Source organism: Falco rusticolus, chromosome 3 (genome assembly GCF_015220075.1).
Source record: "Falco rusticolus isolate bFalRus1 chromosome 3, bFalRus1.pri, whole genome shotgun sequence".
In the NCBI taxonomy this organism is placed as follows: Eukaryota; Metazoa; Chordata; class Aves; order Falconiformes; family Falconidae; genus Falco; species Falco rusticolus.
The window spans coordinates 38,942,936-39,015,024 of NC_051189.1; the positions used below are offsets into that span (position 1 = coordinate 38,942,936).

General features: G+C 38.6%; 1 protein-coding gene across 2 annotated transcripts; it reads right to left on the minus strand.

The window, feature by feature from the left end:
* Positions 1-14,411: 14,411 nt before the first annotated feature.
* On the minus strand, positions 14,412-43,706 carry PI15 (peptidase inhibitor 15). 2 transcript variants are annotated; one of them, XM_037381585.1, is made up of 6 exons: positions 43,627-43,706; positions 41,922-42,263; positions 24,259-24,377; positions 23,844-23,976; positions 23,567-23,682; positions 14,412-20,581 (listed from the first exon to the last, which is right to left on the minus strand). In XM_037381585.1, the coding sequence occupies exons 2-6, from the start codon at positions 42,192-42,194 to the stop codon at positions 20,446-20,448; spliced, it is 777 nt and encodes a 258-aa protein (XP_037237482.1). In that variant the 5' UTR covers positions 42,195-42,263; positions 43,627-43,706; the 3' UTR covers positions 14,412-20,445. The 2 variants fall into 2 exon arrangements, with proteins under 2 accessions (XP_037237482.1, XP_037237483.1); XM_037381586.1 differs by lacking the exon at positions 43,627-43,706 and adding an exon at positions 42,817-43,073.
* Between the last annotated feature and the right edge of the window lie 28,383 nt (positions 43,707-72,089).

Below are 72,089 nucleotides of genomic sequence, written 5' to 3' on the forward strand. Positions count from 1 at the left end.
GCACTGTATATATTTATGTATGTTTTGGCAAGGGAGACTGAATTCTAGAATTTTTCATGACAATGTTGCTGTTGTTAACTTCACCCCACATTCTTGTGATTGCACTTCATTCCAATATTTTCATACTTTTTTCCCTACAAATAACTCTGCTGGAAAGACAAGATTGTTTTGAAACCAACTGTTATTTTCCTTTGAAAATAAACTTCTCTTTGCATTTCTCAGTAGGGGACTTGCTTTGAGCTTACTCACGGTTTTCAAACTACTCCTTCGGAGTGCTTCATGTCCAAGCTTTCCCTAGGCCTGCAACTGATCCACAAAAAATGGAGCTCTTTAAAAGCTACACCAAAACCACGGAGCTTCAGACTCCTACTGTAACCACAATGATACAGCTCATTTTCCCTATAAATCCAGATGCGCTCCAATGCAGTCATCCCTTGACAGAGTTGAGCAGATGCTTTAAGTGTCCCTATGATGCTCTTACTACAATTTCCTTGTGAAGGGCTTAATCAAGCCACTCACATTATGAGCAACTAACTATGAGAGACAAACCTCCAGGATAAGGTTTATCACAAAGCAATGATGTCACAGGTAGAAATATCCTTACTTTCATTTTGTCCCAAAGGTCCCATAAATAGTCAACTGGAATGTGATCGGTAAGGGCTTCATTTACCCTGCTTTCTAAAAGAAATCTGCACCCCGAGTAAGCATTTCTGTTCCTGAATATTCTAGAATGGCCCTCTTCCCTCTTATGCCACCATTTCCTAATGGATACTTTAAACAGTTTCTCACCCTGTACTAGCTGATCATACTCCCCATACACTCCCTCAACTGACTGAAACTAGGGCCATAAATTCCTCCTGGCAGGAAGTTAAAAACGCTGCAGTGCCCATCCTCAATGTAGCTAAGCCCTTTTGCTCACCTCTCTTAGTGGGTCCTCAGCAAGTGGGAATGCGAGGGCCACAAACCAAGGACCTGAAGTATTCCAGCAGCAATTATGCGGGAAGAGAGGAGAGAAACACCCAGAAAGTCCCTTCCCACACTGGCACATAGGTAGGTCTAGCAGTATGCAGCCGCAACCATTACACTCTGCTACACTCCTCACACTTGCTCACTGCCGGCCTCAGTGTGCTTCCATGCTGCAGAAGGGAGCTGGAGCCAAGGTCCTGCGCCTTCAGAAGGCCACACCATCCTCTTCCAGAAGACCACAGTTTTGTGTCTTCCAGAGCACATGGCCTTTTCAGGTGACAGCCAACGTGCCAACTAGCAGTGTTACAATTGTAGGTTTGTACATGCTAACGGGTTGCAGCTATTCTCTCTTCTGAAGGTTTGACATGGATCAGTTGTCCAGCATGGATAAAATTATACCATCTACAGCATGCCACAGATATTGATAAACTAACAGTTGTTCCTATCATCTTTCATCCTAATAAAAACAGTGCTATAGAAACAGAAACTGAAAAAGCCCACTCTTTAATTTAATTTAATAAAATTCTCTCGTATGAAGGATCTTGAAAAAGGTAATTTACATTTGAAGAAATTCAGTGTCATCTGTATTGGCAAACAGAATGGCAATTCACACATTCAGCATGTAAAGATTACAAACTGTGATTTTTAAACTATTTTGAGGACACTTACGGTAATAGGGATTAAATTGAAATGCAACCCTGATATTTTAAAAATTTCAATGTAATAAAAACATTTTTTTAAAAATCAAAGATGTTTTTTAAAAAAGTAATTATCTTTGAGTCAGTCAAAATATATTGTTCTGATTTTAACTTCTTATATTATGACAATATATTTATTTTACAAAATAACACCATAAGAAAAACCTTATGTTAAAATTCCCAAAATGCCTTTACTTCCAAAAAGGAAGAAAAAGAGTAAGATGCTCCAACAGAAATTCTTTTTTTCAGGAGTATCAAATTTATGGATGAAAGTTTTGTGAAAATTAGATCTAACTGTTTTTTCTCTGTACCTTATGAAACCTATTAATGCTCACTCTTTCTGTCAGATGACCCTGGCTTTCACAGGCAGCCGTCAGACAGATGGTTATAAGATGCTGGCAGGGAAGCTCAAGCTGGTCTGCTAAAGCTACTAACATAGCTCTTTACTCTTCTACCATATTAACACATATTCAGGATTTAGTTTTTGAAGAATGACATTCTACTTAAAAAATAAGTATTAGGTTTTGTACAGTCTGATGTTTTATAGGATTTTGTAATATCTGATTAGAAGATATGTTAATAAATAATGGGAGGAAGCATAAATTGGTGAAATTTGAAGATTGCACAACTAGAATGACATAATTGGAAGAAACTCAATCATTAACGCTCCAGGAGTAGCATAAAGTAAGAGGTATTGCATAATGTCAACGCTTTGTAATGTTAGTCCAACACAAATATCTCACAATTAAGCAGCAATAAAAAACATATAACATATATCTTGGCTAATACAGCTTCTGAAAAGATGATTCTTATATTGTCTGATTTGATGTGATGACAGCTGTAGTATTGTATCCCATGGATTTACACATAGTTGTCTAGAACACTTCATTTTAAGGAAAAAGAGTGGGTGGTGAAATTACCTTTGTTTAGTCATGTTGATTTTCACATGATCTTCAAGATACTCATGCCTCATTAAGTAGACAGAGAACAAGAAGGCTTATTATGTGGTGAAACCTTAGTTTAGACACTTCGGGGGTTTGTCTTCACTTTTTCAACTCGTATGAATGTGATATGCTCTTCCATTAAAGATAAAGATACATTAGCGCTCCCACAGATGGACTCATGTTAGTAATAGAACATGAGGCCACAGCCAGAACATACAAAATCAGCTTGAATAACTTTTTAAATTTAAGCTAATTAATAGATAGATCTTTTGTTAAAAAGCAGCATATGTATAAAAAATTATGATATTGTAATGAGCTGTGCAGACACTTGTTTCAAATGTGTCTATATCCCCTTATCCAACATTATGGTTCTCTCTTTCTCATCTCTACAGTTCCCCAAAACATTTGAATGTGGTTTTTCATTAACTGACTGAATTTAGATTGCAGTGGTCTATAGGGACTAACTCTCCTCCCCTTTCTAAATATAAGTCCTTCTGTCTATACAAAATGCAGCATATCCCATTCCCTTTTCTATACATGAATGCAGACAGTGGATGGAAGGTTATCCATGGCAGATCATGCCTGGATGTCACTGTAATATTGATGAAAAAGCTGTCAGCTTCCTCCCTCTGCTCAAAACAAAACACAGGAACATCATATGGTAAAACTGGAGGATTATGACTCTTCCTCCTTCCCCAAAAATCTTCCTTGGTAGGCTAAACATCTGAAAGTTCAAGTTTGACCCATACTTTGTTTTCCAGAATAAGAACTGATTGATTGAATTCATGCTTGAGAGAGAGAATGAACTCTTCAATAAAACTCCATTAGCTGCAAATTGCTATAATTCATATACAGCGTTGAATACAAGCTGAAACTTGTTCCAATTTGTCATTCTCAGTTTCTGAGGTTGGCCATAAGAGGTCTCTTTGTCTCACCAAGGCCAACGACAAGCCCACTCCAGTACTGATAAACAGGTGAGAAATGGAAAATGTAACAAGATAGTGATGAGAAGAAATACTGGGATGAGCAAGATAGCCCAAACTAGTAAAAAAATAGTGGGTTTGGTTCTTTTAAGGTACTTCATTTTTCAATAATGAGTAAGAGATGAGAGGCATTGTCCATGCCTGTAAGTGATGCAGGAGATGATCAGTCAGGATCAATGGCAGGATGCAGGTGTACCTGAGGCAATGCTCTAGATGCAGCAGTGAATGGCAGCTGCTTCCTGTAGAAGGGAAGATGGGTGTATGAGGCTTGACCAAGATGCTGAATATCCTCAGCCACCAGAAATAGGTGCTGGCTCTGAATTCTGCAGCAGGACAGCAAGAAGGTCAGTAAGTAGAGAGGCAGACAGAATATATAGATCCTCTGCTTTCTTCTCCTACAGGTATGGAAACCAGGGGCCTCAGTGCTGACAGAAATGGAGTAAAGCTCAGTGGTACAAAATTGCTACTGCCATAAAGATGGTGAAAACCTGAAATGAGAATGCTAAAACTCTCCTACATTACTTTTAACAAGAGCTCGGTTTAGGGGAAGGAAGCAAGCCAGCTGCCCAGAGAAGAGGTGAGATGTCTTAAAGATGAATTCAGCAGCAATGCATGTTGTCCAACACACATACTGGAGGGAAGGAGAAGCCATGTCTTACCCTTTGCCCCGCTGGGGTACACGTGCTAGTCTGACATTGCCTTAATTTTTAAACTTTTTTCTTTACTTGCTTACAGTCAGAAGAGCTATTATACGGTAGAAGTTAGAACTGTCTCCCAGCCCAGGCAAGACCAGTCATAGCACTGAATCACTTTTTTTTTTTGTTCAGTGCTGTCTTGTGCTTCATGTGACTGACTTGTATCTTCACTGCATTTGGACAAAAGTGGTGTGTATTGGAACTACTCTGCTGTACCTTTCTTCTGTAAATTTTAGCTTCTAAAACCATTTTCTTTTTAAAAAGGGGTAAAATAAATCTGTCCCTGACTGGCTATTAGAGGGCTGAATATTTTTCAAAACAAAAAGTTGAAATAACAGTCCTAATGACAGAGTGATATAGAATGTGGGAGAAAGTTTATTTTGGTATGTAAAAGCGGGCCATAGAATTACAAGTTACAGGGATTAAAGATGATTTTACCAAAAATGTTTTTTATTTGCCAGCAGATAATCTAAGATAGAGGTTTCTTTTAACTGCTACTTCAATTAAATCTAATGGGCATGTTTCTATCATCTTGATGTTTATTCTGCTTACCTTTTATGCAATTCCTCTTCCTCTCCCTTTCTCTGATTTCAGCCTTCTCTTGGCTTCCAGGCTATATGTATGCCTCTTTCTCTTTGTGCTTTGTTGACCAAACCCTGTGGCTGTATCCTTACTTCATACTCCTCCTTACTCTTGTTGATCTACCAAATTAATTTGTTATGAAAAATCTATCAGCAAGCTTGTTTATGTGCAAACAGTTCCCAAACAGTATTTTTTATTTCTTCATCAAATTTGAATTCCTATATCCAGTCAGATTTGTATCTTTTCCTTTATTTTTAATAAACCACCCTCTGGTTCAGAAAGTGAAAGAAATCACAGAAAAAATTGGTAGGATCTTACTTTCCCCTTTTTAAAATACATAGAGTCCAGACGCACAGTTCAGATGTATGCAGACCTTAAACTTCTGAAATATAAGGGGAAGCCACTTGCTGAAATAAGTGACAGGTGGGTTTTTTAAAACATATCTGAGTCTTTGCATGTGGAGTCTCAGAACTAATTAAAAAAATGCGAACAATAAGATTTCTTCTAAGAACTGAACTAGTTTATCTTCTCAAAAAATGTGCATCTCAAAAAGATTTTTCTACCTTGCTGAACGAGCAGGAAACTATTCAGGAAAAAAAGGTAGCTGAAGATTATTTGGTATAGATTTGTCTATTTACTCTTCAGTGGACCATGCCAAGAATGAGACTGGCCCAGATGCTAGGATCTATAATCTCTTTCCTTTTTTATCTATGTAAACTATTTATCCAGCTGTATTTAAGCAAGTTTTTTTCTGACGCTTTATGAACACGTATCTTTGCTAAGTATTTCAGCTGCTAATACTGCCATTATGTCATTGACTATACTTACAGTTAGCTTACCTCCTAACTCAGTGAAATGACTACTACAGACTTGATTTTTAAGTGGAACAAATATACCATCCCATGACTATGTCTAGAAGGAACAGAGGAAGCAAGGCACAGGATCCCATCTCTTCTAGCATATCTCTGCCTCCCACAGTTGAGACAGAGAGCAACTACTTCTTTCTTCTTTATTCCCTTAATAAAATTGTTTTCTCGGGGTTTAGAGTCTATGACTTTTTGTACAATATAGTTCAAAACAACTTAGATTCTGCCTAGTGATTAATTTTTGTGGCCAGCAGTTGATTTTGTTGTTGGAGATAAACTGGCAAGCTTTTCGTCTTCACAATGTCAGGACAAGCCAAACTGGTGGAGGACTTGGACCTGAATGCTGGTCATTTCTGTAAGAACATCTGAAGTTATTCCAGTGGCATCTTGCACAGAAAAATAAAAGACCCAAGTACCAGGAGCAAAAGAATATTGGGACTTTGCTAGTGGACCTTAAACCTAAAGAAGCACAAGTCCCAAGGTGTTACCGTGTGAGGGCTCTATTTCATTACCTTTTCTACAGAAGAGGAGAGAGAAGAATCAGGGTGTCAGTGACTGTGGAAAAGCTGCTTTGTGATTACACAGTAGAAGCACTGTAGCCTTGCTCTGGACTTCCTCAGATAGCACAAATGTTTTGTTGCTGAAGTTGTGGCTTTCTCTACTCGTGTTCCTCCTGATCAGCTCGCACAGACCCTAGCCGTGGTGGCATGACAGGAACGGGAGAAACCTGCAGTGCTGCTCCCATGACACACATGGCTGGGCAGAGCTGAACCAGCTTCCACTGGAGTCATTGGCAAAGTTTGCTGTCTGGGCTAGTGCCAGATCAGATCAATGGAGTTGTGCCTAATTGAAAGTCTTTTAATTTACGTGATGGGATAGAACAAGAAAGAACACATCTAGTTACTAAAACATCTGCATGAACAGGAGAAAGTTTAGCTGGTGTTATAAATCAAGTGGCAAATAATGAGAATTAGTGTTTTAACTGCAGGAAAACTAAAATCATCTTGCAACAGTCGCTTTAACAACACTGATAGGACTTGCACTTAGATTTTCTGATGGCAGGTTCTTTTTGCTCCAAACTGTCTTCATAGACCTGCAGCTTTCATAAACCTAGGTGCCAAGACTAGCAGTGGAACAGGCATCAGTGCTTTCACTGCACAGCTTATGGGTAGGTAGAGACAGACAGAACCATTTTGTTTGCTTTTATCAGACCATGCTTTCATTTGGCATCACGTACAGAAACAGTTCCCAAAGTGTGGCTTGCAGAGCATTCACTGGTGGTCCATGAAGCATTAGCTCATCACATCGTGTGTATTTCGTTGCCTTTTTCTTGTTCTCTATAAAGACAACTAAAACTGGATTCAGTGCTTTCCTAGTACTGCTCCTCAAGGCAAGCAAACGCTGTACTACTTGCAGGAATGTTACAGGTTTCTGAATGCATCAGTTAAAAAAAAGTCTATCAGTCCTTCCACTCACATCTCCTGAAAGCTAACAGCTGGCCCTCCTTAACTATCTGGCAAGCACCTGGTGCACAGCAATAAGAAATTATAATGCCTGTATTCTTTTTAAAAAACATGACAAGGAGGCAATGCAAAAACAAATCACAGTAATGCATGATTATTCCAGCCTTGGTTTGTGCACAGTCAGCATGCTGAGATATTCCAAGCCAAGAGGATTTTTTCCTTGCTTTTAGAGAAAGATTTATTCATAAGGGTGAAGAGGGCAAATTCCCAACATTTCAGCCCTCAGCTGGCTTTTGTCAAGGGTTTCTTATGCACACACATGGTGAGGCTTGGCTAAGGCACAGGGGAAAAAAGTTATGAAGTAAATTCTATGGATTGATATATATTCTTTGTAGTAATGTTAAGGTTTGCCAGACTTCTCATGGATGAAGAATGTGAAAGCTTAGGAATATATGCAGATCTGAACATAATTTTACACGTACAAATAGCACAGTCTTTGTTTTGCCACTATTACTTTACCATTGTATTATCTTACTTTGCCATTAATTCCATTAAATACAGTCAGTAACCCTTTCAACTACACGGCTGGAATAAAAGTAACAATATCTGGCCTTCCATGATCCTAGCACTAGTGAAGTTCACTTCCTCCCTCCCTGCCCCCATATGTAGGGTAAGACCCATGCTTATCTGACAAAGAATTCCTTCATCATTCTAAATGTACAGAACACCCAAGACAGCATACTCATTATATTTAAAAAGCATTTGGGTTTATTTCTACTTCCTTTTTTTTTGGAATTTTTCTGTATGAACGAATAAGGTGAACACACATTTCAGAGCTAGCTTCTACCTAGCTCTTTTGGGGGCTCACCCAGCCCATGTAAGGGTTAGAGAGAAAGCGATACCCCTTCTCTCAGGTGAGACACATACTGTTCCACAGCGAGTTGTAGGTTCTGGTCAGTCTTCTGTGGAATGTTTCATTTCACATTCTATGTTTAAAAATAAATGAATAAAGTTACAAATGTTGCATACCAAAATCATTCTCTACAGCAGCCACAGTCCTAAGAGCAGAGGCTGGGGTTTGTAGCTCTCCTAGTTAGGTATCCAAACCACCACTTGTGTGTTCCCTTGGGCTTCTGGTATGACTTGCATACTTGGTGCAGCAGTGGATTCTTATTGCTTGCCTACCTGTCTTTTAACAAAGCTTTTCTGCATGTATAAGCTGTTTTATTTGGGAGTCTACTGAAACTGTGACAGAGGGGTTGAATCCCCCCCAGGACAATGAAGAAACTAACTCTAAGGCTCCTGCTTCACATGTGGGTTATCTGACAAATAGTATGGAAAAATCTAAACATTTATAGAAGCAGAACTTGCTGCCACAATTTTAACTTCTTTTCTTCTCCCTGACCAGCAGAAAGAGCAAACTCCATGCTTTGTAGCTCTTCTGAGCCCTCTGTTTCTTCCTGGGAAGAAGGCTTCAGCCCTTCATGCATGGCATGTCGAAATTCAGTTTTGCTTTTACCATTGAAAAGAGGTGAACAGGGTCTTCTACAATTATGCAGACATTACTGGTAGGAAGAAAGGCTTATTTATCACTTTCCTTGATTTAGGAACTTATATTCTAAGTAGCTTTTTAAGTGATTTTTTTGGATCTTGCCTTTTTACCCAGTTGCTCTACCACATGATGCATGGACTATTATTTCAATATCTCTCACTTATTGTGAGGAAGAATAAGATTTTCATTAATATAATGGTGAGCAATTTTGAAAAAACATATCATAAACAATATTATGAACTACAAGTTAAAACTAATTTAATTCATATTGTTTTGAAAACATATAATTTATATGACAATAAGTAGTAAAATATGTGTTGCAGTTTTAAGAACCAGCATTTTCAGATTGGCAAAGACTCCAAAAGACTGTTTTAACATTAACAAAGATACACCATAACACTAGCTGAATTGGCAGAAAATATTTTTGAAGTGACAAAAGTTAAAGTGTGCTTGGAGAAAATATGTTGAAAAATTCAAATATGACCATAGGAATTTAGAGTAGAGACACATTTCTTATACCACCAGTCAGGACCAAAAGGTTTTGTGTACACAAACAGCATTGTTTATCTGTAGAAAATAAGGACCTTTAATGCAGTTAATTTTCTCCCCAAATCAGATATTTCACTTATTTCGTCCTTTTCAGTTTTAAGACTTTATGGTTTTTGATACATTTGATAAATGTAGCTGTCAGAAAAAAAGTCTACATTTAAAGGAAGCTTCACAGTACGATGTCTTCATTGAACAAAAACTTGAATAAACAGCATGTGCTAAAGCAGACATTTCCGAAGACTCAGAATTATATTTTCCATTTGCTTAGTTCGGTTCAGCTGGCATTTTTGATTCTTCTAACATATTTTCTCCTTTTTATAACCCCTGTCTATTAAATACCTATACACCTTTTGGAAAAGTGGATAGAGCTTGCAGGTGACTTCAAAGTTCCTTCTCTCGTTATCTGAGGAAAAGTGACACACTTAAAAAGATCTGGAAAAGCAGAAGTCCTCAGCTTAGTAGAGGAGAAATTCAAGCTCCAATGAAATGAACAAAACTTTCACTGACTTCAAAGCATTGCTGTTTGACTCTGTAGCTATGTCTATACAGCAGAGCATGCACCTAAATAACAGTATTTAAGAGGAGAGTTTCCCAGAAGGTACCACTACATGGGGCTCTGTGAAGCTGTTATTAGCATCCAACAGACACTGAGATACCAACTCAGGAGAAGAAAAAGGAACAAACAAACAAACCAAACAAACACACAAAAAAAAAAAAAAAAAAAAAAAAAGAAAGAAAGAAAAGAAAAAGTGATCTCTTGCAACCAGCAGGGACAAACTTGTCAAATATTAAGATGATCCAATGACATCGATATCCACAGAAAATGAGTGACAGGCTGTAAAGATGACATAATAGAGAGATAATGTCTGAGGTTAAGTAGGCTGGGGGAGAAGGGAATTATCTGCAACAAAAGTTGCAATGATCACCATTCCCTTCTGGGAAACACCTGAACAAAAGAATGGCATAAAGGTAAAAGGAAATTAGAATACCTTATATGAAGGAATAAAAATCTGAAAAGAACCAAGAAGGTTAAAATCTATGTATATACCAAAGATTGCAGACTGCAGTTAAAACATTTTTTTTTTTTTACATGGAAAGATAATAAATGGATACAAATAAAAAGTAAGGTAGTCAAAAAAGTTAGCTTCGATTTTTCCTGAAACACTTCTCACAACTTTTTCAGAGAAGCAAGTAGTAGAAGATAAGTGGATACAATTGAGGTTGAGATTATTCCCACAAAAGAGTAGATCAGTTGCATAGCTGGGTGAATAAATAATGGAAATTATTGAAACTTTAATGGAACATGGATGAAGAGCTTTTATTTTTTTATAAAAACATGTCATTCCATTGATCTTATGAAGAAAGTTCACGCTTTGGAAAGAAGAGAAGCAAAACATAAGGAAACTGACACCGTTTTCAAGGAGTGGAGGATCTTCCACTGTTGTGCCTCATCCCGTAAGGCTGTGCCACAATCTGGGTACCCATGACAAGTGCCTTCATCATAAACTGAGTTTCCAAAGGTGCTAGATAGGGTCCCAGGAGTGGAACAGATATTTCCCACCTATGGGTCTTGAGTTGTGATACAGCTTGAAAGGTATTACATTCAGACCTTTTTCTGGAGCTTTGTCATACAATCATGAAGGCTACTTTCGTGTGAAAGTTTCATGGTATGGCTCTGGAAGGAAGTGAAACATAATCTGGAGATGAAAACACCACACCATCATCATGAGGTCCACCTGCGGGGCCCACGTGGCCTTAATCAGCAAGGAAACAAAAGTATTCTGGGACCACCAAAGACATCCTCTGGGTTTGAGCCACTCTTGGAGCATCCCATGCCCCAGCTCACTGAACTATACTGTTCCCAAGCATTACATTTTCATATACAGCTCCAGGTGATGACACTGGTGTTAATAGATAAAATAGATACTCACTAAAACCCAGAGTGTTTATTTTTGCTTATGGACATACTTAGAATAATCAAACAGATATGTAAAAGAGGAGTATTTTCCACTACCTGTGAGGGGAAAAATCCTTCAGGAGATGGCTAATGCCAAATATTTTTCCATGTCTGATATATCAGCAGGATTTTGGCATTGCCCATAGGAAAATAGACCACATGTCTATGCACATTCAAAACACCCATAGGGAGACACTTTTTTTGCAGACTGCCATCTCAGTTATTTTTGGCACATATGTTTTTCACTGGAAAATAGAAAATGTTGGTGGTGTACAGCATACTAAACAGAAAGTACACTTTTTTCTGGGGAGGAGTGAAGAAGAGAATGACTAGAAGCTCATGCAGCTATGCAAAGGGCTGTAGATTTTCAGAAAATCTAAAAAAGTATAACCACCAATTCTGTGTGATGAAAATGGCAGACATGGGGAGAAATTTATATAGCAAGATCTGCAGGTAGATCACAGTAAGTATGAAGAATTCATGACCTCCAATCCAGTAAAAAAGGAAGAAATACAAACTCTTTGAAGAATGATGCAGAAAAAGTGGTGCCAAAATGAAATCCAACATAAAGCAGCAAGCCAAGGGTCCTACAATGCCTAAACGGACACAGGGATATTGCAAGTTTAGAGAAGACAAAATGGAATACATCCCTCTCTCTGTGCTCTGTTCTACACTGTAGTACAACAATACGGTCAAAATCTGCCATGGCTGCTAATAACTGAATTTCAGTAAGTTGTTACAGACAAGACTTTGGATGTGATGGATGGAAAAAACTCACATCATTATGCAAAGTCCTTGTTGGTTGAAACTACCGTCACCTCAGTGTGGCCAATGTCTCCAAAAACTGCAAAACAGTACTGTGAGGCTGTAGCTGCAGATGTATGGACTGCAAAATGAGCAAGACCTTAGACAGTTTTGGGTTTACAGACATACTTTCAAACTTTTTTTGACAAAAAATGCCGTGGAGCAAGTCCACTACTAGATTTCAGAGGCAAAATCAAATAAACTTGTCTTCTCTGAGATGAAAAGGGGATTCAAAATGATGGAGCTAGAGAGCTCAGGATGAAATCCCACAGAAAGCGAAAAAAAGCTGTAAGTACTGCCAGGTTGAGAAAATATATTCTTAACCTATTATCTGTTAAGGAGAACTCTTTATATTATTTTCCATTAGTTGTTTTCATGATGTTGCTGTAAAGACCTGTCATATGTGTAATGAATGCTACTACTATAATGGTCCCCCAGTCAAACATAAAGGACTGTGTTAAAGACATATGAAAAGGCTACCAAGTAATATTCAGGTTATTGTGTTACTAACATGAAAGAAAACAAGCATAAAAAAAAAATTGAAAGTCAAAGAATGTCAAATTAATGTCTCTGATGTCAAAGTCACTGGGGACTTGGAGAATTAGAGATTAAGACAAACCCAAACACTTGGTGTAACTGGGCTCTAAGGCACTGTGTGATTTCATGAGAAGGGAGCTGTCTGCCTCTGTCCTAGGTAGTAAATGGGTGGGATGCCACACTGCCTGTCTGCAGATATATGGCGTTGTCACCCTGTGACTGTATACCCTGTTGGCATAGTAGCCATCTTCTCAAAAAAAACAAAGAACATTGAATCTCCTAGTTTATATGAGAGGTTCCCAGACTGAAATAACCACTGTGCTACTACATGAAAGCACTCCAAACCATGGTACTACTGTAACAAGTGGCCTTGCTGCCTCCTGACGGCAGTGGTGCCATTCCTCCTGTTGCAGTCACAGTTTAGAGCACCTTGTGCCATGCCTGAGCCGTGGACTTTGTGACTGCTTTGAAGCTCCCACACCTGAGATCACACACCCCAACTACATCCACTCTCCGTATCAGGGTGAGTTACATACACATCAGCTCCTCCATGTCCTGGTTTCTGCAGGTGAAAAATCAAGGTGTGAAGGGCTGATGGAAACCATGATTTGAAAACTGTGAGACTAAGACAGGGAACTAGTGGAAATCTGCAGTGGTCAGTTCTGTTTCAGTCTCAGATCCAGATAAAAGGGCAATAGAGAGAAAATGGAAAAAAAATACAGTGGATTTATGTACCTTAGCATTGTCTTTCAAAAAACTGCAGACCAATTCATAGGTCAAGAGAAAGGAGAGAAGCAAGACAGGAAGAGAGAAATCAAGTCCATCCAGAAGTGAGAAATTAGGCAAAACCATTGTTCTTTTTGTTGTAGTCCAAACAGGACTGGGCTCAGATCAGGGAGAGATGAGCAACAACACTGAATATTGTTGGCCAGCTACTGACATTTGCCATAATCCTATTACAATTGCCCAGAGGGTACCAACAGCTTGGGCTGTATTTATTCATAATTACACATAATATTAAACCCAAATTTCAGTGGATTTCTACATCACAAACAGGTGTGATAAAAAGCATACAATGTCATTAATCAAAAAAGAGCATACTAGAGAAAATGCATTTTGGCATTCTGAAAGAATCTGCTCTTTCTTCTATTATTTCCCATATTCTGTGAGATTGTGTCCTTCCAGCTGAATCTGTAAATTAATGATGCATAAAATAACTTTGTGTCATGCTGAATTATAAAAGAAAGGGGTTTTGTGGTGTCCAGCTTGTGAAGGATGAACCGAAGGAACCAGGGATTTTCACAGAGTTTGAATAGCTTTTGTGACACCAACTATTATTTTATATATGCCTTCTTCCTCCTTCTCCCTTTCCCTCATGATTTACTCAGGTACTGAAAAATTACCTTTTCCTGACTGCAGCATGGTTCCTTCCATGGAAGAGAACATGACCAAATTGACAATGGTACCTCCCCAATTTTCTGTGGATATCTCCTTTGGTCACAGTTCAGATTTTTCTTCTTGGCCAGAGGCACATAAGAAAACATCCCCTGACCACTAATTTTGATGAAGAGTTTAGGTGCTCAATACTAAAAGGTAGGCTCCTTCCTATCCATACAGGTAGATACACAAAGACAGATTCCAAGCACATAATGGAGCCCAGGTGTAAGGCATATGCACTTGTATAAAGATATTCAAACTGAATTGAAATTCAGTTTAGATATGTCTTTTACTATCTCCCTGAAAATTTGCCTCCTTCAGGGAGCAAATCAACAAAAGAAACAACAAAAGAATCCTCAAAAGAACATCAGGTGTAAATACTGATAATTTTACTTATTTATTTAAATGCACAGATGTTACAAAATAGATCAAAGTGATGTACACTTCTTTATAGTTTCATAGCATTAGAAGTTGAAACAGGAATACAAATTTATATCTCAGGTATAACATGTATATAGCATCATATGAAAGAATTGTTATACTGAAAAGTCCACTGCAAGACGTGTTACACAACAAGCTTTCTTCTCTGAAGAACAAGATACAACCCCACCCACACAATTTTCAAAAAGATCTAAACAAGAAATGATGAAAATATATAATGAGGGGAGGGAAAGGACGTTTCACTGTATAAACACTGAACTTTTTTTTTTTTTTTTTGGCTTGGGTTCAGATAGAAAGCATAGAAATGTCATCATTTCCAATCCTCAACATCTTCAGTCCTCAAAAATATCTTTCCTTATTGCATATGAAAATAAAGCAACTGTCGATGGTTTACTTCTTAAATGAACCCTGCCTTTAAGCACCATTTCAATTATGTAAGAGCACCCTACATGAAACAAAGCTGTTTAACCCCTCAGAGCTATTAGATTCCAATATTACCATTCACTCCTAAGGAACAAGTTTATTAACTTAAATATTGCATCTAAGATAATTCCTGACTTACATGATGATCTACTGAAGCTGTAAGGAGCTTGCAGCATGATGTGATTTAAATAATGATTGCTGTTGTGAGCTAAACATATAACCTGCGGGATATTCCCTCTCTTCTGCTGCTGGCCAAGAAACCCCCGAGCATAATTTACAAGGATTGTCAGTACAAGGGATTTTTAAAGAATTTGCAACCTGATTGCCAAATGGTAAGCTGCCAAAATCTTTTTGCACTCTGAATTTTGTCTTTTGGTGGAAGACAAAGAGATAACACTGAATTGCAACCATTTCAGTCTGGTTTTCTCACACTTCACTCTCAGGGAAGATCAGAAGAATGGGGATAACTATCAAAAGTTTATGTCTGTTCCACTGACTTGTGTGAATTTAAAAATTCATTGTCTTGTAATACGAACAAAAAAATCTTCTCTAACAGAAAATAACTAATCTTGAGGGAAACTCAGTAAATGAAGGTTCAGCTGCAAGAGAGTCTTGAAATTACCTATAGTAACCTTGGGGTTTTTTTTCTTTTATTGAATTAACCAGGTGGGTCGTTGCTATTTTTGTCTTGATTTTCAATTTATTTTCTTTTGAAAGAAAGCATTTTGAGAAGGCTGTGGCTACTTCAGAAGTTCAGTGTTCTCCTTATGAATCCAAATGGGAAATTTTGTGCACTTTGAGGCCATCAGACCAATTACGGTCTGACAACCAAACCATACAAATTTTCTGTTTTGCAGTTTTAAAAAGCACCATAAAAATGCTGCGTGCTTGGATTCTATGAGATCTTCATTCTAGAAGAGAAAAGCAACTTTTTTTTTTTTCTTGAAAACTTAGGAATATTGGGCAAATTTCAACAGTAATTTGGGCCTTTAAAACTCCTGTTTCTTTAGGGATAGTTTAGGAATTTAGTATCTGAGTAATGAGGCTTCCCACTCTCTTCTTTTTAAGAACTATATCTGATTTACACCTCTAAAAACTCTTCTGACATCTGAATACCTCCGTTTTACCTCATACTCATAAAACTTTGTATGATGGGTAACCAACAGCCAATACAACTCTGGTTGAGTTCTGTACTTACAAAGCATGTAAAACTAAGGAATGGAGAAGTTACACAGTGGACCTCATTTCTCAAATAAAACAATTTCATGTGTCTTTAAAATAAAGGCCAAAAATTTTAAGGGAAACAAACTAAATTTGTGTGTGTGTGTATTTTTGAAAAATCCTTAAACTTTGTGGCTTCCTATGAAATCAAACCAACATACTGGTATTCTCAACCACAAGAGGGCATCCATGTCTGCAACCTGGTCCTTGCAGACAATACATAAACATGTAGAACTACCTACCTATCTATTCATGTATCTAGAGACTTAGAAATGGATACAGATACAGATATATTTCTATCTGTTAGATCCCAGCTGTGGTATAGCGCACTTTTGCTCTGGGAGGTTTCTTCTTTCAGAGCCCCATGATATTTCCCAGTGTTGTCAAGGGACGGCACATTTAGTCTAATTTTGCTGTCCATAAAGCTCTCATGGAATCTAACTTTCTCACTTACGCAAAAGTTAAAAGTAATGTTAAATCTCCCATGGTTTTCACTGAGGCTTGATCCAACTCAACCCCAATTCAGAGGGGAGCGAGGTGATCTCAGAGAAGAGATCCCAAGGATAATTGTGCGAGGTCAAGCCCAGGTTTTCTGAAGTCATGTATTACCCCAGAGAGAGGATCTGCGATCACTAAAACCTGCTCAGCATCAATCTGAACTCATGACTGTCAGAGGTCTTACTCTCCCCATAATTTGTTCCACAATCACTTCACTGTTGTGATGACGGGAGGGTGCTGTTTGTTTTGGGTTTGAACTGGAATACATTTTCCTCTCTGATGCACAGAAGACTCTCATTATAGCCTGAAACAACCATAAAAAGGAACTTTGAAAGCAAATCTGGCCCAGTGGTTAATTATATGCTTAGCTGAAAAAGATCTCACAAAAACTGGAGTGTATACGGTAATATTGGAAGTATACCTCATCTTCCACAAAAAATAATCAATAACTTCAGCACCAGAACATAGAGGCTAGCACCAAAAGGTATCAACTGCTACCCATCATCTTCGACATATAATGAGGCAAAAAATCACAAGCAGATACTATGAACAGCCGCACTCAAGAACTAATGGTATCAGTTACTTCATTTTTACTCTTATGCCTCTCACATTACTTTGACAAAAAAATTCTAGCCTTATTTTAGTTTGTGTATACTTTCATAATTTTATTATTTAGAACAGAAGTCTGAGCTAATTTCTCTGTCTTTAAAGGCACACCATGCTGCTCTGAAGGAATTAGTACAAATCTTAAAGGCTATCAGAATAACAACTGGGGGTAGTTTGCCTCGGCATAGCCTTGAACTCATCAAGAATTCTCCTCGGCATGTATCAGAGCAGATATGCTGCCAAAGACATCTGAAGTCTTCCACACATTTCAGTACTTTTGTTCTAGCAGCACTCGGTGTCAGGTAATCAGTCAGGCAGAACCAACACAGGCAATCAAAGCACAGCTTTACTGGCTTCATCATTACCTGGCCCAAGAGAACGAGATGAGAGAAACTGGGGCGATTCAAATAGGCAACACAGAACGGCCTTCAGTAAACTACTTATTAAACAAAGTGGAAGGGCAAATTCCATGTGGTAATCAAGTATCTGATGAGCTGTAATCCTCTCTGTTCAGTGAAAAATACTCAACTGAGCTTGAGTGCTTGTGGCTGGTTTTATCAGGAGCTGCTCGTATGAAATAGCTTATACCCAGATCACTTTTTGCTGCTGTCAGTTACAGTGTGATTACAATACTTAATCCCTAGCACCATTATGGGATGTTGTTAAGAAACCTGCATACCTGTTTGTTAAAAGCAAAGTTTTCTATATCCACAGAAAACAAAATATTCCACAAAATCAAGGTATTTGTAGCAATTTAAAAAGTAACAGATACGATAACATATATACCCGTTATAAAAATTTCAGCTGAATTAAAGAATTATAAATTAATTTACAATGTCTAGTCCTGTTTGGAAAGTGTACCATACAACATACAAGTTGCAAGTTCCAAAGTGCATAGTCATTTATTGCTAGACCTACTGTTGTAGGTTCCACGGTTTGACCTGAACTTTTGCTTATGCTCTGCTTCCTATCTGGTATTAAAAAATATAAAATTAAAAAAAAATACTGAAAATGGCTAGATGCACTGTTTTAACTGTGCTGTCTTGACCTCTAGAGAAGATTTCTTACGCAGAACAAAACCCAAAAAAGTATGTCACATGCATCTCTGTCAAAAACTGAGCTGGCTGAGGGCTAGCAACACACCTAGTTTTTTCTCACTGAATGCTTTCAGTGTGTACAAAGATGATGCAAAGAGGTTGTGTTTCACTCTCAAAACAGGACTGGATTTTACTCAGCGAAAGTGTTTGACTGATTGAGCACTGTCCAAGTCCAAGTCCCTTTGAAACCAAAAGGAAAACCATTTATATTGTAACTGTTAGGATAAAAGTTAGGAGAATATTACAAACGTTGTTCTTTTAAAACATGGACACATTTAAGACAATATACTTGTCTAGTTATTGTCCTGTCAGATGCAGAAGTGTCACTAACCAGAAATGTGTGAAGAGTCATAGATCCATTGCTGATGTTCTCTGAGGGATCACATTATGGACAGATGGAGAGGGGCTGCTAAGTTTCATGCTTTATGCTGTAAAGCCCGTGGCATGTGTCTCACTATGCTGCGCACACACCCCCCATCCCCACCCACCCCCAGCTATTTTGCCGGAGAAAAGGCATAACTAACGCAAAGAATTCAAACTGATCTTTTTTTTTTATATATCACCAATATGATACTTCATATTTTGGTAACAGACTGTCTCAAACACCCTCAAAAGAAATGAATTAGTGACCTAAAGACACACATATGTAGTACTAGTGCAATTATCCTCTGTTGCTCTGCTTGCCCTACTCAGTATTGCTTTTCAAAGTTCATAAATTTCAGAGGTCTAAATGTAGCAGTGCAAGCAGACTAAACATGTATATTTAAAGTGGAGTACATTCTGCCCCGTAATATAAAGCCAAAACTCGAGGCTATTTCAGTGATGTAGTAGTTGTGGCAGACATTCTGTTTCCTCATTTTTATAATCTGTTTTTCAAGAAAAATACCTGTATAATATTCTAGCTCAAAGTGTAGGGGCTCATTATAAATGTTCTAGTAAGCACCCATAAGGCATTCAGGTTTTGGCAGGGAAGGTATAATAAACAGATTTGGTTCTAATTAATCCATAGAGATATTTTTAGGAAACAGTGCAATATATTTTAAAGGGCCCTACCAATTGCTTTAGACATTGGGAATTTTTGTATCAAATCTGCATGAAGTGCTAAAGTTGCCTGATGTCTTTTATTTGGAAATCCTCTTATCTACTTTTAGGTCTGATCTTACCTTGAAAGTTTCACCTGGCTGAGTTTCAGTCAGGGGGATAACTCATAAACTGGCAAACTTGTAGTGTAAAAAACAGTATGGATGTCATGTATTGATGTCACTTATGTTGCTTTGTAGCAATGTATTTCTTTGCCTTCTTGTACAAGTATAAATATACTGCTGCAAAGCACCATTATACCATTATGGCTGCGTTCAGATACATGGAAGGTAGAGCTAGACTGTGCTATTATACCAGCATATTTAAAATGATGCAGCTTTCTGTATCTAGACAAGACTTCAGGCATGTAAGTTAACAGCCACTGCATCTTGGCCAGTGTGGTTCCTCATTCTCTCTTAATTCTCCTGTCTGCACACAGGCATCATTGATGATAGCAGCAGCCGTGTGCTGAACTCTTGAAACACCATAAACAAATTGATGTTGTGCATGAGGTAGGTAATATCCTGCAGTTTCTCTTGCACATATGTTTTCCTTTGCTCAGAGTCCCATTGACATTGCAGGTGAAAGCACAGGTGGAAATGGAAGGAACCATTTGGAATGTGAGGACAATTTGTTGCTTTGCACATCACACTCCATTTTTAAAGCACAGTATTAATCAATGACCCTTCTCTTTCTGGAGCTATTATCTTTAAAAGGAAGTCACATTTTATCTTCTAATGTGCTTTTAATAGAACCTAATCTTCAGGAAGCTAGACTTGCAAAGGTGAAAATTAGTTTGTTCTCCTTTAAAAAAATGTTAATCTAAAAGGGTTAATGTGAATCTTAAATCCCAAAGTGTTAAAACCAAATTATACTATACTTTGAAAGCTAATTATACAAAAGCATACAAAAAGAAAACATCAGAGTATTATTACAATATCTCTATATATAAAATATGTGCAAAATTCAATATACAAGCTTCTTGTTCCTCATCCATGTTTGTTTGGGTTTTGGTGGGTTTTTTTCAAAATAATGTAAAACTTAACTTATTTAAACCAGTATAAGTAGTTTGATGTTACTCCTGGGAAACAAAGATTGTCGGTACAAGAACCTCCATAGCTTGGAGGACAAGCCGAACATGGGACTCCTACTTTATATGGTGCTTCTCCAATCCAATTCCCCCTGAAAATAAAAAAGGAAAAAGAATGCTTAGTAATTTCAGAAAGGAAGAAAAAAAAATAATTAACCATACGTGACTAAAGTTTATGTCTTCACTGATATCCTATAAATGCCCTGTTACTGAAAACATACATTACCATATTCCTGTAGATTACTGACAAACATTGATCCGCAGATTCCAAAAAACAGCAGGAGAATGACCATGTCACCTCAGGCCAGCGGCCCATTCCATCTCCTTTAGTTTCTGTGCTGAAGTCCCAGTCGTCTTGCTTTTGCTACAGCAAGTGATTTTTGATTCATCGAGCCTGGGACTTTTTTACTAGAGGGCTATGTTTATGAGAAATTAAGCATTGGTGTAAGGTTTTCCTTGAGCATTTTTTTTTCCTGGCAGTTATCTTAAATAAGCTTAGGTTTGGAAAGTAGAAAAACAAACTGAGCAAAATCTTATTCTTCTGTTGCACTACTCTAGACCCACATTTTCAAGCTCTGAGGCTGAATTCATGGTTAGAGAAAGGGGAAGATAAAAACGTTTGCACCAGTACTGTATTAAAAAGAACTGGGCATTTTTAGGGGTGTCATAGATGTTAATGAGAGGAGAAGGTGGGCTCCTATCTGGTGAATACAGCTGTGTAATAGAGCCCAGGGGGAAAGGGGTACCAGTCTGGAGAGTGATCATGTGAAAAAAGGTAACTCTGAAAGATCCAGGAACATCTGAAAAACACATCCAGACTTCTAGGTGCTTATATAAACCCCAGGCTTTTACTGATTCATGTAACACTAGTGATGTAGGCAGAAAGAAAGTTAAAATTAGATTTTTATTTAAATGTTATGTCTCACTGAGCAGAGAAATTTCTCTAGTTTGCATGTGACGTGGTATAGCGGTGAGTAATGCAATTATTTATGAAACATTTTCTCATCCCACACCTCCCAGCCAATAACATTGGATCAAAAGCCCTGGTCTGGGCTGTGCCTTAGAAGACAGTAGGAATCTCTCAAATACTTCGCTCATTTCTATATCTTTTCCAAATGGGTACAGCAGACTGAGTGCTCAGGAAATACATTTAGTTTGATAACAGATATGGAAATCCAGAAAGAGTTTGCTGAAAGCCGATTTCTGCTTAATTTTCTACACAACACATGGCTGATTTGTGTGAATCTGTTACATAGGGACAAGGCATTTCTAAACTTTGTTATTACCCTCAACTATTTTTTCCCTAATTTCAGAAGCATAGATATTTTCCAGCATTACAGCATAGCATCAGTGAAAAGGAGTTCTAAATCCTAAATCTTTGCCAAACACCAATCTTAGCACCTCAGGTCAGTGCTCTAATATTCACCCCCTTCTTTAGGGGCATTTCTGATGTGCTAGTTACTCAGAAGGAGTAACTAGCCTTTATGGGTTAGCAAAGAGACTTCTACATGGGTGCCCAAGGACTCTAAGCCCAATGTCCTTAATTCAAATAATTCTTAGGAATATAAACTTAAGCCAGGCAAGACCACTCAATATCCTCTATGTGACTGCACAATAAGTAGATGTGAAAATCCAATTCTATGACCTACAAATCAAAGGTCTACTCAAAATCTCATCCAGAGAAGCAGCTTGTAACTCCAGGCTTTGCTTTGCTGTTTGAGAAACAGTGGGGGGTTTAGATCCAGAAAATATAAAATGTCATTAATTCATTGTTAACTGATACATAAACAATGCATCAGTTTTCAGTAATGCCTAATGTATAAAATCATTCTTTTCCTATATATGAACACGAGAGATGTATTCTTGGAAGTTTATAATTTTATTTTATTTTTTCAGGAGATATATGAAAAATAATATGTGGGTTTCTCTTATAAACTTTTATTTCACTTTGTCCATGTTACGGAGCTAAAAGTCAGATACATTTTTTGCCGCCTGATCTTTGCTCCCTCACGTTCATTTCTTACCATCCTTTTCCAGTAGATACTAAAGACAAAAAGACAGATAAATCTTGATTTCCAAAGGTGTATTTTTCCCCAAGTCAGTTGTCTTACTAAATCCTATATTTTTTTAAGTTGCAAGGTCTTTAAAATTCTTTTACTCATGTAACAGCTAGAGTAATGACATATTCTTTACCACAGATGGACCTGTGCCACTGATAGTTTATGGAAAACATGTTCAATTAATTATACTTAGATTCCTATACAGAACTATGGCTTTGTCTAATACAGTCAGAGAAACCAGACATTTACCCTGCTCATGCTGCTTTTGCAGCACTGGTCCAAACCAGACCTTAAATTGAAGCTCTCCCAGAGCCACACTTTATTGATTCATTCTGCACCCTGATGTAAGCTCGAGATGATATCTAGGAAATGCTGGCAGAAAATTAATTTCTTCATTTCAACATAATACAGATCTCTGCAAAGCTACCTGATATAGGGCCACCTATGGGTGCTTATGGTCTGTACTTTGAAGGACCCAAATACAGAAGGCAAGATGAGATTTGTAGACACTGAGCTTAGGTAGATGGACTTTGTGGGAAACCTATGCTATGGATGCCCTTATGCAGCATGGTCATAAGCAAAGGTATCTTGTGGGCAGCAACATGCGTTCATAGTAAATCAAGGGCTTGATCTACAGTGGGATGGCTTACCTGAGGAAGTCTAGCTCACCATGAGTTTATATAAGAGCAAAGAAATAAGGAACTAAGTAAATTGGAGTCAACACAAAGGCAGAAAACGAGAAGAATTATAATAACAATAATAACAACAATAACAGTTTTAGGGTTTGTTCCACACACATCAAGTTACTGCCTTTTCTTCTTTGTACACCAAGTCATGCATTTTCTGTATTTTCAGATGTAAAGTTAGAATGAAGGAGCAGCCCACAGAAAAAGCACAAATAGAGGCCAAGCTGCAGAAAAAGGAGTAAGCAGTCCTATGAGAGGACCAAAACATGCATGAAGTATAAAAATAAATAATGAAGTAAAAAAATAAAAATATTAAAAGAAAGCAACTCACTTTGGGGCATAGTTGCATACCAAGTAAACAGCTCGTCGCCAAACAGATCCCCAGACGTTCATATTGTGGCATGTGTGGATTGCGCAGCCTATACGATTGGAAGTGGCCCAAACCATCTGAATAAATATTTATTATTGGTGAAGTCCAAATTGAAAAGAAATATAAGTATATATATATATATGTACACATTTATTTGAGAGAGAGAGATATAAATACATCACAGAAAAGTCCAGTTTTGCACGGTAGGTTTTGAATAGAAGAATGTAATTTATATAACCTGTGTGTAATGGGTGCACATGGGTCCGTAACATCGCATGGGGCACCTGGGGTTGCAATCTTGAGGATAAGGGAAAGCATAATCCTTCACCTCATCATACCATGGCTTGACCAGCTGGAGAATAGATCGATACCTGGGTTTATTTGAAATACAGAAAGAAAAACATGTCATTTTAGATTTAGGCATTTTGGAACTTTCTGCTGCTAATCCCTTTGATGCAAGTCACCTAAATACACCTTTCTTCATGCATTACTAGGGGCACAGTATTAAGCAATAATACTCTTAAGCTAAATGAACATAGATGGATATGAATTATTACTATAATACTGGATGACACTTGCATCAGTCTAAGACCTGGATCTCAAAGGCTGTTTGAAGGCTTACAAAATAACTGTTTTGTAGGGTGTGTGCCTACCTTCCAGTTCTTACAGAGAGGTTCTGGCCCAAGAATCTCAGTAAGTAGGAAGGTCCATGGTCCCAAATGCAAGTAGCAGCCCAAGCCTCTGCAGATTTCGCAAGAGTTTCATCCCAAACCTGACAAAATAAAATATCCTTAGCAGCAAAACAGAAAAAGAAATAGCAATCACAGTGCAAGAACACAAGAAACAAGTATCTTAAGTCACAAATACACTATCATAACACAGAGCTGTAACTAGGCAGAGAGCTCTTGAATTCAGAAAACTGTGGGGCAGCATGGACAGGATCTAGCAGGATTTGCCCTATCCCTGGAACAAATTCCAGCCCATATTATCAGAGGAAGCCAAGTATTCAGATCTCTCCCTTTTTTTCTGGAACAGCCCTTTACTGAACAGGCATTCTCCTACCATTTTCCCTTCTGCGTTGATGAGATCCATGTGTGAAGAGGAGTGAAACATTGGATGGGACTCAGAAGGTTAAAGTGAAGGAGAGGCACACAGGGAAGAACAATCCAACACAGGTATTACGTACCCCACAAAACCCCAACACTTTTGAAATAGGATCTCAAGAGTATCCATAGCCAGAGAGAGACTGTATGTGGCAGCTTTTTATATTTGAGGCCACAAGGTCAAGAAAAGGGATTCCACAAAGGCAAAGACTACAGATAGTTTCCAGGTACGGTATGAGTTTCACCACTTTATTCTGCATGGGAGCTAACGTTGCTCCCTGCCTGGAATAAAAAGATAACAGCTTCTCTGTAAGAAGAGACCATTTTACTTGTTAAGTTCTCCAATGATAGGAACATGGCAAGTGAACTTAAATACTGTCTCCTTTATATGCTTTGTCTGCTCACTTACATACTTGATTTCTAATTCGGCTGTTTTCTCCACAGCAAACAGGTTTGCCTCAGTGATAACGGAGATATCAGCAATAGAACCTACTGCACCACCGGAGCTCCAGATAAAGAATATCTATCTCACCGTTGTATTACAAGTATGTACAAATCCTAGTATATCTTGGTGCTTAAGTGATACCCAAGCAGGCTGTATATCCTGGAAGTAGATGCACATTTTGAATACCCTCAGTGGAGTGTTCTGCTGCAGGACAGCTTTAGTGAATTGCAGGTAGAAAGGCAGGAACAGAATACAGTAAAATTGTCCACCCAGCCCATTGCAGCGTTTTAAACACAAACCCAAACTCATAAATCTTGAGTGGCTATGAAATAAAGAATATGCTCTCTGAGGCATGAAATAAGAAGCAAAGTCAGAAATAAACTTATCAAAGGATAAGGTGGCCAACATGACAAATATTTTATGTACTATGAGCTAATACTGATTTCTAACACTGAATTCATAGTTTTAATTTTGCAAACTTGCAGAGTGAAAAGACTGGACTAGGTCAGTAATCCATGCCCTGGCTTTGTCTGGTAGCTTGTGAAATGTGTTACAGTGAAAAGGACAAAAACTAGTAAATTTCATGAAACTGCTATATCACTGAACCAAGCTTTTGCTGCTAACACGGAGTGGGTGAGGCACATCCTAGACTGAACCCTGAGCAGCACAACAGAGATCAATACGAACCCTTGACACAAACGATCTTCATTCAAGCAGAACCACCTTAGGGAAAGTTAAGATGGATAGTGCTTAAAGCAGAGCAGATTTACTTTACACCTGTTCGTAAAAGGTCCCAGAACAATGTCAAAGCAAATTACCAGTAAAAGGACAAAACAGACAAGTGTTAGGAAGAAGTATGCTAACGAGGAATGGTCTTCAAGCCAGGGCACACTTGGACTTCAGCTCTGAAAAAATGAAGGGAGTTTCTCAGGGGAACTAGGGATAAGTCTGTAACTTGGGAAGAGAAGGCTAAACTGGAGCACTAGGGTACAAGAGAAGGAACCCAGGATTGCTATGGCACCATCCAAAACCCAGGAAATGCTCCAGGGCCCAAGGGGAAGAAAACTGTGTACAGACATTTCTTCTGCTTTGTACCTCTGCCGACGTTGACTAGCTGCATGTGGATGGTGTACAAAAGAACCTTTACAATCTCTGCGGCACATCAGTGGTTCCCAAAAGAGGGCTTCAAGAGTGGGCAACAGTAAGTGCGAGCATAAAAGTGTGCCTGGAGAGTGTTCCTGAGAGGTTGGGCCACGGCTGGCATCTGGAGCCTGCCCAGACCCAGGGGAACAGCAGCACATGGATCCAGCGTGTGGGTCCAAACACAGCTGCCTGGTGTGCATCCATTAGGGGCAGCTCCTCCAGGACTGTGACACCCCATAAACACCCTCCTTTGCTGGGATTAATCATGCTTCTGGCACGACTGCTCCCTGCCAGGAGGCTGCACATAAGGTTTGCATGCTTGCTCCCAATTGACCTGGCTGCAGTCCCACAATATCTAAATGTGTACTGTATTTGCACAAATAGCACTGAGCTCCTGATTTCCACCCAGCATATTTTCGTGTACTAAACTGCCTCGCAAAATAGCACGTTAGGTGTTTGAAAGCAATGTGAAGACTGGATTAGGTTTTCACTATTCATGTCCTCTAAACTAGGCACGGCTCCCCTACCGTGGACAGTGAGAACATTGCTATTTCACTTTCATGGCTCCTCAGCTTCATTTTCACTTCTTGGGAATCATCTGCAGTATTTGGTTGGTAAAGTGTCAGGGGGTTGTTTCGAACTCATTTAAAAAGTTGTGGGTTTGGCAGGTAAGCATTACTGTGATACATAGTGCGTTCTGCTTTCCATTATCTTTTCACTCTTGACCACTTTCTGGACATGGGAAAGATTTGGCAAACATAAAAAAAGAGAGAGAAAGAGAGAAAGAAAATAACCACTGAATAAGAAATAAAGTAGAGGGGAGCATGTGCAGCATCTTTTAATTCCCTCCATTCCTTCCTTAGCAGGCTGGTGGAAAGCCTTTGTACAGGGTCCCCTCCTGCTATGTAAATAATTTGTATTCCATGGGAAAAGATGAAGTACTTTACCCTCCTTATTTTGTTTTAATTTACCAGAAGAAAAAGTGGTCTCAGTCCCTCTAGGACTAGCTCTAGATCATCTCCATGAGAAAAGGCAAATAATTAATACAGACTGAAGCAGAAAAAATATCTCATAATGACTTACAATCTTCTAAACTGTACGAGACTGTACTGTTAGTTCACCCCTTTCAAAAGAAGTCTGACTCGGAGTCCACACTTGGTTTAACTTGTATCTCAGCTCAGTCCCCTGGTTTGGGCATGTGAGAGTACAGTGCAAAGACATTTAGATATTTGAATCCATGATGCTTCATTGTTGTACATAGATAATAAGCATATAAAGAAATAGAAAAATATCCTAGAAAGAGAAAGTGAAGTTAACTTGAAAGCCAGGCCAGTTTCCGTATGAGGAGAAATTAAAAAGCTTGTGGTAATTAGCAAAGACTTTACAAAAACAGTGTGATAAACAAAATGATAAAATCTGAAATTATGGCCAGTCCTAACATGTTAGGGAAAGCTGCCTGACATGGACACAAAATTGCAAAAGAGAAAAAGAAGAAAGATTTGCATACTCAGTGGGTCAAGATCCAAGGAGGTGATTCATCCTCAAATGCTATCATGCAAAGTCCCAATTGACCTGGCTGCAGTCCCACAATAAACTATGCTCAGTCTCTCCCTGGGGACAGCAAATCTTCATTTTCTAGGTTTGTTAGTAGTTGGGGAAGCAGTCACCTTCCTTCCACCCACTATAAAGACCCCACCCCAAACTCTCCAGAGTTTGGTCCAGCATGGAAACCCTCCCCACTCCTCAGCTGGGTCTGACCGAGCTGTGACAGAGTTAAAGCATCTCACCACACATCCACTGGCAACTTGAAGCGAACATCCTTTGGCCAATTTATTTTTCTTTCCTAAGCCAAAGCTTATTTTCCTAGAAAGCTGTCTGACTGTGCTCTCTGCACTGCTCCCTGCAAAACTATACTACACTTGAAAATTGTCAAGCAGATCAAACACAGGGAACAAGCCACTGCTGCTACACGGGGAGTTTCAACACCAGAGACCACTTTGTGAGGCAGCTCTGGGGTGTTCTCTGCACTCACACAGCACACGCTGGTTGAAATTTAGGATTAAAATCTTAGCATCAATAAAGTTAGCAGGAATTTTGCCAGTGAGGCCAGAATTTCACCCAAGATGGGTTTTTTGTTTGTTTCACTAGGCAAACAAATATTAACATAAATTCTTTTATTCTCATAAGGTATAATGAGCAACAGAGTGTAAAGCAAAATCTCTTTAACGTTGAATGATATTTCATGAAGCCCAAAAAGTGAGCTTCTTTCCCCAAGAGAAGCCTTTTAGTGTTGTGGGTCACAGTTTCCTCATACCCTCCCTTTCTATAGCTGTTCCTATAGCTGTCTCTTGGTTGTTCTTAGATAATTTATACGTAGAAGGGATGGAGTTGTCCTTTTCTTTTCTGAAATAGGTGGTCCTGGTCACAACTACTCACTTAGAAATTAAAATGGTGGTGAAGCTGAATAAATATTATGATGAAGAAAAAGAAGAGAAGCAACTACAATATCACAAAGATCTGTCCACATTTGTTGAAAAGTAATTGGCTGTTCCCTTCCTACACTGATAGCTATGCTTTAATTTGAGGAATGGTGCATATAACCATTTTTAACTACAATTTGAACTTAAAAACACAGTTGTTCTGCTCATTCTCATTACAGCCAGAATTATACTCCTAATACCAATTGCTTAAATGGAGTAGCTTTCTCTTGACAGCATGCTCAAACATGTCTTAGGGGGCAAACCCTGCTGCAGAACAGGGGGTAAAGCTGAAAGCAACAAGGCATTTCAGATAGCAACCGTACTACTATATCTGTAGGTAGAAAACATTGAACAAGTTTACCAAAACCAATTAAACGGAGCACTCTTAATACAATTCACATTTTCTTACTTCAAACTTTCTAAAGGGCTGTTGTATGTCTGTTGTATTATTGGAACCATACTGCTACCCTGGATACATTTACCGTGTGGTAATTTTACTTGAAAAGTAAAGTTTCATATTCCTAGTTTTAAATGCATTACTGCAACATCTAGTAGAACAGTCTGAACATGCAAACTTTGCTGAGAACATCTGTGAATGGTGAATATATGAAGTCATGGTTAAATTACACTGACTAAAACAGAGCAGGGATTCAAAGCAGCGTTCTCACAATCTAGAGCCCATCACTGGTGCTAACGAAACATCCTAAGGCTTTAGGATTTTGATGGTATCAAGGAACCGCATCATTTGGGATCTGTACCTTTATTAAAGCAGGAGCATATGTTCGCTATAGGCCTCCACAATGACTAGGTGAAGTAGTTGATGTCAGAACCTCCTTAAGGACCTTCTCTTTTCTTAGAGCACCTCTCAGTTTCGGTGCACAACAGGCTGGAGTCCTTTTAGTCTGGCTTAATAGTATTTGTACTGTGTAATTACATAAAGATTAGGAAACCAAATCTTTCTCTTGTGTAAAGGCTGATTCAGGACCTCTGGATATCAGTGAAGCGCATGACATGACTGTTTTTCCCTTTCATTAGCCTGTCTCAGTAAGATGGTCCAAACACTCACCACAACATTTCTGCCTGGAACCAGTATTAAAACACTGGGTTTCAAGCTGACATTGTGAGATGTCAGTTTGCAGTCCACAGAGCTCTAGGAAGTAGTTCATGTCTCTCAGAGTTTGGCTTGGCCATCCAAAGGATGCCAATACCTGGAGAAAATGTACATCAGGTAATTTTCTGATGTGTTTTCCATAGCTGGAAGAGTTTGAAACATACTGCATAAGCACATTTAATGCATATTAATTGCATAATTTGCTGAAATAGGAGGAAAAGGTCAATCACAGAAGTGGCCATGTATGGCTATTACTTTACCTTCTTGATCACGTCTTAAGATTTCTCATTTTTTTAAAGAGAATTATTTTAACATTTAGTGAAAAGAGGGGAGAAGGAAGGTATCCTTACTCTGTCAAGGCTTTCTTTCATATTTTGAAAGATGCAAATAAGTTCTGGGACGTTATCTATCATCCAAAGCATCACTAACTAAGAAAGGAAAGGATGAATGTCTTGGAATTTCACATAGACCCTTAATGGCCGTTTTTCTTAACAAACAGACAATCCCTATCCCTGCAAGTATAAAAATGTTACATTCGTAAATTGCTTTCATGCATACTAGAATATGTTAATGATTGTTTCCCATTTCTGCAAGAAGACATCTCCTCAGTATTTAAAATGGAAAAAAAAAACCTGGCTGCTCTATAAATCTAAAAATGGGCATCCATTTCTATTACAACCCTTCAACACACTGTCAAAGAAACAAAAAAAAAAAAAGACAAATGACAATTTTCACTTTTTATGTTGCTGATACCTATCCACAGATTTATGATCTGATTGGCAAATTCTTCAAAACATGCTATTATTATTTTTTTCCCACAGCACTCAATTTCTGTCTTCTTCCAAAGTCATCAGTAAAAACTGTCAACACTTCACTGCATTTACTTTCCTTAAAAGTGATGTTGCATTGTCTTTTTCTGTTGAGTCACTGCCTCAAAAGTAAAAATAAAGTACATGCAGATAAAATGTTTATTTCAGCTTTCTTACAGGTAGACAAAAAGGGCTGATTCAAGCAAGTCAAATACCTCCCAAGTAAAACAGATACTTAAATCAGTAATATCTTTAGACCTGAAAGGTAGTTTGATAACTAACGTTTTAGTTGCCCCAACTAGAGATGCTACACCAGAGAAAGAATGACTGACCTGGAATTGCACCCCTTTATAAGTTGTTATTAAAGTTCAGAACTTGGAAGAAGTGGAAGTTAAGATCCATTATTCCTGGCAAATATGGGAAGTGAGAAAAAAACCAAACATCAATCTATGCTTTGCTAGTCTAGTTCTTCATTATGCAAGGATGATGACTTTCCATGAGAAAGCTGAAACATTTTTAATTTAATTTTCCTGATTTCCTGATTTTCAGAGACAAAAATTAATCTGTTTTCAGATTAATCAGATACCTTCCCTGAATTTCAGAATGCGTATTTCCAGTGACAAAATAAAATATGTGACTTAGTATTGTTATATCTGTATTGTGCCTTGTTGCATGAGCTCTGAGACATCATTACCAAAGCAAACGGCAATGAACTCTCCTCTTCTCTGCAAGTACTCCGAAATGGTTGTTAGTAGCAACACATAGCAAGAACTTGTGATCTAAATACAAAGGGAGAAGAATACACAGTGATGCACCATATAAATGCTTTTCTCATTCCATGTGGATATCTGTGTGTGAACTGGAGGTTTTTTAGAAGCACTTAATTTTACAGCCCTCATTGTCACAAAGAGAATATGAAAAAAATGTGAGCAGTAGGAGCGCTCCTTCTCTGAGATTGCCAGCAGACAGATTGCTAGATAGAAGATAGGGGCTAACTGGGGAATCGAACATGTTTTTAACCCGGTAGCCTAGGGGGTCTGCTAATGATCATTTTAAAGCATTCAAGCAACACACAACCATGCTTCAATTCTTCTTTCGCCATCGTAATCCCTGATCTTTACTGGCTTAGTCTTATTGCCAGTAGCAAGAAAGCTCCCCTCACTTGCATGAGTACAAGAGAACTTCAGCAGAGCATTGCTCTATAATATTAAACACCAGTAGCAGCCCTCAGTATTTTACTGGTTTGGTTTTACTATGATGTATCAGCTAGGATAATATTCTGCATATTTCTTAGTGGTAAAACAAGTACTTTAAGCAAAGCATACACATCCTGGTCACTCAGTACCCTCCTAAGAATTCCCTGAGTGCCCATCAGGTGAGGGCTGCTGCCAGTAATGCCACAACAGCCATGGTGTGACCAGCCCCTCAGCTGGCTGCCAGCAGCTATACAGCTGGAGTGACAAGCACCGGGTACAGGTCTGAGCACAAATCCAGAGCTAACAAGTGAAGTATGCTGGTTTAAGCACTCTCCTTTTCCACACCTTCTTTACACAACTGCAGTTATGTGATGAGATTGCAAATGAAATGTGGGGATACGTAATAAGAATATAGTTCCATGGCAACACAGTTACATTTTGCAGTAATAGAAAGTGGCAATCTGTATTCCAGTTTTGGCATCTTATTTGTTATTCATATATGCTTACTGTGGACTCACACTAGTGTCTTCAGAACAAATCCATGGTGCGTTCCTGCACACCTCAGAAAGGTGGCCAGTAGGACCTTCTTTTAGCAGTGACCAATCAAAAAATTCACCTTTCTACCTCAGACTTCTGATTTTGTTCTCCATTAGCCCTGTAATTCCGCATGTTTGCCCAGCTGAAGATCAGAAGCTCTTACTTCCAGAATGGAAGCAAGCGGGAAAGAAGAAAACTTTGATTCAAGCAGTTTCTTCCTGTGAAAAAAACGTTGGGAAGCTGAGGGATGAAATTTGACTTGTCCAGCCCATCTGCACAGCTGCACTCCACAGCTGCTCGTGCAAGCCCCAGAGTGGATTAGCAGATGTAGGCTGCTGCCCTCCAACATGCAGGTCTTGTCCTCACGGGTCATTCAGCCATGCAGCCTTGCACCGGCCGTGTCACTTGCACATGTGGTGGCCGTGTCTCAGAAATCCCATGCAGGAGTCCCTTGTGCAACTTCTCCCCTTCTTTTCTGTATAGCCAAACCTGTAGCATTTTCAGGTTCAGATACTTTCTGTAGGACCCCCCACCACATCCACTATCCCAAACCTGGCACAAAGCTTAATAAAACAACCCACCAGCCCTTTCACCTGCATGCTTTTTCAGCAGAGTGACTGAAAGAGCCTCGTCTCTTTGCCTTCACTTTTTTCAATACATACTGTGTGATGAAAACATATGAGCTCATTGGAATTTATAGACAGATTTGGCAAACATCATGTATTTATTTGGGCTCTGAGATCATTTGGACTCTAGGCTGTCTCTCTCTCTCTCTGAATATGAATACTTTTTGCTCTCAGCTGCCACCTGTTAGAAATTTTACTGTGCACACTGTAATTCATGCCTACCACATGCGCAAGACCTTTCTTAAATGCATTAGGTAATAAGTAGAAAGTTTACACATACAATTGCTGAAGTCTGCCCTGCAGAGAAAAAAAATCTTGATGGGCATCGCAGTTCTGTACCTCATTCTTTTGCAAATAAATACAGGGTTAATACATCAAGCTGCTTGTCCAATACTCCACTGCAACTCAAAGTAAAACTGTGCAATGTTTCATAGTCAATTTACTCTCATAAAACCAAACCTCCAAACATCTGATTCGCACTTCTGAAGGGCTCAGTATTAGAAAGTCTGTCTTGTAGTAATCAGGGCATCACCAGACAGATGTCCAAGAAACCTCATTGCCAGAAATTCCTATGAAAATTCAAGTCTATATTTTATACAGAAATTTATATTCCTAGGTGCCTATTTGGTCCAAATTCAAAGTGCTAACATTTGAAGCTTGACTGCTGCTAATAGTCAATTTGTTTCTTCTAAATGTTGTCCGCGCTTCTTTTCATGTTTGGCACCAGGCTTTTAAACAATAAGAAAAAAAGAAAATTGGTAAGCTGTCAGATTTAATAACAATAAGCTTCCCTGATATGCTATTATTTGTTTAGCTTTTTGAAAAGTTAAATATCAGAACTACGTATCTTAAAATATTCAGTGCTTTCCTAACCTACTGCAAGACATATTTTAGTTGGCAAGAGCTTATCTCAGAAGTGGTAACAAAAAGGACCAAACTTTGTCTAGCTCCACGTTACCCTGACAATTCGTCATGAGTCTAAAGAGGAAGGTGTCTGACCTCTATCATTTTAAATGTGATCAGAACAAATTGCTTTTTCTCACAACCACAAAATGTGAATGAAAAATGTATTTCTTTTGTGGTGTTTTGTTTCTCTTCTATATGAAAAAAAATCTACACTTTTAACTTTTTTTTTGTTACTAACCACTGAAGTTTTTCCTTAAAACAAAAAATGTTCTTAATTTCTTTAAAAGTTTTCAAAGAAAATACTTATTATTTTCCAAGTAGCTCTAACTGAAAGACATGGCAGCATGACACAAAAGAAAACACATAGCTTCTTCTTTCTGCAGGATAAAGAATAAGAACAATAGTTCTTTATTCTCAGAAGAAGAAAGCTCAGTTTAAGATTCTTTCTCTTGATGCAGATTAGCATATATCACTGCACAGATAGAGGTGCAAACCCAGTTCATTCTTGGCTGAGTTAAAATAGACTTCAAACCGCATCCCAGGGCACCTGCAGACACGTTCATAGGTGGAGGTGCCTGTGCTGAAGACAGCATTCTGTGTACTAAACCCTATCAAGTGGTTATCCTGGGGTTTCCATCTTTTGCTGCCTTTAGGTCACACATTTCCACAGACCTGGACAGACTATTCTTCTTTTCAGATTTTCTTTTCAGGTATGGGAAGAGGATAAAAATGATTAGAGGCTTAAGATTACTATCATCTCCATTCATGTATGAAATGAAGTACTGTGTACTTTGGATCAAGATTCTTGTGAAAAATGCCCTGTCTCTGTTTTTAGCCAAGAAGTTCAAGAGGTGCTACATTTAATAATAAAGGAATGTCTAATTCTGAGGGCTCTGGGCAAGTTGCTTTTCTATCTGAGACTTTACTAGGTTGTTTTTTGTTTGCTTAAACTCCTAGAAGGCTTTCTGCTAATACTAAATTTAAATAATGTAAATATTCTCTTCTAAAACACTATCAAGATGGAAGTTTTAAAATTCTTATGCATAAAACTTTGGAAAGGAGCTCTAATACCAAAGCAAGTTTATCACAGTCATGCTTTATCAACGTATATTTATCAACAATAGCTTTTTGGGGGAAGTTCTCCATATTTTTCAAGGAGTGCTTTCCAGCAAAGGTCCTTTCTGTTCAACTTTTGAACAGGTCTTCTGTCGTTCACTCTGAACACAACTGATGGCTTTTTAAGAGATATACTTCTTATAGCTAGCATCCACTTTGATTTGACCGTAGATGAACACCAGTTTAGTTACTGAGACAGAATGGAGTTTCCTGGCCTTTTGTAGATGAAACTGCTAGAACAGCGGGCAGCATCCTGCATCTCACCGATAGCCAATGATTAGTACAGTGCTGCATTACTGACAGTATGAAATAGATAAGTGGATAATCTCACCTGTGAGGCAAGAGAGCTAGGTAACTATTGTGCCAAAATTAAGAGAATGTAAGCTCCATCTGCTTTTGCTTTCTCTCAGCCTACTGCTGGTTGCCATGTTTTGCTCCCACTGCAGAAAAAGGCCGACTATGCTGTGAAACGACTGCTGCCTTTCAAAGCTGTCCTGCAGACACCCCTAACTGTAACCATATAAACCATATCCGTTGTTTCTGTACCCTTCTCGTTTTCTGAAAGGATTGATAGTCCAGAATTCATTAGCCCGTGATATTCAGACACTCCTGGTGCTGGCAGGCGCACCAGGCAGAAGGGACATACTCAGTTGGCTGAACAGAAACACAAGTGGTAGCAGGGAGAAACTGGAACCACTGGACACCTTTCACCATTGCAACGCTTCTCATTTGTTGTCACCTCCCTTCTGAATTCCCAGCACAGAGCAATCTGGAAGCTATGGCAGAATGCGATAAGTGGACGACACTGAGAAAGCTCCAGACTCCTCCATCTCTCTCCCCTCAGAAGTCTGGCGTGGACTGTACTTAGATTTACTTTGTGCTCTGGCGTTATGAAAAGCAGATTAAGATCTCTGTACCCTGACTCATCATCTGATTACTTTACTGCAACCTTCTCTGTGTATGCAGGATTTAAGATAACAGGGCTATTCAATGGAAAAAGAAGGCTGCCAGTAACTTCTAGAGTAAATTCTCCATTGCATTATGGCACTTGTGTCTTTAAACATGCACAGTTAAAATGATGGGCCTAATCTGCTTTGACATTTAAGGGTGCTGTTCACTGATTTAACAAAGGAGCTGTAAATTGAGTGCAACTGTAATCTGCTCCAATCTGCAGAAGTATTGTAAGACGTGCACATGGAAATTACGGAAAGATTATATGCAAGCATGCATCTCAATTAATGCCAAAAAAACTGTCAGTAAATATGCAAAGGGTAATGTTTGAAATGAAAAAGGAGATAAATTCTATTGGGCAGTGAAAAAGTGTATAAAAAGATTAATTATCTGAATTTTAGAGGGAAATATTTAGGTTAGACATTTGGAAATAATTTCTATTCCTAAGGTAAAATATTTGCCAAGAGATGTGACTGAGACAGCATCACTATATGTGTTCAGGAGTAGACAAGATGAAAACCATATGTATTTAAAGCAGAAGGAAGTCCTGCAACAAGACAGGGATAAATTACATGAATTAAGAGATCCTATCCAACTCATTAGACATAAATCTTGAAGGAACTAGCCCTGCAATCCTTACTCACAGACATGGATGATTTCAGTGGGACCATGTAGATGAGCCAGGGCAAACAACGCAAGAACAAAATATTCTCTAAGATTTAGAACGGTCTGTAAGAAACCACACTGACAACAGCAAAAAATAGGTAAACAAGTTGAGAAGCTTATTTATCAGAAATGCTTTTGCATTTAAGAGGAAACCAAACTAACTCACTTTTTCCATGTCCATATAAAAGGCTTTAGGTATTAAATAGGGCTTTGGATAACTTGAAGTAGGTTGGGTTTTTTTTTTTCATTTTGTCTTACACGTCACACATTGCACAGTGTTTTTAAGATCACCTTGACAGCAAGTAAGTTTTATCAAGATTTTCAAATTTAGGAGTGAAATAATAATGCCGTTGTTTACATTTGTGACAACCAAGTGGGCTATTTTCTTGCTTCTCTGACCTGACTTTGTAAGTTGTCTGCAGATGTTCATGCACAGGAAGCAAAGTCTCCAAAGTCATCACCTCAGCAGAGGGTCACTCCTGGGCCATACGGAGTGCGCAGATCTCCCCCATGACTCACATGGACTCCCTCATACAACTACCAAGAGCTTCTTTTGCAACACAATTACTTTTCTTTTAGAACAATAGTTCATTTCCTTTGTCCATTTTATCACAGTCTTTCATGAGGATTTACTACAAATTAATAGGCTCTGTTTCTCCATTCCCTCCCAGTTCCTCTGCTAGCGGCTCATGAGAAACTACCTTTACGTTGCCATGAAATAACTGGGTATCCAAACTAACCCATTTCAGGCTAGTCTGGCAATCTTTTATTCTGAGTCCTACAAAGTGACATGTTCAACAAGGGGCAGATTTTCCCAAATATAAAAGCGCATTTATGCAATCTGAACAAAAAAGACCTGAACCTGTATCAGAACATTTTCTATACATAAGCAGGGTCAAGTTTATCTAGAGCGTTTTTCTGCTCTTAAAATCTTCAGGCAGCATTCCACAAACATTCAGCTTCATGTTTTTGAGTGTGCAGTCCTGCCCCATCTATTATACTTCAGACATGCCAGTCTGCTCATGACTACGTTGATCAGCACTGGGCTCAGGTGCATCCTTGCAGAGCCAGCTGTGAACTGCTCACAGCTCCTCTTTCAGTCTAGCTCTTTAACAAGTTTTCAGATCACCTTAGAGTGCTCTTAACTGGAATGGATTTTCCCTCTTTGCCTAGAGGAATGCCATGGAGACAATGTTAAATGCTCATTAAGGCCCAGCTATATCAGAGTTACTCCTTTTTGGTACGTGCAAACTGCAAAAAGCATGCCTGTACGTAAGTACCTACTCCACCAGGTTTTGCACGCACACAGTGATGTGGGTTACAACAAAGGCTACAACACAAACTTTTAAGGAACTGGCCTCAAATAGGAATGATTGTAGGGAAGGTAAAAATAACATTTGATTCTCATACAAAAAGATATTTCATTAATGAATGTTTTTGGGAGCCTAAAGATAGTACCAATGCATACTAAATGGCATGTTTTATGAGACTCAAATTTCAATTGACAACATACTGCAAATCTTTACTGGCCTACCAAGTAGATGAGATGTTCCAGAAAGGCACCACAGGCCTCTGTAGTACAGAATTAGTATTCAGAGAAAGGGATTTGTTTGTTCACAGACTTCAACTGCATTTGCAGATTTCATACCTTTCAAACTAGAGAGCTGCAGGCAATTCTACACCTCACTTTTTCTAAATCATTCATTTTATGGAATCTTTCTGTGTTCTCCAGAAAAAAAATATACAAAGCCAAATGGATGATTTTCACCCTCTGCCAGGTCAAAAGTATGGTGTCATCTTTCTTTCTGCAGGTAAGGTATCAGGTTTTAGAGCACAAGTAAAGACAGGAGAATGACAGTCTTAGAATGAGAAAGAATGAAGGATGTCCTAAGACTCAAATTTAAAGTCGTCATTACCTCTGCATTATAGGCCTGAAAGTTCTTGTTTCTCTTTCACTGTCCTTCACACACACACTGACTGTAGTTTTGTACTTGCAGAAAAACTTCCAACTGAAGCCATCATCAGTACCAGAACCAGAACCAAAAGGAGGACTGCTTTAAAGTCTGACACATAGGGTGCTAATGTGCCAAGAGAAAAATTTCCCAAAGTCTGACGTAAGACACACCAGTTCTTTCACTAGGGACTGACAGCAAAACAATGCCTCTCGGCAGTGCTTTTGGCTCCCCAGCTATCCACACTCACTGGGGACTGCATACAACAGGCTGGAGCAGCACTTCGACCCACCTCTCTCAAAGAGAATTAAAACACTCCCCGGGCTCTGTTACTGCAGTGTTGATCTGAACCTCCCCTGCCTAACACATGTGCATTCAAAGCCATTCTTTGAGACCCCTCATCCAAAGTTCTATACCACCCAAACTCCAGACAGTAAGAGCAGACAGAATAGTCCAAGGAGTTCAAAGCACTAAATGCGTGAGAAGCAGACTGCATCAGGGGAAGTAACAGAGTATGTCCAGGAGAAAAGCCCCCCAAAAGGTTAGGTGTGGGAAACTGGAATCACAGGAACCTGAGTTCTTACCAGTAGAGAAGAAAAAGCAAATGGAACTGTATAGAAGTGAGAATGTGATACAGCAATTCATGAGAAGAACAGAGTTCCCAACAGAATTACGAAAAAAGAATAAAACACAATTTAATAGGACTGTGGACAAAGATGAGAAAACATCTTTTTCTTCTACTTCCAAACTGCTTAGTCCTTCTCTGCTTCAACACACTTACAAGAGATTTCCACAATCTACTGCATCTGTAAGTAATTCCAGCTCTCTACATGTGACATCCTTTTTAGTCATCATTAGGAGAAATGGGAAAGGCCACTTTCACCACTACCACTGCAGCTTTCCATAGTATTCAAGACAGACACACATACTCTGTAAGTTTTTTTTCAGGCACAGTGCATGTTGTCTGCTGGTAACAATGCGATTGTCTTATTTATGAAAATGAGTAGAGTGACACATCTTTTATATATAACAGCAGCAAACTTATGTCCCCGTAAGACACAACGGATACGGTGCCATACACTGAAGCTACACAGAGACTGAAGAACGGACTAAGTAAATTCAAGTGGGCATTACTGATACAGGGGTCCCCAGTTCTGGTATGGCTTACAGCACCATGTTAACTTCAAGACCTTCCTACCAAAACCTTTCTGTAGCCACACAGGTAAAACTTTAAATAGATGCTGCCATGGCTACAAAGCAGATGTCAGAGCAAGCTATGTACGATGTTGCTTACTGGTTGTTGGTTTTTTTGCTCTGTAAAGTTACATGGGACGCGCACAGACTGACTAAACTCTGAAAGAGTTGCAAAGGTGGCAAAGGGGTTGCCTGCCACTTGGGCATCCAAGTTCAAGTGGTGCTTTGGATCATTACCTATGTAGCTTCAGGTGCTGCTCTGAATTCTGCAGTATGAAGTCCCAAAGTACTTTCAGACTGGGAAACAAAACATGAAAGAAAGCCTTAGACCTTGCCCTTGAGATTACTGATGGGACAGATGCTGACAGGAACACAGCTACATCCTATGGCTGGTTGGTACTGGTAAAAGCAATAGTAAGAAGGGCAAGGAAAAGAATAGCATCTAAGCTGTAAAGAGCATGGCTTCAGTCTTGATTTTGTACCAACTCTTGCATAGTGCTGTTGCAGAGCAACACTGAATACCTGACCAATATAGGTAAAATCTTGGCAGTTTATGCATACGAGTGCATTAAATTAGATTTAATCAAGGAAGCTTGCTTTCTCTATTGAAGTTGTTTTTTATTGAACAGGCTAAGAACATTGCACTTACAACACTCTTGAGAATATGACAGGGTGCTGGCTTCACTTAAGCAAACTGCAGGAGCACATTTCTAAAACACACAAGTCAAGGATGGGCATGGTAGGCTGCCATTCCCTCAGACATTAAAATAAAGTTTATTTATGCAGAATCAAAGGAAACTTCAGTGGAGAGCCCAGCAATGAAAACGATGAGTGAGCTTGACTTCTGACCTCTCTGTTTTTTCTGTCTCTGACCTTTCCACTTAACCAAACTTCAAACTCAGCCTATGGTATGGCAACAGGTCTTCATCCTGCAGTGTTTTGAGAGCACTCAGCATTTTGAGGTGCTGCTGGGATGTGCTAAACAGATTATATGATCAAATCCAGATTTAGGTAACATCTGCGACAGAAAGATGACTGACTTGTTAGCCATTAGCTGCTAAAAAAAGAGGAGTTTTTAATTACTGTTACCCCCTTTTTATGTCAAGTTGACGGTGTCCTGTTTCTCAAACCTCTTAAATCTCTTGTCATATAAGAAACTCTGTGACTGTAAGCAGATATTATGGTGCTGACACAACTTGTCTGTGCTTTCAAAACAGTGTGAGTACCTTACTTAGGAGGCAAAAAAAAAAAATCTGTTTGGCCAACCTATGTTTAACATTAGAGGTCCTCAGCATGCATGCATTCAAAGTTGGAACACAAAATAGCAACCACACTGCTTTAGCTAGTAGTGCCAAGTATGAAATCACAGTGAATGAATAACATCTCTCATACCTGCAGGAACAGATAATTCACATAATGAGTATTTGCCAATGAGGGGAAAAGGTGCCTGCCACAAACAAAACATTTTGAGCACAACAAAATCCTACACACTAGAGAAACATTTAAAAGCAGCATTGTATTTGATGGAAAAATAAACGTATCAGGTGCGCACAAACAATATGCCACAAGTAAAACACATGAGCATGAGAAAAACAGTGCACCAGATGAATTACTTTGCAAACACCACTTTACCATACAGTCTCCAAAAGCAGTATATATGAAAAAAACTAGAAATGGTCATTGGCTACCCTTTTGCATACATTTCATCAATGACTTTCAGTGTACTCCATAAAAGCAACAGGGCTACTAATGCTTAGCACTTTAAACACAGGTGATCACATACTATTCCTCAGGCCCACAAGCGTTAACTCACAGCTTCGTTTCTTGGGTCCCAGAAGCTTCATTGGGACTACTCATGGAAATTAAAATTCAACAGGGCAAGTAAAAGGTTGAGAGTTCAGTATTTAGCTTTTGCTTGCTTAAGTTAATGCAACTTTAAAAAATTCAGGAAAGAACATCCTAGTAATCAATAATAATTTAAAATCATTTATCTACTTAACTAAACACTCACAATTTGTTTAAGAAAATGAAATCACTGACTTACAGTTTGTTTTATTCTGAGATAAACAAAGTTCACTTACCATGTATTCCATGTTTGAAGCAGGTGGGAAGACTTTGCCTCTGACTTGATTATGATAATCAAGAATGGCAATCATGTCATTCTGCGAAATGTAGCGCTTCCGCCTAGCTTTGGGAATTTTTGCAGAGTCCAGATGAGCTGCCAAAGCCGTCTCAATGTCAGTAAAATTATTGTCTGACAGGAGTAGGTCACTGGAGTTGGGTAACACTAATGCACTTGTTTCACAGAGAATGGAAAATAAGAAAGCACAACTGATTGCAGTGATTACTGTCATTTTGAGGCCAAAGGAGAAAGACAGGCCACAGAAGTACTCTGCTTTAAGTTAGGGCAGTAGGAAACCAATCTGTAGAAGAGAAGATGTCAAAGATGTGATTCTGTACATCTGGGTAGGAAGACAAAGTGAACTGGCAGGCTGTGATCAGAAAAATTATTCTATCAGCTCAGTCATAAAACCAATACAGTCAGAACACATGTTTCTAAGCAATTTTCAATAACCACATGAAATGTTATGGTCTTACTACAAACACACTAAAAGAAGTATCATTATACCATTAATTACATGATTAGAGCTAGGAGTATTCCTGAAATAGTGACAGTGCTATCACACCAGATCAGTCCATAAACCACACTATTAAATCTTGAACCACGAGACTGCAAAAAAACCTCACAGCGTGTTTTCCACTGAAAATTAAAAAGACACCCTAGGCTATGCCTATCCCATATGCATGGATTGTTTTGACACAATGTGGCACAGATAAACTAGTAGGCAAAAGACAACACATGAAGCATGAAAGCAGGACATCTTAGAAATAGCATTCAAATCTTAACTTCAGCAAAATGTGATGAACATTGATAAAACTGCATGCAAAGCAAACTTACTGAGCTGAATGGCTTACCTCTGGACAATACCAAGAAAAAAAGGAAAGCAAAGAAAAAAAAAATACAGGCTATTGTTCTCCCAGTACATATAGCACTCTCCTATATGATGATATGAGCCTTTCTGAAGGAGTGTCTCTTATTATAAACCCCCAAAGAACAAAACTCTGCTGGTTTTGAAGCTTCTGGCCACAGGAGCTGCTAACAGCCTTTATATGTCACAGCCGGCAGCAGCCCGGGCAGTTTCCCTGAAGGTCTCGCTCAGCCACCGGCAGAGGGAGGAGCTCTGCGCAGCGCGGGGGCGGCCATTGGGTGGCATCCCCGCCGCGGAGGTGGTTTGGGGAGTCAGTCACACCCCCGGTTTCTATAGTACAAAGGGGCAACATGCAGGACTTTCTTTCTTCGGCACTTCCTACCTTTTCCCCTTCCCCGCGTTTGATTTTCGCCCCTCATTTCACTAGCGGCGTGCTGGCCTGGCGAACGCTGTCTCACACAGCTCCCCCAGCGCCCGCCGAGCGGCGCGGGGCTCGCACGCCGCGGTTGCCCCACTCACAGGAAACGGAACCCGCGGCGCCCGGCCCGGCCCGGCCCGGCTCGGCTCGCCCGGCCCGCGGGGCAGCCTGCCCTGCTGCGGCGTGGGGGGCTCCCCCTGGGCCACGCCGGGCAGCGGGAGGGCCCCCGCGCCACCCGTCGCCGAGATGCGCGGGGAGCCGCTCCGCCGGGACGGCCCGCTGCCCACCCCCCACACACACCCCGCCTCGGCTGCGCACCCGCGGAGGCACCGGGCGAACGGCGCCGGAGGCAGGCCGTGGGTAGCCGGTGTCGGTTACCTGGGCGTCTGGCTGCCCGTGAGAAACTACGGGAGCAGCAGGACAGAAAGCTCTCGCCGGTGCGTGGGAGACATCTGTTTCACATTAGCTAGCATATAGCTGGGATTATTTAAGCACAGAATGGCCCAGCCACTCACACAGCAGAGCTGAGGGCATAACACTGAGGCCATGACGAAAGCGAGCAGAGAGCAGCAGCAGCAGCAGCCGCCGCTGCCGCCGCCAGCAATTGTGTACTGAAGACGGGATAGGAGCAACACAATATCAGGCTGATCCCCCACCAGGGCTCGGCGACCTGGGGCAACCCGTAAAATGAGACACGTAGAAATGTAATTACAGGATTTTGTGACATCATAAAGGAGCTAGGAGGGAGAAACACAACCGGTTTGATACTACACCCACAAGTTTCAGTAGCTCTGTTAGAGAAGCAATATGGGAATTAAGTATTAAGGAAGCGAAGTCCAGTAGTTGGAGCACGGGGCTGGAAGCCAACACTCACGCTTTCCTTTTGGCTCTGCTGCTCACTCGCTGTGTGGCCTAACCCAAGCCATTTAATCTCTTTGTGCAATCTCTACAATGGTATACCAGCCTTCTACAGACATGTTATAAGGCTCAAATCACTAATGTTTGATAATGTGCTTTGTGATGAAAGGTGTTAAGTAAGTATAAAGTATCATCACTAGTTATATTACCATATGTAAACCCAGCCTGTCCAAAACTGCTCCTTGCAACGCAGCTACAGGTATTGCTTTACATGATTGTACAAGAATCATGTAATGTCATTTATCTCTACAGGACTAGATGTTGGATGATTCATTTAATCCAATTTTCCTCCTTCGAAAATGAAGTGCTTATTTGTTAATGTTAATAAACAGTTAAAAACTGTTCCCCCATTGTTTGAATACAATGGGAAGAATTCTCTGCTCCTTTGAATTGCCGCAGGTCCTTTGATTTCATCTGAGCTGCAATAAGTTATCAAAGGGAAGACTCGAGCTTAACATCTCAGGAAGTTCAGAGGGTAGATTTTATTACTTAGTCACATTTTAGATTGCTATAATTACTTCCTCATACTCACACTGTGGCAGTACTTGGAGGCTGTTATGACATAGGGCTGTACACGGAACAGCTAGGATAGACAAGCAAATGTAAAATAGCTGTAACATTCACAGCTGTAAAATTGAGCTGTACTTCCCTAAGAACACGCCAGCTTATGAAATTTCCTTGATTTCCATTGCTTGTGGTCGTTGCCTAATTATTTGTTTCCATGTCTAACAGGCAGTCGGTGTAACTACTCACCTAAATGTAGGAAAAAAGGTTATAAGCAATACTAACAAGCACAAGAGCAAAAAGTACATGATGAGCGGGAGAGGCCTTAGGGCGTGAGAGTGCCTCGACCCAAGCCTATTATATTGAAGTTCTCAAATAAGAAGCAGTGGCAAATAGTGAAAGAGCAATAGTAACTCTCAAACTTGACAACTTAGGAACCCTAGACAATCACGTGCATGTGTGTGTTCAGTTTTCTTCTGAAAAATGAGTCAATGGCCTGACATGCAGTGAAAATTGGCAAGCAAGACCAATGAAGCCACACTAAAGTCTTCATGAAGGTCCACACCAAGGAGAGGAATGGATAAAATGAGGAAGAATGAAGCAAAGAAGGATCTAAGATGTCTGCAGGCTCATAAGGAGAAAAGTGAGGAGTGGATGGAACTGTCTGCAACATACACAAAAAGAACTATTTCCCGAGTCTTCAGCCCACTCAAAAAATACAAAAAAAGAACAATCAGACTAGTGACAAAAGATTATTGCAGGCCCGAGAGAGACATTAGTGAGACTGTGGAATGAGTCAAAATATCTGTAAACCTAATTAAGAACAGAATGTGCCAGCTGAGGCAGCCACAACACTGTTACTGAGCAGCCTGGAAAAAAAAAAAAAGGGGGCAATAATTCTTGTATTTAATGTCGGCAAATGTTACCAATGAAAAAAGTTATACAATCAAGAATGAGAAAGAATGTAGAAGAAACTAAGAAAGAAAAATAACTCTGTTTATCTTCTGAAAGACTCTCTCAATTCTAGGAAATGGACTAGATTTTAAGGTTTCACTGGAAAATATCTACTTTTAACAGAAACAGTGTTCACAAATAGGCAAAAAGCAAAAATGGCAATACACTATATCAGCAGAAGATCAAGATTTTATCTGGAAGATAGGCTTGGGTCAGAAAGAATAGGATATAAGTTTATGAAATACACCATCTTTACCTTCATTGCACAATAAAAGTGATGACTTACAACACTTACGGTTCTTCTGCAGTGTATTCCTTGGATTAAAAACATAAATTCTGATCTTCTAATCTTCCATTACTCAACAAAGTAGTACGCACTTTATCATTTTGACTGACATTTATTTTAGTAAATGAGTTATGACTGTATAGAAGCAGAGTTGTCATCATTTAAGAATAGCATACTTACACCAAATTAATTTTATGCTGGTTGCTTGTTAAGCAAGTTAAGCTTGAAACATTTAGTATAATTTCTTTTATTTTTAACTACCTTAGAAATACCTGTGGGATTCCAGATACTTTTGATATTATAACTTTACTCTCAGAGAATTCATTCATAAAATCAAAGCACAAAGTGTGTATTTTTTCCTGTTCTGTATCTCCAGGCATAGTGAAGTTCAAAAAGTCTCACACATTCAAATTTCTCAAAAAACCTTACTTTTGATACTTCATCATACTGATAGCCATCACACAGAGACAATGGTTCATTGAGAAGTAGCATACCTGTAGTTACTCAAGAATCACGTAGGGGGTGGTACTTTGATCTGAGCTCTGCCAGGTCCTAGACTATAGATCTGCTTCTGCCTCTGGATCATCCTGGGAAAGAAGCTAAGTTTTCTACTGTACCTCAAGGACCAAAACCAAACCAAACAAAAAAAAAAACCCAAAAAACAAACAAACAAAAAAAAGGATGACCTTTTTATCACAAAGTGAAATGAGAATAGGAAAGAAATCCTTCATTCAAGAATGCTTTGGCAATATCTACCTCCTTCTGGCAGTACAGTGACAGGAATGTCATCGACTACAGCAGTATCGTAGATGAAGTCTGAACCACAAGACAATCAGGCTTGTAGTAGTAGTTTTCAGTTTGGTGGCTGATGAACAGTGGAGCCTAGTAACGATTTCAGCTCACCAAGGTAGATTTTTCATTGCCCAGACATAGACTTCTAGTTTCATTTAAGATGCACAGACATTTGAGATACCTGCTTCACAGATATGACGTGGGACTTAAGAAGATCTGTGCCTTTTTGAAGTACGGCAGGTGACCAGATGAGGACATCTCAAGTTGCATCAGTCACCCACCCTGGCAGGCTGCTTGAACATCAGTGACTGTATTGACTGTATCTTTGTTAACTACAATGGAGGCTTAAGCACTCAGCTTATACAGAAACACCACTTTTGTTCTCTCCATCTTCAGCTGAATGCTATCCAATATATCGACATGTACTAGATCCAAATTCCACCCAGAAATCAAAGCTTTAAACAAAGAAGATAGAACAAGTACAATATGGGCAACCATATTCTCAGTATTAATTTTTTTTCCTGAATTTCCAAACAAGTTTAGAATATAACTTCCATCAAGCACAATCATTATTATTCTTAATATACTGTGGAGCCAATGGCACAGGACTGGGTCACAACAGTAATAAAATTGGCATATGGAAGGCTCATGAAACAGTTTGTCTATTGTTACTGGAAGTATATCAACGGCCTAGAAAAGAATTAGTAGAAAAGGAGGAACAATTATTTATAATGGGAGGAAATGCTAATTACATGTAGCAAGAACTCTGCTTTGCCAAGAAATTACTGCTGAGTAGAGTGGATGCTAAAGAGCTGTTCCAGGCATAATATAACATTTCTTAGAAATGAGGTAATTAGCACACTTCGAGGCACTGATAAAATCAGTATTCTTTTCACTAATACTTCAGCAGAAACCACTGGCCACAGAGAAGTAGAAGGGTTAAGAATTTTCTAGGCTGTGTACTTGTCATATTAAGGATACATTTTCCAGACTTTCTTTTGGATATTGTGTCATATTTCACTACTCTGGGCATTGCTTAGGAATCTTATCATAACTAGCATAAATGCATCAGTGCTTAACTTCTTTGGATACATAAATTGTAAAACAAAATCTCCCTAACCATCAGTGTAGTGTCTGCAGTGCTTGCCTTGTGGGCTCATCGTGACCAAACCTAAGCACTATTTTGTGTTATCTCATAGTTCCTTGGTAATGTAGTTCCTTTATATGGTGCTTTAAGCATCTTTATAATTGAAAATGCAGTTGAAAAATCCAGTGTATACCAATACTAAAAAAGGCAACATTTCTCATTCCAAGTGCAGAAGTTCATGTTTCATTTCCACTGGATTGAAGAATTCACTTGAAGAGTACTGAAGTGAAAAAGAATATTTGGGTGGGTGCTCAACATCTGTCAACTGCAAATCAGTTTCTGATTCTAGCATTGTGTCATTTTCATCACTTAAAATATTTCTTTTTTTTTTTTTTTCAGTGGAAAGATACATAGAAACTTGGCATCGGTTTTGAGGAGTGGGTGTGTATATTCTGCAGTATTTTTCCTGACCTTTAGAGAATTCATCTTCCTTCATATGCAACTTCTGTGAGCAAAAGAACCTTCTAAATGGTGTTTGACCTGAATATACCCAAATGAACTTTGCTTAAGGAAATTAAATTTAAACCTGAAACAGTTTCTAGGTATTAACTTTGAATGCAATATGGTTTAGTGACCAGTTCACTGTACTGGACACAGAAAGTCTAACATCAATTTCTGGACCACTTGTTGACCTTCTCTGTTACTCTGGGCAATGTACTTTACTGCTTACAGCTTCAGGGAAGGGTCTAAACCTGTGTCTCTAAATGCCCTTCTGTCTTCTTTCCATCTCATCTATTTGCAGTAAACAGATAAGCTTTTGAGGCCTGGGGTAGAATACAGTATTGTGTGAGCATTGTGATTTTTAACCATTCTTTTATGGTGATAGAGGTGTGCTTAGATCTCTCTCACCTTCACAACATTTTTATTTTTATGTTGTTAAATTGCTCAGCATTGTATTGTTAGACGTTCTGACACAAGTTTCCCACAGACCACCATCTAAGGAAATGGAAGAACACTTTCTTAAAACATGAAAGATTGAGTGCTGAGTTATTAAATGCCTAATAACTAATAAGCTAAAGTTTCAGTGCAGTAAAAATTCCTCAGAAATGCAGCACAAAGGTTGAGCATGGATTTCATCTCTTCTTAAGGATGAACAAATCAACTTAAAAATAAAAAAGGTAAGCAAAAGATGTTTTATACATATATATACACACACATGCACATGCACATGCACACACACACACACAAACACAGTGTTGGGCCAGAGGTAGGAGGACCATTTATTATTCCAGAAAATTGAAATGGCATAAGGCAGCTATCAGACTCCACTACAGATATTTTAGGAAAACAGAACTCCTAGATAGAAATATATCAATTTCCTATCAAAACGCAAAGGATGAAACTCTTCAAACATTTACAACAGATTTGAGACTGTTGAGTTAAACATGTAATTTTGAGGTTTTATGGAATCCCTAATTCAAGACTAAATTGTAGTAAGAATCAGAGACCCAAAATGGAGAATGAGATTGCTAGGAGAATGAGACTTTAACATAAATGATAGCTACAAAAATATGCCAAAGTGAAGCTAACAGACACAATAGTATGCAGAGTAGTCTCCAGGCTCTTCTTTTAGATCTTCTGAGGCCTTCTAATATCTTTGGGGACTTCTAGAAAGTCTTCTAGGAACGTTGGAGTGACTGATATCGCTGGGAAAAGGTAGCTACTCCACACTTTTTTCTTCTACCAAATCTAGCAGTTTCTAAATGCTTCTGTCAGCTATTTATGGCCAAAAGTGCATACATCTTTTATCTTCAGCTGCCACCTGATTTGGGAGTGTCAAGCAGCCGTTCAGCTAGTGCTAGGAAGAGACCCACACTGACTGTCAGGTCCTGCCTGCAGCTCCTAGAACAGCTATTTGTGCAGCTGGGTGTATGGAGGGAGATGGGTAACTGAGGACAAAGTGGCACTGGTAACCATGGGGCACTGTCCCCTGTCCTATCTGGAGCAGCTAACTCTGGCACAGCAGAGGCCTTGACCCAGGAGAGAGCTCTGGAGGGAGGCTGTGGCCATCCACATCCTAGCCTGCAGGATGACATGGCGGGGGACTGTGTCCTCACTTGCAGGAGCCGTACGCTGGCTGAGGAGTCAGATCACTGCATTAAGGAGATGTGGGACAAGGAACAGACTACACATCATCTGGGAAGATGACAGAGACCCAGCAGAGATGAGATGCTGGAACCCAACTTCACAGAAGGAGGGAATGTCCTACTATGCTTGACTGATTGGAAAAGAAGTGAAAAAGGTTGGAGAAATGACAGACAGGCTGGAGGAATGGGCCAACAGGAACTCAGCAAAGACAAATGTAAAATCCTTCAGCTGGGAAGAAACCCTTGATACAAGCTGGACCTACTGGGATACTGGCAGGGAGCAGCTCTGTGGAAAAAGACCTGGGGCTTTGGTAGACAAAATGAATATAAGCCAGCAGTGTGTCCTCACATCAAAGGCTGACAGATTTCTGGGATGTATTAAGAGAAGCAATTATTCACTTTTACTTGGAAGTTTTAGACACCATCTAGAATACTGTAGAGCATCCAGTTTCCCCAGACACATCCCACCAATATGAGAAAGACACCAATAGGATAGAGTGACTTCAGCAGAGGGCTACCAAGATGATCAAGGGCTGGAGCATTTGCCCTGAGAAGAGGCTAAGAGTAGGCCTGGTTCAGCCTGGAGGACAGATGGCTTTGGGCAAGACCTGACAGCAGTCTGGCAGAAGCTATGACGAGGTAACTGAGCAGATGGAGCCAGTATAGTCACAGTGGTGCACAGCAGAACAAGAGAAGATGGATGTAAATTGAAACAAGAGGTTTGGTTGGAATTTATTAAGAAGCTTTTCCCTCCTGTGGCTGGTCCAGCAACAGAATGGGTTGCCCAGGGAGTTTGGACAATCTCCACTCTTGTGGACTTTTAAGACCCAACAGGGACAATCCCTAAGCAACCTGGTCTGAGCTCAGAGCTGCCCCTGCTTTGAGACTCCTTCCAATCTGTGTTGTTCTATGATTGCAGAGCAGAGCCAGATCAATTTCTTGGAAGAAAAGCAAGACAATAGTACTGTAGAATGGACTTGTAAAGCAATATCCCACAGGAATATCTAACATGAAGTCAAAAGTGACAGCTCCAAAGAAACTGTAAGACAAAATCAAAGTGAAGCAGGAAACAACTCTTGTTTTTGAGACACAGCAAAGACTGCATATAGTATAGAAGCAAGTTATAGCCCTAAACTGTATCCTGCTTTTGGACAGAGGTTTTATTTTGGAAAAGTCTAGACTGCAGCTGTGAAGAAATAAGATTAGAAATGCTCTAAACATGAAGACAGCATTTGCAATACTGGACAGAACTGAACGCAGCAGCAACCAATATAATTTCTCCTGCAACTGTCAAGAATTATTGCACAGTTACCTTCTAAGATTGAAACAACACTTTGATGAAGCCCTTATACATTATAAGTGAGATGCACAATCACAGATCACCACTATATATGAAATTTAAAAAAAAAGTTTGAAAAAATCCAAAATCCTGGAACACCGTTAAAATGTAGTCATATGTGGGGAAGATGATTCCTACTTACTAAACATAAAAGTAAATCAAATCTTAAAAAGGCAAGGCTTAGAATTGTGTCAGAAGACCTACCTGAAAGGTTTATAATAAAAAGTCAAGAAGACAGGGAGCAAAACGTGTCATTAAAGGCAGATAAAACTGATTAAAGGTAGCAAGTGAAAAGCCAAAAGGACAGATGCCATAGAAGAAAATGTCAATGCTAAACTTCTGTACAAACTCGGAAAAAAGTTCAAAATGAAGAAACATTTGTTTAAGTACATGATCAAGAAAAGGTGGACTAAGAATCATTGTGGAATGACAGCTTCTTGGAAGTTTCTTCTCATTCAGGATGTACAGTCATAAAGCAAGTCCCTGGCTTTTGTGTTCAGTAACTACAATACTGATGAGATCCAAATCCTTCCTTCTTTGTCCGTGTCCATGGAGCTGCTCTCACCACACTAATACATTGACATCCTTCAGTTTCTGAGCTGACTTGAAGTGCAGTCTTCCAGCAGTGTAACAAGATCACCCTCAGAAAGGAAGGGAGAGCAGAGGCCCCTATGCTATCCTTTAAGAAAAACTTCATTGCTATTGAGCTGTTACTGACACTCAGTATTAGTGTTTGTTTTTCTAAAATAAGGTCAAAGATACTGACTTTATCTGACTTTGAACTTCATCTCAACCCTCTGACACTAGAACCCAGGGGAAAGAACCCTCTATCTACAGAAAGCTTCTTCCCATTTTAGGAAGAACTTGTTAACTGTCTTTGTACCTAGGTCAAGTTACTCTGATTTCTGACATGATTTAATGTTTTGGTTCCCAAAACTTCTGAAGAGCCTGCTATGCTATGCTTTCAGGGCTGTGCTTTAGACTGAGTAGAATTATTTGTTCACAACATGGTATACTTTAGCTTTGTCCTTAGGCAAAGTAGTGAAATGACATTAAAACCCATTCATTTAAACCACTGAATTTAAAACACTGCTCGCATTTACTACTTGACAGTGAGAAAATATAGACTGCTTATCCAGCTACAATTATATTCTGTGAAGTTGCCATCTAAAGGACTATTTTTTTATAGAGGAGAAAGCAACTCTGCAGGTTCGGTTTGACTCCTGTGACTATAGTTTAGCCTGCAACAAAGATGGTGAGAAATGTGAACTTACCTTTTACCGTATACTCTATACTCTATGCTAAAAAGCAGATTAATGTAAACTGTGTATTATTTTTTTTTCCCTCTAAATAAATTGGGTAATTTTTCTTCACTCTTCCTCTTTCCAAGGAAGGATTAGTAATCAAAAAGTTTTCAGTTTTTTGTCTGCTTCTGAAGTGATATTGTCCCTGCTTCAGTTACTCTTGTGTAAGGATAAGGTAAGCAATCACAGGCCTTTCAGGTGAGGAATCCCCCATTGTAGATGTGTGAAGGACAGCTGTTTCAGCTTTTACTCTACTTTTCCCCTTTCATTTCTTCTGCTTCCCTATGGTTCAACAGTCATTGTGAAGTGAAAAATACAGCAACATTCAGTAAAGTATCAGATTTACATCAGAAGAAACGTGCTTATGGTTATATGTAGCCTTCTGTTAAGAAATGGTGATTTAAGCATTTCAAGCAAGTCCAACCCTAATGACATGGAGAGAAAGAGAAAGCCATTAGTATCTGACATATGTTTGATTTTGGTTCCCTCTGGAATTTTTGCCTTACATGAATTTGTTCCCAAGTGTTGACATTTTTGGTGCAGATACCCCAATCACTTCGGATCCTGGGTAAATGACCTTTTTTTATGTGTTTCATATTTTATGTATGAACTGAATCATGCAGCCAGTGGACCAAATGTGGTTCACAAAATGTTTTCTTAAATACATAAAAGCCTTATTTTCAACAAAGAGGTGGAAAGCACACCGTGTAGAAAGCAAACAATGTGTAGTGCTGCATTTGAACTAAGAGTCCTTTCATGTTAAAGAAATTTCACATCTGTTTCTATGTTTCTTATTAACATTGATAGAAGAAATGAAGCTCAGTCCTGTGATCTGCTTAGAAAACTGCAAGAAACTGGCTCAATTTTAGGCAAAGCATGTGGGACTCACTGGCTCTTAGACAATTAGCAGTATCTTGATGTGTACATTTATTAGGGAAGAAGGATAAATGGCATTTTTTAGTTGCCATTGAGCCACTGGCTGGAAATATTCTGGGGAAACCGTACCTTATGAGGTAGACGGGATGGGCAAAAGGATTTCGTACTGCTAAACAGAAGTGGTGGCAATGGTTTTATCACGCTTGATCCTGAATTAAAATCTTGGACTTGGGGAAAGGTGTATTTTTTTATAGTTGCTTTGTTTCAACTAATTTTGTAACACTTAGTCCTTGGGGCTAAAAGATTTGGAGAGAGATCCATTCCAATTATTTATATCACCTGAATTAAAAATACTGTCACTGGAAGGGTAATTCTTTTACTGCTTCATTTTGAGATCACTCCTGTCATCAGTAGTTTTCCCCTAAAAACATCTGCATTCAATTTGGAAAAAGACTAAGGGAGATACCTTCAACTCATGTCAATCTTCTATGTCCTGTTAGATTATTTACACTTTTATGAATACAGGCAATACAATGGCCTCTTTGACCTCAAGCAAAGATCTCTGACAAAGATCTCTGGTAATACAACTAGACAAAATATTTTAAAAAAGGGGAATGGTGGTGTTGAGTTTGTTTTTACAGCAGGTTTGCCAAGTGATGCAAATGCAAATTGGAATTCCACATTCTGTATTAACAAGAGACACAGCACAATATTATTCTTTGATGCCCCTCTGAATGTTTTTTTCCAGCTGTATACAACAATGCTGATTTTTTGGTAAGAAAATGACATTCCTTTCTTGATTGGAGTTCAAGTTCATAAAATGCAATTAATCCTAATCTTAAAACCCTTTAATTTAGTAAAACAAAGCCATTGTTTCATCAGACTTTTTGACATAGTGCTAATCAGGGTGTTTTCATGAATTTTTTTAAGCACTTGTATAAATGACTAAGTTCAACGAAAGTGGAGGTAGAAACAGCTCATATGAAATCAATTAAGTTCCACTGATTACACTGGGGTTTCTTTTGGCCTCTAAGTTTGCTTAGTTACTGTGTGTGTTCTTTTTATTAATTTGCTAATAAATATTTTATACTGCATAATGACCCTAATCTGGGAAGATTATAAAGTGTTTTACAAGCTATATACAGGATAGTTTTTCTCAGCACTGAAAAGCTGCCACTCTTATTTCAGTCCTCCTCCTGTTGGTATTTTTGGCCCCTAAAGTCAGACATTTCTATTGACTGTGAAACTCTAGGCTTTTAACAGCCAACAGTGCATATGTTAGAGAACACAGTGCTGTAAAGAACATGGAAAGGCACATCTAGGCTACCTAAGCAAGGCTGAAAGTTATGCTGGCATATTAAATAACGGAAGTGGTTTAATCCACATGTAACAACAGCTTCCATTTGTACCTGAATTTCCTTGGTTACTTATAACTCTTTAATGAGCTACTCATACACTTTTTATGTCTTACAGAACATCTTTTCTCTTCTGAAAGAGAAATTAGAGCAAGTGTTTCCTGAATGCTAGAAAAAATAACAGAAATTCTGGTGCAGATGTTAAAGAATCAGTGGTACTGTGACCTGCTGAGAGACACCACTTGCTCATCTTGTACCGACGGTACCATAGAGCCATAGGCACCATTCATAATCTCAAAATGTTCTAACAAAGCTCCAAGGCTAGCTGAAATTGTAACTGAATTTTTACCTATCTAAAACAAATATTATTTTCTTCTCATCTGCTTTCACCCTCAAGAGATATTTAAGATTGGAAAGGAACACTGAAGTTAGGGTGATTCTATCTATCCCAACATATGTTAAGAACTGCAATCTGTATTTCAACAGAAGTCTTTGAAAAGGAGAGCCCCAGATCAGAAAAATTCACCTTAAAAATATTTTACGACTGGGCTTTACCAGTTCTTCAAATGGTATGGATCACAGTCAGCATCAATACACTAGAGAGAAGACAGAGGCTTTATTTAGCCAAATTTCATACTCTTCAGCATCTGAGAGGGACTTTTAGTAATACATAACATATCACAAACTTAACTATGTTGCCTTACCCTAATAGTACGAAACAGTTCTGGTCAACAGGAATTAAGGAGAGTTTTCAGAGGAACAGGGATAATGCGTCTTGTTCATTCTTACAAAGTCATCTCAATGGGTGTGTTACATATTTTAACCCTTCAGACAAATTATTTCACCTGCAACTTTGTTTGCAGTTTCTCTTGACTGACCATCAAAGGTGTCTACATCACCTGAGTTGCACTGAAAATTAGTGAGGCTAAAACCCCTAAGTTGGGTACCAGTATAAACCATAACAGCCAGATCTGCCAGAAAGTCAGCTATTGGTCAACAGTTACTTGCAGGTGCAAACTCCAGATGCAAATAGGAAGATGAGCATCTTATTTTCATTAGACTGCTAAACTCAAATACAAACCTGACAATCCACTACCATTATCTTGAACTGATTTTTTCCTCTCTGCAAAAGCCAGGTGTGCCCCTGTCAGCACAAAATACATTCAGCAGAATACAGCAGACAGAAAAAAAAAAGTCAACCCCCCAAAAAAACCCAATAGATTAAAAATTAGAGCATTTCCTGTCAATCAGCAGGGGAAATATAAGAAGGCTGAATGCAAGTATCCAAGTTATAATACAGCTAAAACATCCAGGAAAATACCTCCACTGTTCTGCAGAGCTCAATGTGAACTTTAATGACTATACTTAGTCAAATGCTCAGTTTCAAATTTTATCGGAAAATCTGATCCTGCAAAATGATGCAGGGTCAGTGATTCATTACTGACTTTCAAGAACAATGCAGCTAGCTAAATCACCATTTCATGTTCCACTTAATCTTACTTTGAACTTTTTTTCATGCCTGTGCACTCTCTCTAGCAGTGAAAAAGCATTGTACCAGGAGTTATATGGTGACCATGCAGGTTCCTTTAGTTATTTTAAATTCTAGGGTTACAAGTTTAGAGTCAAGGGCCTTATTTTTCAACAAAAAGGCACAACGCTGACAGATTGTATTATGTCAGCTTAAAGATGGTACATTTAAGGATGTCTGAGGATGAGTGAAATCACTGCTGATGGGAATGATTAAACTCTGACTGCTGTGTTTATAATCCCTGCGCTGTGCCATCAGCGAATTGTGTGCCATAAATATGGTGACACAGCAAATGAGATTTTATGGCTATTTTTTTTTTACAAACCTTTACATTCTAAAGCATCATATGAAATTATGTTATTGTACGTATCAATATTGTAAAAAGCATGTCTAGACTTTCAGCCAGATTCTGTAAGGCTATAAAAATGCTGCAGCATAGGTGAAGAACAGGATGGGCTGGCAACAATGCAAAGACTTACATAGCAAGAATGCAAAACTACGTTTTTGCATTTTCTTCACAGTTTTAGCGTTGTCCATTAAGAAAATAATCTGCACAGGCAAACACAGACTACTCCAATATATGCTATAACATTTTAGCTGCCAACACATGAAAAAAGGCCCAGCTTTCACAGAATAGTCTTCAATCAGCTCAAAGATTAAAAAGAGTGCAAACATGGTACTCCAGCCCGCATACCAGTGCTTTCCTGGTACAGGCCTCAATCTTTATTAGTCAGGATTTGATCTTGCATCCACCTCCACCCTGTAGAGCAGATTATCAGACAAGGTAAATTAGGAATTCCAGAAGATTTTCCACAAAAAAATACTACTGCTGTCCCTTAGCCATACTCACAAGACATTATCCTGAAACTGGTTACTATCTCAGTGTAACCAGTCATAGCAGATTTTTTTTTTTTTTTTTTGCTGTAAGAGCAGAGAAGACCGTATGTTAATGGTGTCATCTGGGATACACTGAAGTCAAAGGATGTCTGTCGTTAAATGTGTCCATAGTTTCATTCCAGGTATTTACGGTAAGTGTAGATATGGTACAGGGCAAAGAAGATGGAGGCCTTTCATCCCCTTGTTCATTCTCAGATTAGCTTAATTTCTCTCCCTCATAATCTTTAAAGAAATTTACCAGCCCTGACAAAACAGAAGCCACAATTCCTGCAAGTCTTAGATCCCTGCAACAAAAGACTTGTTAGTTAAAACTCTCAGAAAGTCACTCTATATTTGCAAGACTATTTAATGCAATGCAGTGAGTGCTGGTACACAGAATGGTGTACTTGTTCATAAAGTAAATGCACACAACTGTCCAGAAATCCTTGCCAGCTTTATATATTGCCAAGAGAGATGCGCTTCAACAGATCATCATTTATATTAGTAGCTGGACAAGTGAAAGCAGTATGACGCATGAACTGGCTTAAGGAGAAACACCAACCTTTTACTGAGATTAACTGGAAATACCCCTTGTCATTTTATCCTAAAATATTTCTAAATAGTACTTTAAGATAATAAAAGGGTATTAACAAGCTGAAAAACAGAGAAATATCATTTGTGTCAAACCAAATTTTGCACTGAAAATTATTTCTTCTGTTCTTTCATGTTTTCATTTCACTTTGAACCAGATAAAACCTGAGTCCTTCAGCAAGTTCATCGGTTTACCTTATTGAAGTTCAGTGCTGTTGCTTTTACAACTGGGTTAGCACCACTAAGAAACAGGTCTTTTTGCTCTTGTTTTGGTGCTTAATTGCAACTTTGCTGCTTCAAAAGATGAACAATGCTTGACAAGATAGTTCAAACACACTCTATAATGAGCTTAGCACATGTATTTACTAAAACCTGAAAAAACAATTATCCCAAACTAATACCAGAACTTGGGGCCATATTCATATGTAAATTACATCAGCATTGAGTGAATAGTTTGAAAATGATGATTTAACACTAACATTGCCAAGTGACAATTGGAAGGAGTTTTGAGATGTTCAAACACCATCCACAAGGAGAAACTGAGTGGCAAAAGCAGTCTGAAGTGAAGATTTCCAAAGCTGGGTATTCCTGTGACACAAATGACATTTAATTTTATGCTGAATGATATTTTAAATGACTAAAGCTCCTTATTTAAAATTACCCACTAAAACCTAGGGAATTATTATGGAAGAAACATTTTTCATCAACATCTGGGTATTGTTAACTAGTCCATCTATTTGGTTGTTCTTTTCCTATAGTGACATCATCACAAAATTGCCACATCCTACTTCAGTATCCTTTGGCTCCATACAAAAGAAACTACTGGATGCCGCTGCCACTGACAGAGTTTGCATGTCAGGTGAACAACTTAAGAGTGTACAGGTAGTAGACAATAACAAAAACCACTATTGCATGATCATGAACCTGTGGGAAATGAATCCTGAAACTGAGATTGTATTTATTAAACAGCTCATGAATCTTCTGAGTGGACCTGAGACCTATTTCTAAGGACTCCTTCTGCAATTTGTGTTTTCATTTCAAGTATGCTTTCCTCAAAAGTTTGCTTTTTACAATGATTTTCAGTTAAGATGTTCTGACATTATAGCTTTCTGATATTATAAGAAAAGTGCATATGTTGAGAAGCTTTTTGAACACCAACTAAGAGAAGATGCATAAATCCCTAGGATTTATGCTGCCAATGTTAATTTCTTAATATTTTTCTTCAGATGAAAATCTATTTATATAGGACCTAAAGATTTAAGTCTTTAAACTTAAGAAAAAAATTATACAGGAACAGAAAAGTGATCATACTTGTAATGAATTACATGTCTATGTAGCAGAAATGTTGAGTCTATACAGCGTAGCAGGAAATGTAATCATGAAATAGTAAAAATTATACCATCCCTAATTTTTAAGGTAAAACTTTGCTGCAAAAGAGTATGAGACTCCAGGCTTATTAAATATCAATGACCTCTGAAGCCAGCATACTACTTTCCTAGCAGAAATACTGTCTCTAACTGGCACTCTAGATACTCCCTAGATTCTAGATGGAATCTTCAGCTTATGCTGGTTTTCTTCCAGCATCATCACTGGTAATGAAACTTTTTCTGTGAAATTAAGTGATCAGAGGCACTTTTGTAGTACTTCAGTTTTGTTGTAGGAAAGAAAGGGGTAAATCTTGAGTTTTCTTTTAAAACTGCTGCTTCTTTTAATGACAAAAATAGGGTCCTTACAATCTCAGATTTGGAAAGAAAAGGCAGAACCAAATGTGCAGCTCTATCTTGTATTTTTCTGGCTCCGGAGAAAATAAAATGTAGCAAAATGTTATTTTTGTCAGTAAACCAAGTAGAAATGATTCAAAATGCAAACACAGGAATTAGACCTATGACTAAAGCACCATTTTTAAACTCAAAGAAAGATAGTATTTTAATTGAAACTTTATTGCTTTATTGCTATTTGTCATCTGCACCGGATGCAATGTTTTCCTGGTTCAAAAGCATGGGAGTGATACCCACCCAGAGAACTAACCTAGTCATCCCTGTCTTTTACGTAGCTCACTAAAATCTGCCAGGAGAGCAAGACACATCTCTTGACCTTAAAAACATAGAGCTCTAAATATTATTCTACCATGTATGAATGAAAAAGAGTATCATATACCATATCAACATGGGATAGTTATATCACCCAGTTTCAGTGTCACTGAAGTATCACCCAGTCAGCTAGGGGCTTAGAAGGTAATTCACATAAAGTAACATAGTCTGGTGAGACTCCTTGCCCTGGCTTCCCTTGCTAGTCAATAGAGAGTAGTTTTTCAGAAGAGGAATCTAATTTATTACCAGTGACTTGAGAGGGAACCTTTGTAAAATTCCCCATCCTCTCAGTCTCCTGAGACTCCCAATGTATTCAGCAGAGAAACATAAATTCTTCAAGCTGCACCTAATGAGACTTTCACCAGCAGTCATGTTCTCTCCTTCTGCTCATTCCAGGTGAGGGTGAGACTCAGGAGCCCACAAGCCCTCCCTAACCCTATTCTTTGCTTCTTTGTTTCCACAGGACCACTGGGAAAGTGGCCTGGAAGCAACCTGCAGCACACTGTGCCCAAGTCTCAGGTGGGGGTGACTCAGGAGCTTGGACTCCATCATGAAGCATGGCATATACTCACACTCCTGGTCACAATGCCAAATGAAGACAATCTGAGAATATTAGTAGAGCTGAATCTTAAGACCTATTTGCATTGACAATTTTCTTCCTAGTCTGCTACTTTGCTCTTCTACAGTTTTGTTGTTATAGATTAACCCCAAAGAGCAGTTAACTGCATTCTCACTGGAGGGCTTGTTTTAGCCAGTACTAAAAGAAGAGGTATTTGCATATACAAATAAAATTTATCTTCAAATACTGTTTATTTTGTATTTCATAACTGTACCTAAAGGATCTTACACTTTTTGTATGAGAACTTAAACGTAAGTTTTTTGGTATATCACTTTACATTAAAGTATTGCTGTTATGTAATATCTCTTTGGCACCCAACATGTTAAATATCGTAAACCTATGTGACCTGAGATGACATACAACACTTGGATTACCAAGTTAGTCCAGAGAAAGAATTCCGAATGAGTACAAGAATTTGCTAGCATTTTCTGTCCTCTGGGGTAATGTTGTGGAAAGATTATGTCCATATGAATGACATATAGTTCTTCAATAACATTTTTGCCCTCACTGTTCATAGATGGGATCATTATTTAACTTCTGAATGCTAGAAGTTTGAAAAACCTTTTGTACTATTCCCTAGGCGCTGAGAAAGCCTATGACACAGAGCTCAAATGGCACATTCTACCTTCTCTCTCATTCTTGAGAGCACTTTGGAGAACTGTGTCCAGAAAGTACTTGGACGTTTTGGCCATCTGGTGGCAATCTTATGGAATTATAGGCTAAGGAGGGGAAAGCAGGAAGCAGAATGAGCCCAAACACTTTGCCATTTAAATCACCAATGTTCCTGAAAAATCCCTACTTTAAAAAGAAAAAAGAAAAAAAAAAACCAAACAAACCACCAAGGAAAAAAAACAACCAAAACCCCAGTTCTGTTGCAAACTGCAGACTAGCACAAACTGGAAAGATAATTTCACCCCAGGTTGCCATCTCCTGCCAAACAAGAAAAGCAATGAAAATATTTGGAATATATTTCTGGGTCTTCAGAGGTAGAGTTTGGGGTTTGATTTGTATTTATATGAACTGGACTTGTGGATAAAGAAGATAAAGGAATCAGATCTCTAGTCCAAGATTGTCTCCAGGGCTGACTGATTTCCAGACGCCTAGCTAAGGGATCATGCAACATTTTCTCTCTACTTATAATTTTCCCTTGTCACTTCTAAAAATTTCATTCAATTTTTTAAAAAAGTAAGGAAAAAGGAAGTTGTAATATTTTGAGTTTTATTTGGAAGTTTGGTAATAGGATCAACTCTAGGGTATCCCAGGCTTATGTATGTTTGGTTTGGCTCCATATTGGCAGGGGCACAGGCATTTTCGTCATGCACTGCACTAGCCACTCCAGAAACATTATTAAAATATTTCCTTTAGAGTCCAGGGTAGCCGTCACTGTATGATGTGACCCACTGAGGCATTTGGCAGCAGCTAGAGAATGAATCTAGGGCCGGCCACCAGACCTGATCACTAAGTCAACCTCTATAAAAGCTCCTTGCAGAGTTGTAAGAAATGTCTGGCTTCATAAAATAAATCTAAGACATTTTCTCCTTTGCATCAATGCAGGCCATTTCTTTCTCTGATTATTCTAGGCACTTATACTACCACCCATCACATCAAACTTTAAGCTCATATGTGGACAAAGCATATATATATATACCACATGGCAGGGTCTTCTGAAATAAAATAAAAGCTGTAAATACTTGCATGGTTACACCTTCATTTATTTATTAGTACTTTAACGACCAACTGTACGATGGGATTTTAGAGATTGCCCCTTGCTGAAATCCTCTTTTTAGGGGAATTTAACTCCTTTCTACTACTCCTCCTCCGCACTGTGGGCCAGTCTGAATAATTCTGCCAAATCATGTATCATATTTAGTCTGTAGCCCATCCCAAATCTGAGAATTATGCTTTCTGCCTGAAATAAGATTTCCTGTATGCTGACTGGCAGCCCCACAATGTTATGAACTGGAGCCAGTGGGGAACTGGTGTATCCCTCTATTTAGCATGGCCCTAGCTGGGGCACGTTTTCTTCCTCAAATTGAACAGAAGACCCACAGGAGCAGCTACCCTGTCTTCCCACTAAAACTCTATATGTGTCCTGTGCTCACCTGCACTTCTGTCCTCTGTAAGACAAACTTTTCTTTCTCACGTCCCCCATCACTGATTCACTACTCCACAGGATGTCCCCCACATTCTCATTCTGCTTTTTGAACACTCAGAGTGCTTTCAGCAGATAAGCTGGTCTGTCTTTGGGGTGCAGCTTTAGCAGTTAGCACAGTGTGGGAGAGATTTAGAAGCTGACATAAAATTTGATCCACCAATGTACTCTGCTCTGAGCTCCCAGGGGCCCTGTTGGATCAGGTTCTTTGGTAGCTCAGGAGTGAAACTCAAAAGGAATTTAATATTTAGCTCTCTTAGACATCTTTGAAACTCCTAGTCTTAAAGCCAGACTAATTACCAAAAATATATATGTTTTTTAAAAAGTTTGAGAGCAGCTGTTTGTAGCAAGCTGGTAGTCAGCAAACCCATTACAACTCATTGAAGTGCATCTTAAAGATAACTCTGTAAGATGTCTTTCAGCCTTCATGCTTTTCTCTCTACAAGTCTGTGCTGCTTCAAAATGAGAACACACATTGGATATTTTCTCTCTAACATTTGGCTGTCAGTCAGAGTGAGAGCAATGTTAGGTGTAAATCACAAGAGCGCTTGTTCCAATTTAAATATTATTTTTGTACTGGGTCTTAGACGATTCCCTCATATATCAGCTGTTCCCAAGCAGACCAGCACAAGAACATCTGTTTAAAAACAAACTGTTTATTTTATTGAATCTCACAAAGTTGTGCTTGTGAAAGTATACAAAAATACTGGGAAACGGAGAAGACTTCTTGTTTCCTTGAGTTCACATATATGACTTAGTTTGGTGAAACAAAGCCTGCCTTATCAGCTCACACTGCCATTTTGTTCATGTGTTGTTTCAAAGCAAAGCAAACAAAAGAGAATCTAAGGATGAGAATATGCCATTTCTCAATATTACCAGGCCCAGAAAAAATGTGCAGCTAACTAAACACTCTATTTAATGAACTACTTTTATACTTTGCAGTTCAGTTGGTTTTGTATGATGAAACAGTTTGCTTGTGCTTCCTTTTTTTTTTTTTGTGGTTTTTTTTGAAAGTAGCAACATTTAGATTTTATTTGAATAGCTAAATAAAATTCTACTCAAAATGTCAAAACCCATCGGCTTCAGTATTCTATTTATTGCTGATACATTCATAGTTAAATAACTGATAAACTGGAGAGCTACACAGTGCTGAAATTTTATTGATATGATTCTGTAACTAATTATTGCTGCTTTGTAAAAAAATATTTAACACATACATGAATGTTCTTACGTGATGATTTCAAAATGCTGTATTTGTTAAGTCATAAAGCAGTCCTGAGAATAATCAAGTAAAACTCTTTTCACCTTGCAGAAAGGGGAACTAAACTACAGGTAAGTTAGTGCCTACATGCCAGACAGGTAATGCCCTCCACGTGTGAGACTATTCATTTCTCATTTACACAGAAAACAGCCTGACCTGCTCTTGTTCAGCAATGGAGTCCTGAACAGTAACAGCTCATGTTGTTTTCTGTGGCCCAGATTTAGATCTCCAATTTCTTGGTCAAAAGAAACATTGCATCAAATCAAGTGTCACCCATTGCATGAGTCTATAAAGTGTTTCCAAAAGGCTCAGGCTGAGTCAATAGAGCAGGGAATGTTAGACAGTTTTGCTGTTTCTCCAGTGTCTACAGTGATAAAAATAGATTACAGAAATATGCCGGCTGTAACAGAACCTAATTTTATTTTCAGGAAATGCTTTGGAAGAAAATAAATTCCCTTACAATATAAGAGCAAACATCTTGTTTTCTATATATATTTATTTGCTATTCCAATCACATACTTGCTTCGTCACAGCGTGATTGGTATTACACTGTCCAGAGCAGTTAGCATAGCTGAGCTTTCAGATCAGAGGTTCTCAAACTATGGTACACTTGCCATGAACAAACCACACATTTCAAAGGTCTAGGCATGTGCTGCAGCAGCAGCAGCAAGTGTTTTTGCTTCTGTGTAAAGGTCTCAGATGTGCTACATTGCTTATACTCACCGCAGGATCTGCTAGTGACTCTTCCTGCTCTCTGTGGCCTGCAGGAAGATGGACACTGACAGATGGACTTACACTTTTGGCCCAGGTCTAGTGAAGAGGGTCAGCCAGTTGTGAGTGAGGGAACAAGAGGCAGGGGCTTTGTGGATTGGCCATTACATAGACTCAGGGTCTCCTGATTTGGAGACGGGAAAGAAATGGGAGTTGTGAGTGGGAATAAGGGCATGGAGCTGAATTCTCACAGTCAGGTCACTTAAATGCCTTTTTTAATGGTCTTGTCTTAATAAGTTCTCTGCAACAGAAAAAAATAGCAGCAGATGGATGCTCAAGGATTCAGAAATACTAGATTGCTTTGTTAATATGCTAAAAACTTGGGGGTTTATGATGAATGCTGTATCAGTCCAAAATAAACTATTTTTACCGAAAATGTATTTTCAGAACACATCTTTTAGTTAAAGTTCATAAAAATACATATCAGCCCCCCTTGTGGAAGAAATATTTTTTAAGAAGGAATCATCCCTAAACAAACAAGAATTATTTGAGACAGTTACTGCAATTCAGGGCATATGTTACATGCCAGCTTTGGGGATGGGCAGTTAAATGGGCTTTTTTGAAAGACACCTGCAAAGTCAACCCAAAGGCACAAAATATGACTTGAGAGGTTTTACTGGTACTGGACAGACTGCTGGTGAGGCCAGTAGGTGCTGCGGTTTCTAATCCTTGTTTAGCTAAAGCTGGACAGTGTCTATAAATGTCATATATCCATATACATACACTCTACCTACTTAGATCTATATATGTACACTCTACCTACCCCATTATTTTTCCTTTTATTTTTTGGTAAAACATTGCAGAGAGGTAGCATAATGACCAAGTACTTTTCGGCCCGTCAGTATATGTCTTCTGATGGATCATGATTATTCAAGAGGTTTAAATATTTTGACTGCATCAAAAGAAGTGTCTCATAAGACCCCACCTAGACTACTGCATCCAGCTCTGGGGCTCCCAGCATGAGAAAGACATGAACCCGCTCAAGCAGTTCCAGGGGAGGGCCATGAAGATGTTCAGGGAGCTGGAGCATCTCCCATATGAGGGCAGGCTGAGAGGGTTGGAGTTATTCAGCCTACAGAAGAGAAGGCTCCTGGGAAACCTTATAGTCGCCTTCTGGTACTTAAAGGGGGCCTACAGGAAAGATGGGGAGGGACCCTTTATCAGGGTGTGTAGTGATAGCATGAGGAGTAATGATCTTAAACTCAGAGAGGGTAGATTTAGATTAGATATTAGGAAATAATTCTTTACCGTGTGAGTGGTGACACACTGGAACAGATTGCCCAGAGAAGCTGTGGATGCCCCATCCCTGGAAGTGTTCAAGGCCAGGCTGGATGGGGCTTTGAGCAGCCTGGTCTAGTGGAAGGTGTCGCTGCCCATGGCAGGGGAGTTGGAACAAGATGATTTTTATGGTCCCTTCCAACTCAAACCATTCTGTGATTCTATGACTGCTCAGTCATTGCCTTGGAAGGACAAAGCCATTAGGGATAAGCTGCTCATCCTGCCTTTGAGCTCTGCCAAGCTGGATGAGTAGCTGTATGGGCTGTATTTGGATTTTATATTGCATCCGCTTGCTTGAACACCTTGGAGGAAGTCTGAAGCCCAGATCTGTGCTACTAAAGCCAGGACCTACAACAAGGACATTGGCACAAGACAAGTCAGAAATACTGCCAAAAGACATTAGCTACCACACTTAGGCCAAAGAACCAGGGTTTTACTCAAAGAGACAGTAAAGAGAATTGGGAGTTTTAGGTGGGTGAACTTGGAACAGGTCTACAGCAAAACATAATAATTTCCATATGTTTGAGAAAAGGAATGAAGGATTTGAAGAAATGGACTGTGGTGTAAAAAATATGGGTCAGAAAACCAGTAAGTACGGATACAGTAGACAGGAAAGATGATTAGCTGAGGGGAACAAAGGAAAGTGAAATGAAAGCTGGAGGAAGGGGAGGGAATTTCTAAGGGTGTATGGATAGAGCCTTTTTTAAATGGAAGCTGTGGCAACTGGAAGATCTTTTCAATGAGAAGGGATGGGTTGAAAAATTTATGAAATCTGTATATTAAGTTTTATTTAAGGGAGATTCAATTCAATTTTAAAAGGCATGTCAAAAGAGAAAGGAATTTCACTGGTTCTAGGATAGACAGTCCAAAGAAAGAAAATATTAACACTAACAGTAGTGTATTATCAATGTAGCATATTATCAATGATTATCAACCCACTGCCTTCATTCCTCTACACACTACCTCTATTCCAATGGCACAAATCTGATTAAAAAAATGAAATTCTAGTTAATTAAGTCATCTGAACTGAACTCAAGAGTTGTATATAGAGGAAGGCTTTAAGCAATAGTTCATAAACCATCTAGAATGTGCTTCCATTTGAAAAAAAAATGTACAAGGAAGAGCTTCAGACCTAGCTGGATGAATAAACAGAAAGGATATTAGGAATAAGCAGAGAGCTGCAAGGAATGGAAAAAAGGACTGATCAGCCAAGAAAGCATCTCTTAGAGGTCAAGAAGTCTAGGAATAAAATGAGAATAGCCAAAAGTCAAGCTGAGTTAGACCTTTAAAGGATATTAAAATAAATAGGAAAGAAAAGCACTTTGGGAATATAAATAAAAACATAATAAAAATTAAAAAAATAAAAAGAAAGGCCAAGGTTGAGATTAAAGATAATCTAGATATGGCCTCCATACTAAGTGAATACTTTGCTTCAGCTTTCAATAAGAGTAATTATTTCAATATGAAATGGAAGAGGTAAACTGAATAACAGAAATTAAGATACAAATACGATTGGAACGGAACTTGACTTAAACGCAGACATCTTAATGCAGTCAAGATTTGATAACTGGATTATCATCCATTTCAAAAATTTGAGATAATTAGCAGATAGGGTAGGAATTTCTAAAGAATGAGGTTGTAGATAACAGCATAAGATTGGAGAATAGAAAATGTTGCACCTATACGAAAGGTAGGAAAGAGGGTGTTATCCAAGCAACTACACACAAGTAAAACATTAGTATTTTGTAAGGAATTAGACAATTAATTTAGAGGAAAGCAAAAGTACAATAAAATAATAGACTCAAGTCAAAAGATAAAGCATATGAAAGTTTTGTTTTTATAAACCATCCGGATGTCTTTGCTGACATAAGTTGTGATCATAGCATATTTGTGAACAAATATCATAGCTTAAATATAAGTATGCTTGCATAAAGTATATGATATAATGTCATATGGGAAATTAGGAGCTGAAATGAAATTGCTGAACAACTTAAGGATTTTGGCTAAAGGGAAGACCAAAGATAGAAAATATTGATTGAAAATAAATAGTGAAAATATCTAAAAGTACTGAAAATACATATACTAGGTAATGCAGAATGTGTATAGACTTTTCTCAAGACTTCTGCTGGGTCAAGACCAATTCATTCATGCTCTTGAAAGAAAAAGTGTGTGGTAGTGCAGTGTTGTTGCTGATGAAATGTTGGATGACTTTGAGGACAGGAGAAAAAAAAAATCAACAGTCCAAAGCAAGTGCATTTGGGATTAATAACAGAACATCCAGTAATAAGTTACTGAAAACAATAACAAGGAGTAACTGCTTTCAGACATGACCATGAAAATGATGTAAAAGTAAAGTAGTCAACAGACAGAAGGGAAATAATGCTACACATAGTCCTCTTTTATGGAATGCTGCAAAAAACCTCTAGTTACCTACATCCACAAAAGACAAAACCAGAAGAAATGCAAAAAGCTGTTGGGTCAGAAACCCTATGTTGAGAATGTATAATCAAATCATTTGACATGCTTATATTTAGCAAAATCAGTGGCAGAAACTTCACATAGAGAAGATCAGAGTTAAACATGCAATAATTTGAAGTGTTTTTCAGGCTGTCATCTGCTTCTTATGCAAGTTTATCAGTGAAAGTGCCTGATATTTTTCTTTCATGAGTCCTGCTCCTGTGTTTGAACACATTGAAGAAGTGGCTTTTTCTTAAACATCATCACTTTTTGTTTTAGAGTGGGATTGTCTAAATGAGCAAGTAACTATGAGCCATCAGACTTTGCTCTTAAATCATGAAGATGCTTCTGGAAATCTGATTGTTGCTATTATAATATCTAATTTCACTATTGGGGTTGACAGTTCACTCCTGTTTTTGACTGTTGTCATGGAAAGTCAAAATCTTAGGCAGAAATGGAATTCCTTGCATCATCTGTGGAGTGCTTTTACTATTAGGTTTCAGCATCAAACTTTGAAAAACGTGGTAGCAGTGGAAACCCAGTGCAGAGAAAACAGACTCTTTCCAAAACTAGATACGACTAATATGGGCTAACAGGAAATCATAGTACAGAGGGGTATGTTTTTAGTCCAATGAGAAGCTGTGTTTTTTTAAGAAATTTCTATACAAAATAAAAGAAAAATTATTATGAAGCACATTCATTAATTTTTTAAAAATTGTTCTCAACCAATACATTTACATTAATTTTACATTAAGACTTTAATTGGTCTTTTTCATATTCATAGTAAACGAATTCTATCTACTTGAAGAATCCCTACTAGATCCATTTGACATGCAGGATACTTTTGTAAATCTCCCTTTTTATTCACAGAAGCTTCTGGATTAGCCATTTGCTGCAAACACAATATGCAGGCTCCAAATTTCTGTAGCCCTTTCTTGTGGTTTTTGGGTTTCTTTTGGTTTTTTTGTTTTTTGTTTTAAATTAAATGACTGTGTATTTAAAATTATTTTCAGGGCACCATACACAAAATCTGCAAACTTCTGACCCCAAAGTGTTGAGCTGTTGAGTGAGAGTGACTTATACTAAACTAAGAGTAGCTCCCCTTCTAGCCAAATAGAGAAAGAGGGAGGGCTTTTCAGTAGAGTCTGTAGCTTTTATGAATAATTCTAACAAGAATTTTATAGGAATTTACCCTCACGTCTTAGTAATTCTTCCTACATGTGGGAAAAATAAAAATTAAAAATAAGTTAAAATAAAGTACTAGTCCCTGTAAATTGTTCTAGTAGCAAAAAAAAATATATAAATAAGCATGGTGTTAAAGATGTCTAGAACCTGTCATCTGAGTAGCAAGAAGTACACAAAGCATATAATTTTAAGGCAGAAATAATGAAGAAAGTGCAGATGAGAGGATGAGAATTCCCATAGCTGCTCCCTTCCGATCCGTCTTTTCTGACAGAAGCTATCCGGGCTTTTGTTGATGTTTCTGGTAATTATTTCAGTGAGAAGGCAGAAAGTATATGGAAAGCCATCAGCCCAGATCTAAATATTCCTGTAATACTTTTAGCAGCCCTTCAAAGGATCAAACTATAAATCTATATTTCAGTGGGTCTGTAAACCTAAAAGCCAAATTCGGCTACTTCTTAATGACTATTTTATAGAAGTTCTGAGAAAGTACAGTGATGCAAGTTGAGAATTCTCTTATATTACCATGCCTTAAACTCATGCTAACCACCTCTGAAAACCAGAGTGTAACATAACTAAATGGGTGTTGTCTTGAGAAACTCAATGTAACTGCAGTAGAAATGAACCCTGCAAAGCCTCATCTGCATATTCTTTAATCTCCCTTTCCTGTATAAAAACATCACTGTTCAAATATTTGTAAACAGCAAGGATAAATGCATTTGTATATGTTACCAGTAATTACTATAAACCACTATTGATTATAAATGCTATGCTACTCAAATTACTTGTGACTACAATTGTAATAACTGTGTAGTTCACAAATGAAAATGCTGCCTGCTGCTCTATGAGGTTCTGTCATTTTCCTCTGCATTGAGAGCAGCACTACTAGTGTGCAGACCAAGTTAGTGATCTTGATTTGAGTTTTTTTTTCCATTTTCCCCAAACTGTCTGACTGACCTCAAGTTAAAAGATCCCTGTTACAGTTTGGCTGGCTAGGTTTCTTAGGAACCACCTTGCCTTTCATATGATACTTGTTTTACAGATATTTTTTTATTATTTTATTTTTTTCCTTCTTGCTTCTTACCCTATGCAGAAGTTGCTGGCAGCTTTTGTGCTAGCTAACTAAAGACAGACAGTCATACTCAGACAAAATAACAAATGACTTGGACTTTCACCCCAAGGCTGTAGTAGAGGGAATTTGAGCTGAATCTTTTCTGGGGTCGAAGGAGATGGAACAAAGCTTTCTGTTTATGCTTTTAAATGTCTTCTATTCTGAGATTGTAGGAAAAAAAATAAAGTGAATTGCAACAACTGTAATGTGAAGTTCTTAGCCACCCTTTAACTGACAATCTCACAGAATAGCTGTATCAGCATAAACTATTTAAACCATTTTTGTAAGAGATATTCAATTGGCAGTATAGCCCTTTAAAAAAATTACAATGAACAAGCAGAGAAAATGGAGACTTTTGCATCTTTTGATTATTTAAATATTGTTTTAGAAGATATGTTGTAATGAAATGCTGTTTACAGGAGAACACGAGATAACTAGAGAACTTTTTGTTTTGGGATGTACAGAAGGTGACATATAATCAAAGGGTCCATTTTAGAGTTACAGTTTATGATTTCATGAAAGAGAGAGAGGCAAGTTAAAATGCAGGGTGCTAAGTGTCTTTCTCTTCCATCTTCTTTTTCCTTCTCCCCAAATGCATGCTTAGAGTAATTCCCTTCCAGTCTCTCCAGGGTGAGCACGAGTTCAACTTCCACAGTTAAAAATCTTAACGTACACAGCTGGGAATAATTGTTTCACATTATTGCTGCCATTCGATTTGGACTTCCATCCATTGACTTTGCAGTTAACAAGGTTTTCCACCACACCATGATAAACTCTGTGTATTAGTGATCATGAGCTCTCAATGGTCCATCATCAAGGAACTTTAGTGATCAGTCATTCACCATTATATGCAAGCAAGCATTTTCAAAAAGCAGTAAGACTGTAACCCATGTCTGAAAAATACTTCATTAGGATCTTTAACTATTTAACATTTTCATATTAATCCTGCTGTCAATCCTATGTAGAAGTTCAGTAGAAAAGGAAACAATATTAGCATGCTGATTACATTCAACATTTTTTAATACAACTAATCCAAAATGATAAATTGGGGATGGGGTGGGGGTGATTTTTGTTTGCTTGGTTTTGTGGGGTTTTTTTGGATTTGGTTTTGGTTTTTTCTTTAATGTGGGATAGAGTTGATTATATGGCACTTGATTTAAATAAGATAGAAATCACAATAATCTGACTGGAGGGATGCACCATAAGGTATGAAGATGTTCAGCTTTAAATAAGCATGGCACTGTTCTATTCCTAATTATATCTACATTAATACGGTAAAGAAGGCCTGGGCATAGGCTTGAGCACAGACCAAAATTCATCCACACAGTTCAGTTGTTCATATGCTGCCACGCTTAATTTGGTT

What these genes read in the sequence shown, in the direction of transcription:
- PI15 (XM_037381585.1), bottom strand. Translation starts at nt 42,194, where the DNA reads ATGACAGTAATCACTGCAATCAGTTGTGCTTTCTTATTTTCCATTCTC. An exon ending in CTTCAAACATGGAATACATG is followed by an intron (nt 24,378 to 41,921) that starts GTAAGTGAACTT and finishes TTATTTTGTCAG; the next exon opens with GTTTGGGATGAAACTCTTGC. An exon ending in GTATGCAACTATGCCCCAAA is followed by an intron (nt 20,582 to 23,566) that starts GTGAGTTGCTTT and finishes TTTTATTTTCAG; the next exon opens with GGGGAATTGGATTGGAGAAG.